The sequence below is a fragment of the Bombina bombina genome, chromosome 4, assembly GCF_027579735.1.
Source record: "Bombina bombina isolate aBomBom1 chromosome 4, aBomBom1.pri, whole genome shotgun sequence".
NCBI classification, from domain to species: domain Eukaryota; kingdom Metazoa; phylum Chordata; class Amphibia; order Anura; family Bombinatoridae; genus Bombina; species Bombina bombina.
Window position 1 is genome coordinate 858,888,565 of NC_069502.1, and position 72,089 is coordinate 858,960,653.

At 40.3% G+C, this 72,089-nt stretch overlaps 1 protein-coding gene across 1 annotated transcript; it reads right to left on the bottom strand.

Annotated features, from left to right (window-relative positions):
* Positions 1-8,525: 8,525 nt before the first annotated feature.
* LOC128657996 (zinc finger protein OZF-like) lies at positions 8,526-50,801 on the bottom strand. The gene is made up of 6 exons (XM_053712435.1): positions 50,764-50,801; positions 49,285-49,412; positions 38,383-38,487; positions 37,905-38,018; positions 23,677-23,784; positions 8,526-9,491 (listed from the first exon to the last, which is right to left on the bottom strand). The coding sequence occupies exons 1-6, from the start codon at positions 50,799-50,801 to the stop codon at positions 8,623-8,625; spliced, it is 1,362 nt and encodes a 453-aa protein (XP_053568410.1). The 3' UTR covers positions 8,526-8,622.
* Between the last annotated feature and the right edge of the window lie 21,288 nt (positions 50,802-72,089).

A 72,089-nucleotide genomic window follows, 5' to 3' on the forward strand; every position in this document is an offset into this window, starting at 1 on the left:
TGTTAGTCTGGGCAGAGCGTGCTATAATGCATCCTATAGTGTACTTCTTCTTTTTCACACTTTAGGTGTCACGGTAGTGATGTTGTCCAATTCGAATTGAATATAACGGATGGAACCCAGTTGGCCACGCTAGAAGCGCATTGTATATAGCTCTCAACTCGAGGATGTTGATGGATGGAAAGGACACTTCCTCCAGACACAAAGTTCCTTGGACTCTCAGGGAACCCCATACCGCACCCTAGCCAGCCAGACTCGCTTCTGTGTTTATAATCACCCAAGAGGACTGACGGAAATAGGTCCCTAGGAGAACTGGAGTTGGAGACTGCCACAACATGAAACTCCCTCTCGTCTGGGTGTCCAGGCAGACGACCTGTGACAGATCTGAATGAGCATACACAAATGTAGTGGTCTCAGATGAAAGCGAGCAAACACTATAGAATCCGAAAGCTGCAACCATGAGACCTACCACTTCCATGCATTGTGCTACCAAAGGTCGAGCATTGGACGGAAGCAGGCAACATGTTGTCTGAAGCTTTTCTCTGCACTGATCTTTGAGGTAGATGCGCATACTGACTGAGTCTATGAATGTTCCCAGAAAGTTTACCCTCGTAGTCAGGGTGAGGGAACTCTTTTTTAGATTGAACTTCCCACCGTGCACTCGAAGACAAAACAGTAACATCTCTGTGTGGTCCCGAGCCACTGGCAAAGATGGCGCCTGAACCAGAATGTCATCCAAGTACGAAGCTACTGCAATACCCTGCAGGGAACTGTGGCCAGCAGAGCTTCCAGCACCATGGTAAACACTTGAGGTGCAGTAGCCAGTCTGAATGGGAGCACAACGAACTGGTAGTGCTTGTCTAGGAAGATGAACCGTAGGAAACGGGATGTGAAGGTACGCATCCTTCAGGTCTATTGTACTCATGAACTGACTTTGTTGGACCAGGGGAAGGATGGATATTATTGTTTCCATCTTGAAGGTTGGCACTCTCACAAACCTTTTGAGACCCTTCAGGTCTAGAATGGGACGGAACGCTTCCGCACTCCTCTGGTTCCACTTCGGATAAAAGGACATTTGGGCTTAGACTTTTTGTCTTGAGGTAGGAAAGCTCACTTTATACCTGTAACCATAGCTATAATAGAGTCCAAACCCAGACCAAACAAGGACTTGCCCTTAAAGGACAAGGATAGTAGTTTTGTCTTAGAAACGGTATCTGCCGACCACGACTTGAGCCACAAGGCCCTCCAGGTCAGATCTGCGAAGCTAGAGTTCTCGGCATTGATGGGGATAATTTGAAGAATGACAACCCTGATGAAGGCTAACCTTAGTTATTGGATATGCTCCACAGTGATCAGATCCGCTAAAGATTTGCATCAGATCCGTCTGCAGGAAACACCCTTCTATGGTATCCCTCGAGCTTTCTATCTAGTGGATCCTTAAAGGAAGTGCTATCCTGAAGCCGGATAGTAGTGCGTTTGGCTCACGTTAATATTTCGCCATCCACTTTAGGAACACTATTCCAACCCTCTGCGTTAAAAACAGAGACAGGAAATAGTCTTTTAAAGGATGCAGAAGGGGTAAACGGAACCCCTTGCCTTTCCCATTCTTTGGAGATGATCTCCACTATAATTGGTGGTACCGGAAGTACCTCTGGGACCCTAGGTTTAGGTCTAAATACTGATTCAAGTTTCTGAACTAGTTCCCCCTCGGGCGGAAACCCCCAGTGTACAGTGGGGCAAAAAAGTATTTAGTCAGCCACCAATTGTGCAAGTTCTCCCACTTAAGAAGATGAGAGAGGCCTGTAATTTTCATCATATGTGTATACCTCCACTATGAGAGACAAAATGTGGAAACAAATTCAGACAATCACATTGTCTGATTTGGAAACAAATTTATTTGCATATTATGGTGGAAAATAAGTGTTTGGTCACCTACAAACAAGCAAGATTTCTGGCTCACACAGACCTGTATCTTCTTCTTTAAGAGGCTCCTCTGTCCTCCTCTCATTACCTGTATTAATGGCACCTGTTTGAACTTGTTATCAGTATAAAATACACCTGTCCATAACCTTAAACAGTCATACTCCAAACTCCACTATGGTGAAGACCAAAGAGCTGTCGAAGGACATCAGAAACAAAATTGTAGACCTGCACCAGGCTGGGAAGACTGAATCTGCAATAGGCAAGCAGCTTGGTGTGAAGAAATCAACTGTGGGAGCAATAATTAGAAAATGGAAGACATACAAGACCACTGATAATCTCCCTCGATCTGGGGCTCCACGCAAGATCTCACCCTGTGGGGTCAAAATGATCACAAGAACGGTGAGCAAACATCCCAGAACCACATGGGGGGACCTAGTGAATGACCTGCAGAGAGCTGGGACCAAACGTAACAAAGGCTACCATCAGTAACAAACTATGCCGCCAGGGACTCAGATTCTGCAGTGCCAGACGTGTCCCCCTGCTTAAGCCAGTACATGTCTGGGCCCGTCTGAAGTATGCTAGAGAGCATTTGGATGATCCAGAAGCTGATTGGGAGAATGTCATATGGTCAGATGAAACCAAAGTAGAACTGTTTGGTAGAAACACAACTCGTCGTGTTTGGAGGAGAGAGAATGCTGAGTTGCAACCAAAGAACACCATACCTACTGTGAAGCATGGGGGTGGCAACATCATGCTTTGGGGCTGTTTCTCTGCAAAGGGAACAGAACGACTGATCAGTGTACATGAAAGAATGAATGGGGCCATGTATCGTGAGATTTTGAGTGCAAACCTCCTTCCATCAGCAAGTGCATTGAAGATGAAACGTGGCTGGGTCTTTCAGCATGACAATGATCCCAAACACACCGCCCGGGCAACGAAGGAGTGGCTTCGTAAGAAGCATTTCAAGGACCTGGAGTGGCCTAGCCAGTCTCCAGATCTCAACACTATAGAAAACCTTTGGAGGGAGTTGAAAGTCCGTGTTGCCCAGCGACAGCCCCAAAACATCACTGCTCTAGAGGAGATCTGCATGCAGGAATGGGCCAACATACCAGCAACAGTGTGTGACAACCTTGTGAAGACTTACAGAAAACGTTTGACCTCTGTCATTGCCAACAAAGGATATATAACAAAGTATTGAGATGAACTTTTGATCAAATACTTATTTTCCACCATAATTTGCAAATAAATTCTTTCCAAATCAGACAATTGTGATTGTCTGGATTTGTTTCCACATTTGTCTCTCATAGTTGAGGTATACCTATGATGAAAATTACAGGCCTCTCTCATCTTCTTAAGTGGGAGAACTTGCACAATTGGTGGCTGATTAAATACTTTTTTGCCCCACTTTATATAGAACCCTCTTAAATAGGAGACTGAGGTGCTCCACTTTGAACCTAATCATACCCTCCTCTGAGTCCTCTTCTGACTCTCCATCTTCCGACTCTCCATCAGAACGAAACTGACTAAGTGTTCGTCGTCAGAAGGTTGTCCATAACTGTCAGTTGTGGCCTCCGCCATATCATTAGGGCTACGTACCAGAGAACAAATTTTTTTTTTTTATATATATCTTTTTTATTGAGGTTAGATACATAATACAACAGACATGCAATATTTCAAAAGGTGTGTGAATACAGAAGGAGGAAATACTATCAAGAGTATTTAAATATATCTATCACATTGCATATAGTTTTGACCATGCAGAGAATGAACCTCACGTTTGCAACTTTTTGATTTGCTGTAAAATAAGCTGTATACACATAGACAACATACATATATAAAAAAAAAAGTTAAATAATACTCAGTTTATATCCAAAATAGTTTAAAAGAATGAAACATTAAACTGTGGATCCAATTACATAAGGGCTGTCAGTGCATGTATAGACATGCAGGAGCCACTCAAGCTTGGGTATCTGATTTAGAACTTTAAACTTAACTTGAAGGTGGTGCTGATCAACTGTGTTAAGCTAGGTAGGAAAAAAAAAGTCAGCACTATGATAAAATTTAAGCATAACTATAGGGGTTGCGGTATAGACGAGACAAACCGCATAGGTAGCCCTCCCAGTCTAGTAGGTAGCGGAGTATATGTGTTACTGGGGAGAAAAAGTAGAGATAAGCATATTAATAGATGAGGGGTAATAACATAAATAGTATAACCAAGCATTGTATATACGGCCACTCTTGGACCTTGAAATTTAGTTAGGAATAGTAGGGTTAGAAGGTTTTGACTACTGAATAACTGAAGCGCTCTAAATTCTATTAACAATATTAACTGTATTGGTGTTATAATAGGGGTGGAACTGAAAGAGAAAAAATATTTGATGCATGTGAGTGACTAACCGGCTGGTCCGAGTAATATTTGCTTAGAATGGGGATAGCTGTTCACTCCCGATTGTATCAAATTTTTAGGTCAAGTTTATGAGCTGACCAGCGTATACTTGGCGTATAGAGATGGATAGGTGATCCTCCCTCCATCTATTGGGGAGCATAAGCTCTATCTAGATGTGCGGGTGTCTTGGGACCCCTGTCAATCAGGATACTTATAGGGCTTGGAGATGGCACTTATGTTAAAATTGGTTTGCACTGGACTATAGGGTGAAATATAGGTATGTCAACACACAGGGGAGCACTATGTAGGCAAAGTTTCTGTAACACCAAGATATAGTATGGACTTTGCAAGATCTGCATATCCCTTGACATACCCACCTTTACACTGGAATGTCTTATTGCCCGGGCGTGGGCCCTGACAACCGACAACAGACAAACTGTGGAGACATAAATATATACCACATCTAGAGGATAATGTGTTGAGCTTTTAGAGTTTAACACCTGGCTACAAGTGTGAATTAATAAGGTGCCAATGGTATTCAACCACACGGGGTACACAAACATGTATCTGTCATCTGTATTGTGGCTTAATAAGAAATGAGTATATCAAAGTATTATTATCATCCGTGGACTCGTATATGTGCAGGGCAACAGCATAATAGGCAGGTGTATTATAGATAACCTAAGAAACCTCTATATGTGACATTGCAATCCTCGGGTTTATACTTAAATAGGGACTTAAAGCCGAGAAACTTGTGCCTAATAAAACATGGTAACGTCCCCTTTCCTACATGTATGGGCAGTTACTGGTTTCCCCACATGCCCATAGTGCTGGGGACCCATATAGTATGCCTTTTTAAAGGTGTGACTGAATATTGTAAGGCCCTACATATAAATAGGCTGGTCATTGGTAACTAGATCAATTCTAGTCCTATCACACACAAAGCTGCCAAAGTAAATTATACATAGGATGGCAAAACCCCCCTATTGGAATGAATAATATCTTTGCACGTTTTTATATATTATCAGAATATAATCATGTCTGCCATATAATACTAGCTAAGAACAGTGGAATAGTTGAGCTGGACTGTAGGGGAAGGAACTTGGGCGATAACTGTATATGCCTGGGATTCTTGAAGGAGGCTAGAGCCATATAGGGGTGTAGGCCAGGGAAGAACATAAAATTTGGAATAAAAGGTTTGAATCCACTTTTGGAAATATGACATATTGTTATATATATGTGGTTGTTATGTATCTTGAGCAAGCAACCGCTATTGAGAACAGAAAAACAATACTTAGAACAACTATAACAACAGAGCTGCGTAGCTCAAATGTCCAGGAAAATACAGTCCTAAGGAGACTTTAACCAATGCCTTGCCTAGAGACATCTCGGGGTGAGGGGTTATTATACTGGATCTGTCCAGACAGGGCTCCAGGGATATCAGCAAACAGTTCAGGTTCCATAGATAATGCTTGCTTGCTGGCTTCACTGCTCTGTGATTCCCCTAAGGTCTCCTTCGTTGTGCGACCTACATATGCAGCCACTGCAAGCGATTCTGTGCTGCACTGAATCCTAATAGGACCTGAAATGCTGGGCAGCCTAGAAGCCAGTGCACTCCCCACCAAACTCGTCTCAATGCAGTCATGTAGTGTTCGGTCTCCTTTTAGTGTGCTACTCTTCTCGCTCTTGCTAAGGCTGGCTGGAGATTTCAGTTGATCAAAGATTGGAGGACCCAGAGAGCAGGCAGTGTGATCTGTTGTCATAATAACATACACACTCCAGTGTTCCTCACAGACAGTGTCACGGGGCCAAAGCGGGCTGGAATCACTATCAGGTGGGGCCGGGGCCCGCAAATGGGTATCTTGTGCCGGAACAATAGCCTCCTTGACTGCTTCAGCAGCCATGTCCATAGCGTTCAAAACATGAGCTTGGTAGAGCTGTTTCTCTAGGTCGGCAAAATGGTGGTGCAGGGTATTGTGGATATCAGCCTCCCACGCGTCACATGTATCCGAAGTCCCCATAGCAATAGGCTTCCTGTCCATGTTTCTGAGGTTATAATAGCTATGGAGCTCTTCTATAGTTGGCAATATATAGCTCCTCCAGAAGATAACAGTCACTGGGTTTAGTTGCGATAGAGCGGTGCAATCGCCATTTTATTTAGGCCGGGCCGCATCAATTAGAAGATACGGTCACAAAATTTGCCCTCATGCTTCTCAGGATGTCAAAATGTTATTCCCAGCTTGATCATTTAAAGGTTGATACAGAAGTTCTCTTGGTGGTTGAAAATAGATTTTTTCCCCCTTATTAAACAAACAATCAGTATTATGTATCTTAGCCTCAGAAGCTCCACATAACACGTCTTGCTACAGCGGTAGTTGGCTCCGCCCGCCAGAGAACAATTTTTAACCTTTCTCTTCTCTGCTACTGGCATAGCGCTCAGAGCAGCAGACACAGCCTGTATTTGGGCCGTGAGATCATTGGGTGAAAGACCAACCCCAGCTGGGGTTGTACCACTATTTTCGCGGTGTTCTGGGACGACTGTGGTTCCATTCATAGGCTGTTGTACAGGGAGATCCCCATCAGCCAAAATCTGAGAACCCGCAAGGCCACGTGAAAATTTCTCAGAGGGTTGTCCACTTGGGCATCCTGAATAGGACTTCAGGACATATGTTAGGCAACAATTGCATAATTGTGTCGGGGGGCACACTGTACTTAATTTGCAAAGCATACTTTTTTTGTAGTCAATGGAATGTGCGGAGGAAGATTCCTCCAGACTCTCTATTAATAAGGAGTCATCCATAATGTCTCAGTGTGTAGTGACAATTGTGTAACAATTGTGACCCTCACAGTGGTGTACCCCAGGCTAGCAATGCACAAATCAACTGTCCTCTTTAAGCCCTGTTTATAGGGCATCTCAAAACCACTGATCCGTGCCGATAGAGCCGTGTTGCTACCGCTCTCCAAAAGGTCTGTTGCGCAGTGGAGCTGAAGCAGAATTTGGTGGGAAACTGCGTCTCTGCCCACCGCTACAGCCTGTACCAACATAAGGCCTGCGGACTGTAGTATGGCTCGTAACCCACAAAATGTATTTGGGTATAAAGAACCCCGGTATCGAATACTAGTGCAGCTGTCTCACTGAAACCCATACGTGACACATGTCTGGGTGTAATGGAATCTATCACTAGAACTGAAATGCTTGTCTGTGTCCTGAATAACAGCGTTCGTGACTCGCTCCCCTCTCAGCCGCAAAAACGTATTACTAAAGTCTGGCTGTATACCGGTCTGCTTATACCTGTTCACCACCTGAAACCAAGGGGATCTGAATGTGCACCTAGTATAGACTCAGGGACACGACTTTCCACCTCCTATCTATTAGAAAAGTTGCCATGAGAGAGGGAACAAAAGATAAGTCTGTAATTTAGTGTCAGTCACACCGGGTTAAGGGGGATTAAGGTTAGGAAACTGGAACGAGGCATGGAAGCCCCAGCGTCGACCAGTATATTAAATATGCCAATACTCCATATATATGGCTATATCATCCCCAACTCTTATAACAACTAATCCATGTTTTATTAAACTTTATTTCTTCTTTGTTACAGAGCACCTCTCTCTCTCCCTACCTCCATGATATAAGGCAAAGAACTACTGGGAGGGTAGTGTAAGTAGGAGGGATATTTGTAGCTTTGTTTGAGGTGTCCTTGCCTCCTCCGGGTGTATTTCCCATAGGTTATAAATGTTCTCATTTACTCTCACTGCCAATACAAGGAAATAAACCTTCATGATTTAGAATCAGCATATAGTTTTAGGAGACTTCTCAAATTTACTTGAATTATAACATTTTGCACAGTATTTTTATACGCATACTTTCTAAGGCAGCATGTACTACTAAGCATGTGTACGAGTTCACAGTGTAAACATATTAGATATGTGCCTTTGTGCACTTTTTGTGTTAACTACTGCGTAAGAAGGTGGCTGCAATTTGTCCCTTTTCTAAGCCGTATGTATTGTGAAACTGCAGTACACTGAGATCTGTGCAAATCGAAGCTCATGCTCTTCCAAACATTGGGTGGGGGGTAAGCACACACTCTTTTGTTTAAAACCTTATTAAAATGTAATTTTAAAAATGCATTTTTCACACTTTTTTGTTACAGGTTTCATACATATCATGCCCTAAACATAAATAAATGGTATAGTTTACAAAAAGATATGTAATTTCTCACTGAAAAATGACCTAAAGTAGGACTTAAATGTAAGTAGCATTAAGGAACTGCAAAATAGCTCAGCATAAGGGTAGAAATAGTTCAGCAGTTAGAGGGTTAAACATTTCCCACATTCAGAACGTGAAATGTTTTCTCTCTTATATGAATTTTCTGATGTCTAATGAGATCTGATTTCAGAGTAAAACATTTCCCACAGTCATAACATGAAAATGCTTTCTCTCCTGTATGAATTTTCAGATGATTATTAAGATGTGATTTCCAGATAAAACATTTCCCACATTCAGAACATGAAAATGCTTTCTCTCCTGTATGAAGTTTTTGATGATTATTAAGCGTTGTTTTCAAGGCAAAAGATTTCCCACATTCAGGACACAAAAATCCTTTCTCCCCAGTATGAATTTTCTGATGCCGGATGAGATCTGATTTGAGAGTAAAACATTTCTCACAGTCAGAACATGAAAATGCTTTTTCTGCTGTATGAATTTTTTGATGATTAATCAGAGATGATTGCCAAGTAAAACGCTTCCCACATACAGAACATGAAAATCCTTTCTCTCCTGTATGAATTTTCTGATGATTATTAAAAGTTGTTTTCAAAGCAAAACATTTCCCACATTCAGAACATGAAAATCCTTTCTCCCCTGTATGAATTTTCTGATGCCTAATAAGATCTGATTTCATAGCAAAACATCTCCCACATTCAGAACATGAAAATCCTTTCTCCCCTGTATGAATCTTCTGATGCCTAATAAGAGATGTTTTTAGAGTAAAATATTTTCCACATTCAGAACATGAAAATGCTTTCGCTCCTGTATGAATTTTTAGATGGTTAATAAGATAAAATTCGGTGGTAAAACATTTCCCACATTCAGAACATACATTTTTTACTTTGTTTCCTTGATTTTGAAGAAGCTTGAAAGAAGCATTCTGACCATAGCTAGGATTATTGCAGATTGTAAAATCACCTATTAATAAGAAATGCAATAAAAATAATTTTATTTATTAATAACATTATTATTATTTTATTGTTTTATTTTTTTTAATTGAGAAGACCAGGTGCATAATAAAAAACATAAAATCCTAGGCAGAGACATACAACAAATCATCAACATTCCCACTTCCTGTGTAGAAGTCTAAAATGGGCTAAAGCAAGTTACAGTAAAGAGAAGAGATCACAGATCAGTGAGATATATTAGTGCCCATTGATAGAGAGTATGGCATTTATAACATTCTCCGCTAGTAATACCTGCAGTATCTCAATATTTTCTCAAATAATAGAGGAACAAGAATAGCAAATCAGTAATAAACAAAAGAGAGAAACAAAACAATAACACATCCTTAAAGCAAGATAATAGAGGAAGTTGAAGGTAAACAGAAGTCTACCGCATTTAACCTATACAGATTCTAACTGACTTACAATAAAGAAGCTGACAATTGAATTGGAAGCCTACCAATTTAAAACAAGCAATCATATTCCTGAATTCTGTTTTTAGTCGTAAATGTATCTAAGCCATTTTTAGATTTATCTGAGGTATTGGCATTCACTAGCTGTTTAGAGAAGGCGTTCTATAATTTTATTGCTCTTACTGTAAAAAAAGAAAAAAACATTTAAATTGCTGGAGATTAAATCTCCTTTCTTATAGCCTTAAATTATGACCTCAATTTCAAGCTGACACAAATAATTGCTGTGGAATAAAAAGCGCTTCCACCAACTCTATATATGGGCCTTTAATATATTTATATAAAAAAATATTTAAAATATTTGTTTTCCTGAATTAAAGCAAAATTTACCTGTATGAGACCTGTGGCCTTACTTAAAGGGACACTGAACCCAATTTTTTTCTTCTGTGATTCAGAGAGAGCATGCAATTTTAAGCAACTTTCTAATTTACTCATATTATCAATTTTTCTTCGTTCTCTTGCTATCTTTATTTGAAAAAGAAGATATCTAAACTTTTTTTGGTTCAGCCCTCTGGACAGCACTATTATATCGGTGGATGAATTTATCCACCAATCAGCAAGAACAACCCAGGTTGTTCACCAAAAATGGGCCGGCATCTAAACTTACATTCTTGCATTTCAAATAAAGATACCAAGAGAATGAAGGACATTTGATAATAGGAGTAAATTAGAAAGTTGCTTAAAATGTCATGTTCTATCTGAATCACGAAAGAAAAAATTTGGGTTCAGTGTCCCTTTAATTTCAAACCTCCAAAATCACCAATACCTTTACAGAGTTCTACTGCCCCTAAAAAAAGCACACGCCCCCCCAAAAAACCCACTCGTAGAAGTTACTCCCATATCATCTCTTGGTTGGCCTTAAGCATGAAATGAAGCAAGGCCGGAGTTTTCAAAAAGGAAAGTATTGCTTTTAGTCTTTTTTTATCATCTAATTTTGAAATAATATATATGTCCCTTTAATGCAAATAAAAGTGTAAAGCTTTAAAATGCACTAAACTTAATAAAAGAATAGAACTGGCTTAAGGGCAGCGTAATCCAGCAGAGCTTTTATTTGTATGGAGTACTGCAAGGCTGACAAAATTCTTCTAATCAAAGAAGCAGCCCGAAATTTAGAAGCCAATTATTTAGGCGTGGCCTCATGATATCTTAGCTTTTGATTTCTGAAAAAAGGGGTTCAGAAAAATGCAATTTTACTGTATTTAATGGTCTTTTAAACAAGGCTTGTAACATATATAGGCAATTATGGGGATAATGAACTGATCACACTAACAGTAGTTACTTAACCATTTGGTTGTCCAGAACTTTCTACAACAGTGGTCTAATCCCCTGCTTACCCTGGAATTAAGGACTAAAATCACAACTGTAAACCACCCGCATTGCAGTGGTTTAATCCCTTGATTTCTGGAACACATAGTAATAAATTGACATTTACCTAATTCAGCCACACATGCTACAAGAGAGAAAGGAGCATATCTGCTACAAAGAGACACAAAATCTGGCAAAAAGTAATAGGTGTCTGCGGCAGAAGTGCAAGCAATTCAAAGGGGAGAGGTGTGGCTGTTCAATGACTAAACAGTACTGGCACTGGGGTTAATCTAGCCCTCAGGTAGTTCAATTCTAAGATTGCTTCTGGTTATAATCTCAGTTAAAACATAAACAGCAGAGAGTTTAAATGAATAAGTGCACACAAAGAAGTCAGGTAGTATGTGGTGGTGTACCCCAGGGTTCCTTGCAGTGGCCTGTTTTGTTTAATATAGTTTTCAGTTATATTGCTAATGGCTGTGTATTTTTGTACACAATAAAACCATTTGCAAGTGTTGACATTTTTTTAAGCAATTTAATAGTATTAAAAAAGAGGAAGAATCAAAGGGCTAGTATCTAATTATGCAAATTGCTGAGTACCAAATTATGTATTTAAAAATGAAAAAACAAAAAACAAATATGGGATACTGATTTAAAGGGACATTAAACCCAAACATTTTCTTTCATGATTCAGATAAAGCATGCCATTTTAAACAACTTTCCATTTTACCTGTATTATGTAATTTGCTTCGTCCTCTTGGTATCCTTTGTGGAAAAGAATACCTAGGTAGGCTCATGAGCAGCAGTGCATTACTGGGAGCTAGCTGCTGTTTGGTGGCTTTACATATATGCACCTAGCGGTGCATTTCTAATACTGCAACAAACAATACCAAGAGAACCAATAGAATTAAATAATAGAAGTAAAATGGAAAGTTGCTTAGAATTGCATGCTCTATCTGAATCATGAAAGAAAAATGTTGGCTTTCATATCCCTTTAATCACACTTTACTATCAGGAACACAAGCGGAATAAACCTAGGGAATTATTATTTCAGTTGATTTAAAGGTAGGTAAACACTACACTGATGAAGCAGGAAACATTGGAAATGTATTAGATGGGGAAAAAAGTAAGGTTTACAGATCACAAGTCAGACCCGCCTGTATAATATGTACAGATCTGGAGAAAGCATTTATAATAATATATATTACACATTGTTTAATAGAAGTTTCTAAAACATGATATGTTTTGGAAACCATAAGTTATAAAAAAAAACCATAATTTATCTAAGAATTTACCTGACAAATTCATTTCTTTCATATTGGCAAGAGTCCATGAGCTAGTGACGTATGGGATATACAATCCTACCAGGAGGGGCAAAGTTTCCCAAACCTCAAAATGCCTATAAATACACCCCCACCACACCCACAATTCAGTTTAACGAATAGCCAAGAAGTGGGGTGATAAGAAAGGAGCAAAAAGCATCAACAAGGAATTGGAATAAATGTGCTTTACACAAAAAAATCATAACCACCATAAAAAGGGTGGGTCTCATGGACTCTTGCCAATATGAAAGAAATGAATTTATCAGGTAAATTCTTACATAAATCATGTTTTCTTTCATGTAATTGGCAAGAGTCCATGAGATAGTGACGTATGGGATAGCAAATACCCAAGATGTGGGACACGCAAGAGTCACTAGAGAGGGAGGGATAAAAATAAAGACAGCCAATTCCACTGAAAAAATAATTCCACAACCCAAATCAAAAGTTTTAATCTTATAATGAAAAAAACTGAAATTATAAGCAGAAGAATCAAACTGAAACAGCTGTCTGAAGTACTTTTCTACCAAAAACTGCTTCTGAACAAGAGAAAACATCAAAATGATAGAATTTAGTAAAAGTATGCAAAGAAGACTAAGTTGCTGCTTTGCAAATCTGATTAACAGAAACTTCATTCATAAAAGCCCAGGAAGTGGAAACTGACATAGTAGAATGAGCCGTAATCCTCTGAGGTGGGGATTTACCCAACTCCAAATAAGCATGATGAATCAAAAGCTTTAACCAAGATGCTAAAGAAATGGCAGAAGCCTTCTGACCTTTCCTAGAACCAGAAAAGATAACAAATAGACTAGAAGTCTTCCTGAAATCTGTAGTAGCTTCAACATAATATTTCGAAGCTCTTACCACATCCAAAGAATGTAAGGATCTCTCCAGAGAATTCTTAGGATTAGTACACAAAGAAGGGACAACAATTTCTCTACTAATGTTGTTGGAGTTCACAACTTTAGGTAAAAATTTAAACGAAGTCAGCAAAACCGCCTTATCCTGATGAAAAATCAGAAAAGGAGACTCACAAGAAAGAGCAGATAAATCAGAAACTCTTCTAGCAGAAGAGATGGCCAAAAAGGAACAACACTTTCCAAGAAAGTAATTTAATGTCCAGAGAATGCATAGGCTCAAACGGAGGAGCCTGTAAAGCCTAGAAAACCAAATTGATTTAATGACAGGCTTGATACGAACCAAACTATACAAAACAATGGATATCAGGAAGTTTAGTAATTTTTCTGTGGAACAGAACAGAAAGAGCAGAGATTTGTCCTTTCAAAGAACTTGCAGACAAACCCTTATCTAAAGCATCCTGAAGAAACTGTAAAATTCTAAGAATTCTAAAAGAATGCCAAGAGAATTTATGAGAAGAGCACCATGAGATGTAAGTCTTCCAAACTCGATAATAAATCTTTCTAGACACAGATTTACGAGCCTGCAACATAGTATTAATCACTGAGTCAGAGAAACTAAGCACTAAGCATTCAATTTCCATACCATCAAATTTAATGATTTGCGATCCTGATGGAAAAATGAACCTTGAGATATAAGGTCTGGCCTTAATGGAAGTGGCCAAGGTTGGCAACTGGACATCCGAACAAGATTCACATACCAAAACTTGTGCAGCCATGCTGGAGCCACCAGCAGCACAAACGATTGCTCCATGATGATTTTGAAAATCACTCTTGGAAGAAGAACTAGAGGCGGAAAAATATAGGCAGGTTGATAACTCCAAGGAAGTGTCAATGCATTCACTGCTTCCGCCTGAGGATCCCTGGACCTGGATAGGTACCTGGGAAGTTTCTTGTTTAGATGAGATGCCATCAGATCTATTTCTGGAAGCTCCCACATCTGAACAATTTGAAAAAACACATCTGAGTGAAGAGACCACTCTCCCGGATGTAAAGCTTGATGACTGAGATAATCTGCTTCCCAATTGTCTATACCTGGGATATGGACCGCAGAAATTAGACAGGAGCTGGATTTTGCCCAAGCAAGTATCCGAGATGCTTCTTTCATAGCCTGAGGACTGTGAGTCCCACCCTGATGATTGACATACGCCACAGTTGTGACATTGTCTGTCTGAAAACAAATAAACGGCTCTCTCTTCAATAGAAGCCAAAACTGAAGAGCTCTGAGAATCGCACGGAGTTCCAAAATATTGATTGGAAATCTCGCCTCTTGAGATTTCCAAACCCCTTGTGCTGTCAAAGATCCCCAGACAGCTTCCCAACCTAAAAGACTCGCATCTGTTGTGATCACGGTCCAGGTTGGATGAACCAACGAGACCTGTAGAACTATACGATGGTGATCTAATCACCAAGTCAGAGATAGTTGAATATTGGGATTCAAGGATATTAAATGTGATATCCTAGTATAATCCCTGCACCATTAATTCAGCATTAAAAACTGGAGAGGTCTCATATGAAAACGAGCAAATGGAATCGAGTCAGATGCTGCAGTCATGAGACCTAAAACTTCCATGCATATAGCTACTGAAGGAAATAATAGAGACTGAAGGTTCCGAAGCTAAACTCAATATAAATTGTCTCTTGTCTGTTAGAGACAAAGACATTGACACAATCTATCTGGAAACCTAAAAAAGGTGACCCTTGTCTCAGGAATCAAGGAACTTTTTTGGTAAAATTATCCTCCAACCATGTCTTTGAAGAAACAACAGAAGTTGAATCGTATGACATTCTGCAGAACGAAAAGACTGAGCAAGTACCAAGATATCGTCCAAATAAGGAAACACAGAGAACCTTTGAAAAGATTCCTAGAGCTGTCGCTATGCCAGAAAGGAAGAGCAACAAATTGGTAATGCTTGTCCAAAAAAAGAGAATTTCAGAAAATGAAAATAATCTGAATGAAACAGAATATGAAGATATGCATCCTGTAAGTCTATTGTGGGCAAATAATGCCCTTGCTGAACAAAAGGCAGAATAGACCTTATAATCACCATTCTGAAAGATGGTACTCTTACATGACAATTCAAAAGATTTTCTTTCTTTGGGACAATGAATAGTTCTGAATAAAATCCCAGACCCCGTTCCTGAAACGGAACTCTGTAAAGTCTGAGCCTTTACTGGGATTGCTGGAATATGTGAGAGAGAAAAAGACTTCTCACAGGCGGTCTTACTCTAAATCCTAGTCTGTACCCCAATCTAAGGAGTTTGGACCGAATTGAACCAAACAACTTTAGAAAAATCTTAACCTGCCCCCTACCAGCTAAGCTGAAATAAGGGCTGCACCTACATGCAAATTTGGGGGCTGGCTTTGATCTCTTAAATGGCTTGAATTCATTCCATTTTGAAGAAAGCTTCCAATTAGAAACATATTACTTGGGGAAGAATTAGGTTTCTGTTCCTTATTAAGAACAAAAACTGTTAGAAGCTTAAAATTTACCCTTAGAACTTAATCTTGAGGCAAAAAAACTCCCTTCCCCACAGTAACAGTTGAAAGTATTGAATCCAACTGTGAACCAAATAATTTATTACCTTGGAAGGAAAGAAAATAGAAATCTGGATTTAGAAATCAAATCAGCATTCCAAGATTTAAGACACAAAGTTCCTCTAGCTAAAATAGCTAAAGACATAGATTTAACCTCAATTTTGATAATATAAAAAAATGGCATCACAAATGAAATTATTAGCATGTTGAATCAAGTTAACAATGCTAAACAAATCATAATTTGATACTTGTTGCGCTAAAGTTTCCAACCAAAAAAGATGAAACAGCTGCAACATCAGCCAAAGAAATTGCAGGCCTAAGAAAAGGACCTGAAAATACATTAATTTTCCTTAGATAAGATACAAGTTTCCCATCTGAAGGATCTTTAAAATAAATACTATTTTCCATAGGAATAGTAGTACGTTTAGCAAGAGTAGATATAGCCCCATTAACTTTGGGGATCTTTTCCCAAAACTCCAAACTAACTGCTGGCAAATGATACAATTTTTAAAACCTTAAAGAAGGAATAAAAGAAGTAACAGGCCTATTCCATTCCCTAGCATTATGAACTGGAAAAAAACCTCTGAAGTAACCACAGGAGGTTAATAAACAGAATTTAAATGTTAGCTAGCCTTAAAAAATCAAGAGGACTAGTCTCCTCAATATCCAATATAATCAACACATTTTCAACAAAGAACGAATGTACTCCATTAAAAAACAGAATTTATGCTTACCTGATAAATTTTTCTTTCTCCAACGGTGTGTCCGGTCCACGGCGTCATCCATTACTTGTGGGAAATATTCTCCCCCACAGGGAAAGGCAAGGAGAGCACACAGCAAGAGCTGTCCATATAGCTCCCCCTCTGGCTCCGCCCCCCAGTCATTCGACCGACGGTTAGGAGAAAAATGAGAAACTATAGGGTGCCGTGGTGACTGTAGTGTATAAAGAAATTTTTTTCAACCTGATTAAAAAACCAGGGCGGGCCGTGGACCGGACACACCGTTGGAGAAAGTAATTTATCAGGTAAGCATAAATTCTGTTTTCTCCAACATTGGTGTGTCCGGTCCACGGCGTCATCCATTACTTGTGGGAACCAATACCAAAGCTTTAGGACACGGATGAAGGGAGGGAGCAAATCAGGTTACCTAAACGGGAGGCACCACGGCTTGCAAAACCTTTCTCCCAAAAATAGCCTCCGAAGAAGCAAAAGTATCAAATTTGTAGAATTTGGCAAAAGTGTGCAGAGAAGACCAAGTCGCTGCCTTACATATCTGGTCAACAGAAGCCTCGTTCTTGTAGGCCCATGTGGAAGCCACAGCCCTAGTAGAGTGAGCTGTGATACGGTCAGGAGGCTGTCGTCCGGCAGTCTCATAAGCCAAGCGGATAATGCTTTTCAGTCAGAAAGAGAGAGAGGTAGCAGTAGCTTTTTGATCTCTCCTCTTACCAGAGTAAACGACAAAGATGAGGTTTGTCTAAAATCTTTTGTTGCTTCTAAATAGAACTTTAAAGCACGAACAACATCTAAATTGTGTAATAAAGGTTCCTTCTTTGAAACTGGATTCGGACACAAAGAAGGAACAACTATTTCCTGGTTGATGTTCTTGTTGGAAACAACTTTTGGAAGAAAACCAGGCTTAGTACGCAAAACAACCTTATCTGAATGAAAAACCAGATATGGTGGATTACACTGCAAAGCAGATAATTCAGAAACTCTTCTAGCAGAAGAAATAGCAACCAAAAACAGAACTTTCCAAGATATTAACTTAATATCTATGGAATGTAAAGGTTCAAACGGAACCCCTTGAAGAACTGAAAGAACTAAATTTAGACTCCAAGGAGGAGTCATGGGTCTGTAAACAGGTTTGATTCTAACCAAAGCCTGAACAAAAAGCTTGTACATCTGGCAAAGCTGCCAGTCGTTTGTGCAACAAGACGGATAATGCAGAAATCTGTCCTTTTTAGAGAACTAGCTGACAACCCTTTATCCAAACCTTCTTGGAGAAAGGAGAGAATCTTTGGAATTTTAATCTTACTCCAGGAGAATCCTTTGGATTCACACCAACAGATATATCTTTTCCATATTTTATGGTAAATCTTTCTAGTCACAGGTTTTCTGGCTTGGACCAGAGTATCTATCACAGAATTTGAAAACCCACGCTTGGATAAAATCAAGCGTTCAATTTCCAAGCAGTCAGCTGCAGAGAAACTAGATTTGGATGTTCGAATGGACCTTGTACTAGAAGATCCTGTCTCAAAGGTAGCTTCCATGGTGGAGCCGATGACATATTCACCAGGTCTGCATACCAAGTCCTGCATGGCCACGCAGGAGCTATCAGAATCACTGAGGCCTTCTCCTGTTTGATCCTGGCTATGAGCCTGGGAAGGAGAGGAAACGGTGTTAACACATATGCTAGGTTGAACGACCAAGGCGCCACTAATGCATCCACTAGAGTCGCCTTGGGATCCCTGGATCTGGACCCGTAGCAAGGTATCTTGAAGTTCTGACGGGACGCCATTAGATCCATGTCTGGAATGCCCCATAATTGGGTTAACTGAGCAAAGACCTCCGGATGGAGTTCCCACTCCCCCGGATGGAAAGTCTGACGATTCAAATAGTCCGCCTCCCAGTTGTCTACTCCTGGAATGTGAATAGCAGATAGATGGCAGGAGTGATTCTCTGCCCATTGGATTATCTTGGTTACTTCCTTCATGGCTAGGGAACTCTTTGTTCCCCCCTGATGATTGATGTACGCAACAGTCGTTATGTTGTCCGACTGAAATCTTATGAACCTGGCTTCCGCTAGCTGAGGCCAAGCCAGGAGCGCATTGAATATAGCTCTTAGTTCCAAAATGTTTATCGGGAGAAGCGACTCTTCCCGCAACCATAGGCCCTGAGCTTTCAGGGAGTCCCAGACCGCGCCCCACCCCAAGAGGCTGGCGTCGGTCGTGACGATGATCCACTCCGGTCTGCGGAAACTCATTCCCTGAGACAGGTGATCCTGGGTCAACCACCAGAGAAGTGAGTCCCTGGTTACCTGGTCTACTTGAATTTGGGGAGACACGTCTGTATAGTCCCCATTCCACTGATTGAGCATGCATAGCTGTAATGGTCTTAGATGAATTCAAGCAAAAGGAACCACATCCATTGCTGCGACCATTAGTCCTATTACTTCCATGCATTGAGCTATGGAGGGTTGAGGAATAGAATGAAGAACTCAACAAGCTTTTAGAAGCTTTGCCTTTCTGACTTCTGTGAGAAAGATCTTCATTTCCACAGAATCTATTATTGTTCCCAGAAAAGGAACCCTTGTGGACGGTGACAGTGAACTTTTTTCTATGTTCACCTTCCACCCGTGAGATCTGAGAAAGGCCAACACAATGTCAGTATGAGCCCTCGCTTTGGAAAGGGACGACGCTTGGATTAGGATGTCGTCTAGATAAGGTGCTACAGCGATGCCCCTCGGCCTTAGGACCGCTAGAAGGGACCCTAGCACCTTTGTGAAAATTCTGGGAGCGGTGGCTAAACCGAATGGAAGAGCCACAAACTGGTAATGTTTGTCCAGAAAGGCGAACCTCAGGAACTGATGATGAGATTTGTGGATTGGGATATGCAGATACGCATCATTTAGATCCACGGTAGTCAAAAATTGACCCTGCTGGATTGTCGGTAAGATTGTCCGAATGGTTTCCATCTTGAAGGATGGAACTCTGAGGAACTTGTTTAATATCTTTAAATCCAGAATTGGCCTGAAAGTTCCCTCTTTTTTGGGAACCACAAACAGGTTTGAGTAAAAACCTAGACCTTGTTCCCCGGAGGGGACTGGGTTTATCACTCCCATCTTTGAAAGGTCTCTTACACAATGTAAGAATGCCTGTTTCTTTATCTGGTCTGAAGATAAGCGAGACAGGTGGAACCTTCCCTTTGGAGGAAGTCCCTTGAATTCTAACAGGTATCCCTTGGAAACTATCTCTAGTGCCCAGGGATCCAGAACATCTCTTGCCCAAGCCTGAGAGAAGAGAGATAGTCTGCCCCCTACCAGATCCGGTCCCGGATCGGGGGCTACCTTCTTGTCTAGCGGCAGTGGAGTTATTAGCCGGTCCGTTCCTGAAATTGCGAAAGGAACGAAAATTAGACTTGTTCTTAGCCTTAAAAGGCCTATCCTGTGGGAGGGCATGGCCCTTACCCCCAGTGATGTCTGAAATAATTTCCTTCAATTCCGGCCCAAAAAGGGTCTTTGAGTTTTTCGCCGCCAATTTCGTTATTTGAAAGGCGGCATCTAATATAAAGGAATTAGCTAACTTTAATGCGTGAATTCTGTCCATGACTTCTTCATAGGAAGTCTCTTTCTGGAGCGACCTTTCTAGTTCTTCAAACCAAAAGGACGCCGCTGAAGTGACAGTAATAACACACGTAGCTGGTTGAAGGATGAACCCTTGCTGAGCAAAAATCTTTTTAAGCAATCCTTCCAATTTTTTATCCATAGGATCTTTGAAAGCGCAGCTGTCCTCTATAGGAATAGTTGTGCGCTTCGCTAGTGTTGAAACAGCTCCCTCGACCTTCGGGACCGTTTGCCATGCGTCCCTTCTAGGGTCTACTATGGGAAACATTTTCTTAAATATAGGAGGTGGGGCAAAGGATACACCTGGCTTCTCCCACTCCTTTTCCACTATGTTCGCTACCCTCTTAGGTATTGGAAAAGCGTCATCGTGCACTGGGACCTCTAAAAATTTGTCCAATTTGCACAACTTCTCTGGTACTACCATGGAATCACAGTCATCCAGAGTAGCTAATACCTCCCTTAGAACATAGGTTATCTGATGGAACAGACATGTTAAACAGATTTAGGCAGGCAAACAATGCAATAAAAACGATTTTAAACAAAAACGTTACTGTCTCTTTAAATAATAAAATGACACATTTATTTCTGAATGTTCAAAAAACTATGAAGGCAATATCCGATTTTTCTGAAATTTGGACCCCAGTGTCTTAGTGCTTAGAAAGTATTGCACAGCAAATATGGAGACTCTAGCTCTTAAAACAAGCAAACCGGAGCTAATTGTTGGATTTAACCGTTTTTATACACAACAATCCCAGCTACAGCCTTGCTGCAGCTTTTTACCTTCCTTAGGGGTCACCATTCACAGAAAAAAGCCTTTTGGAGTCACTTTCTGAACCACAGGACCCTCTCACATGAATCTGCATGCACTGCCTTGTAAATCAACTGTGCAGCTGAAGCACCAAAATGAGGCTTCTTCCCTCAGCACACTAGAGTGAAGGGGCCTTCCTGACTAGATTTAGGTGTCTAAAACAAGCCAGATCAATAAAAAAACGTTCCCCAGTGTATGTGAGCTTATAAAATATTTCAAATGGTATAATATTGTAATAAAAACCAATCGATTTTGCCCCTAACAGTGTCTACCAGCATAAAAAACAAAAAGGGGAAGCCTGTTATCTTTTTTGCTGAGGTGAAAGAAAAATGGCTTACCTTTTCCCCTGAGGGGAAATATGACTGTCATCTAGCATTAGCCTGTGTTGTTAGGAGACTAGTCATACCTGAAGCAGATGAGTCTGCAAACTGTTACCCCCAACTGAAGTTCTCTTGTTTCAACAGTCCTGCGTGATAACAGTAATGGATTTTAGTTACTGGTGCTAAAATCATAGCCCTCTTAAACAGAAATCTTCATCACTTTTCTGTTATAGAGTAAATAGTACAAGCCAGCACTATTTTAAAATAACAAACTCTTGATAGAAGAATAAAAAACTACAACTAACACCACAAACTCCTCGCCATCCCCGTGGTAGATGCTACTTGTTCAGAGCGGCAAGGAGAATGACTGGGGGGCGGAGCCAGAGGGGGAGCTATATGGACAGCTCTTGCTGTGTGCTCTCCTTGCCTTTCCCTGTGGGGGAGAATATTTCCCACAAGTAATGGATGACGCCGTGGACCGGACACACCAATGTTGGAGAAAATAAAAAAGTAGATTTGTTAGTGTCAATATAATAGCAATAGACAATGCATTAATACTGATGGACATTTTCTCTGCATGTAAAAGTTTATCATGATAACTTATTACAAACCATAGCTAAAGATAACAATTCATAACATTAAAATAAATTAACTTAGCTTTGGTAGGACTGATATCAGTCAGCAGGAATCCAACAGTGTTTTCTGATACAGGAACAGTTTTGAGATATCTTGCAAATGTAAGAGAAAAAACAACATATAAAGCAAAATATCAATTTCCTTATATGACAGTTTCAGGAATGGGAAAGAAATGCAAAACAAAATAAGCCTCTGGAAATCAGAAGCAAAAAGAAATGAAGTCTTAAATAATGTCAAAAGTTTGGCGCCAAGTATGATGCCCACAACTGACAAAATATTTTTTGGCGCCAAAAACGTCTGCAACAAACACGAGCTTCATAGATGACACAACCACATGAAAAAACTCGGCGCCAACTAAGACGCCGGAAATGACGAAATTACGTCAACAAACGTAATTCTCGCGCCAAAAAACTCTTGCGCCAAGAATGACGCAATAAATTATAGCATTTTGCACTCAAGCGAGCCTAACAATTTAGAAAAGGGAGTCAATTTGAAAACTTCAGGTAAGAATTTTTTTTTTATTTTTTTTTATATGCATTTCCCAAATATGAAACTGACAGTCTGCAAAAAGGAAATATACTGATAAACCTGAATCATGGCAAATATAAGTACAAACATATATTTCGAACTTTAAATATAAAGTGCCAAACCATAGCTTAGAGTGTCTTAAATAAAGGAAACATACTTACCAAAAGACACTCATCTACATAAAGTAGATAGCCAAACCAGTACTGAAAAGAGAATCAGCAGAGGTAATGGTATATAAGAGTATATCGTCGATCTGAAAAGGGAGGTAGGAGATTAATCTCTACGACCAATAACAGAGAACCTATGAAATAGATCCCCGTTATGATGACCATTGTATTCAAATAGGCAATACTCCCTTCACATCCCTCTGTCATTCACTGCACTCTGAGAGGAACCGGGCTTCAAAAAAGCTGAGAAGCGCATATCAAGGTAGAAATCTAGCACAAACTTACTTCACCACCTCCATAGGAGGCAAAGTTTGTAAAACTGAATTGTGGGTGTGGTGGGGGGTGTATTTATAGGCATTTTGAGGTTTGGGAAACTTTGCCCCCCCTGGTAGGATTGTATATCCCATACGTCACTAGCCAATTACATGAAAGAAAGACTGAGTTATTATCTTATGTATTGCTTGTGAAGGCGAATGAAACATAGTAATATGACAGAAGATGTCAATTTAGGGATTTAATAAAGTTCAGACAAAAATATTTTTTTCTTTAATAAAAGTAAACAAATATTACTGCTCAGCTATATCATCCCTATTGTGCTGCTCCCATTTTCAGTCTTTTGAACTTACTGCATTTAGACTTGGATTTCAGTCCTACATATATTATATTGCAATCACCTTCAAATAACAGGGGCATTTTCATTTATGCATTTCATTGGGAGCAGATTATGTTCTAAAGAAAGACTTCCTACCTCTAATAAAAAATCTCCCTGTACCTAGTAAGGCAGGAGATCTGTAACCCTTAGACACACTCACCTGTCCTGATATTGTCACTGATTTCCTGCTTCACAGCTTCATGCTGACTCTTTACATACAGATCATTTGTTTGTTCAACATTGAATGTGACTTCAGTCTTAACATCACCTGCATAGATCATATAAATATATTCACATTTTAGCTTTTTAATATGACTCATACATACACTCACCTGCTCACTGCGTCCCTTAGATACGACACACGTACACTCACTTGTGCCATGCACTCCTCAGAGCCATCACACACGTACACTCACCTGTACCCTGTATCCCTCAGACACATCACACATGTACACTCACCTGTACCCTGTATCCCTCAGACACATCACACATGTACACTCACCTGTACCCTGTATCCCTCAGACACATCACACACGTACACTAACCTGTACCCTGTATCCCTCAGAGACATCACACACATACACTCACCTGTGCCCTGTATCTCTCAGACACATCACACATGTACACTCACCTGTGCCCTGTATCCCTCAGACACATCACACATGTACACTCACCTGTGCCCTGTATCCCTCAGACACATCACACACGTACACTCACCTGTGCCCTGTATCCCTTAGACACATCACACATGTACACTCACCTGTGCCCTGTATCCCTCAGACACATCACACACGTACACTCACCTGTGCCCTGTATCCCTCAGACACATCACACACGTACACTCACCTGTACCCTGTATCCCTCAGACACATCACACACGTACTCACCTGTGCCCTGTATCCCTCAGAAACATCACACACGTACACTCACCTGTGCCCTGTATCCCTCAGACACATCACACACGTGCACTCATCTATACCCCGTATCCCTCATACACATCACACACGTACACTCACCTGTGCCCTGTATCCCTCAGACATATCACACATGTACACTCACCTGTGCCCTGTATCCCTCAGACACATCACACATGTACACTCACCTGTGCCCTGTATCCCTCTGACACATCACACATGTACACTCACCTGTGCCCTGTATCCCTCAGACACATCACACATGTACACTCATCTGTGCCCTGTATCCCTCAGACACATCACACAGATACACTCACCTGTACCCTGTATCCCTCAGACACATCACACACATACACTCACCTGTGCCCTGTATCCCTCTGACACATCACACATGTACACTCACCTCTGCCCTGTATCCCTCAGGCACATCACACATGTACACTCACCTGTGCCCTGTATCCCTCAAACACATCACACACGTACACTCACCTGTGCCCTGTATCCCTCAGACACATCACACACATACACTCACCTCTGCCCCGTATCCCTCAGACACATCACACACATACACTTACCTGTGCCCTGTATCCCACACTTACCTGTGCCCTGTATCCCTCAGACACATCACACACGTACACTCACCTGTACCCTGTATCCCTCAGACACATCACACACGTACACTCACCTGTGCCCTGTATCCCTCAGAGACATCACACATGTACACTCACCTGTGCCCTGTATCCCTCAGACACATCACACACGTACACTCACCTGTGCCCTGTATCCCTTAGACACATCACACATGTACACTCACCTGTACCCTGTATCCCTCAGACACATCACACACGTACACTCACCTGTGCCCTGTATCCCTCAGACACATCACACACGTACACTCACCTGTACCCTGTATCCCTCAGACACATCACACATGTACTCACCTGTGCCCTGTATCCCTCAGAAACATCACACACGTACACTCACCTGTGCCCTGTATCCCTCAGACACATCACACACGTGCACTCATCTATACCCCGTATCCCTCATACACATCACACACGTACACTCACCTGTGCCCTGTATCCCTCAGACATATCACACATGTACACTCACCTGTGCCCTGTATCCCTCAGACACATCACACACGTACACTCACCTGTACCCTGTATCCCTCAGACACATCACACACGTACACTCACCTGTACCCTGTATCCCTCAGACACATCACACACGTACTCACCTGTGCCCTGTATCCCTCAGACACATCACACACGTACACTCACCTGTGCCCTGTATCCCTCAGACACCTCACACACGTGCACTCATCTGTACCCCGTATCCCTCATACATATCACACATGTACACTCACCTGTGCTCTGTATCCCTCAGACACACCACACACGTACACTCACCTGTACCCCTGTGTCCCTCAGACACATCACACACGTACACTCACCTGTACCCTGTATCCCTCAGACACATCACACATGTACACTCATCTGTGCCCTGTATCCCTCAGACACATCACACATGTACACTCACCTGTGCCCTGTATCCCTCTGACACATCACACATGTACACTCACCTGTGCCCTGTATCCCTCAGACACATCACACATGTACACTCATCTGTGCCCTGTATCCCTCAGACACATCACACACATACACTCACCTGTACCCTGTATCCCTCAGACACATCACACACATACACTCACCTGTGCCCTGTATCCCTCTGACACATCACACATGTACACTCACCTGTGCCCTGTATCCCTCAGACACATCACACATGTACACTCACCTGTGCCCTGTATCCCTCAAACACATCACACACGTACACTCACCTGTGCCCTGTATCCCTCAGACACATCACACACATACACTTACCTGTGCCCTGTATCCCTCAGACACATCACACATGTACACTAACCTGTGCCCTGTATCCCTCAGACACATCACACACATACACTCACCTGTGCCCTGTATCCCTCAGACACATCACACACATACACTTACCTGTGCCCTGTATCCCACACTTACCTGTGCCCTGTATCCCTCAGACACATCACACACGTACACTCACCTGTACCATGTATCCCTCAGACACATCACACATGTACACTCATCTGTGCCCTGTATCCCTCAGACACATCACACACGTACACTCACCTGTGCCCTGTATCCCTCAGACACATCACACATGTACACTCACCTGTGCCCTGTATCCCTCAGACACATCACACACGTACACTCACCTGTGCCCTGTATCCCTCAGACACATCACACATGTACACTCACCTGTGCCCTGTATCCCTCAGACACATCACACATGTACACTCACCTGTACCCTGTATCCCTCAGACACATCACACACGTACACTCACCTGTGCCCTGTATCCCTCAGACACATCACACACGTACACTCACCTGTACCCTGTATCCCTCAGACACATCACACACATACACTTACCTGTGCTCTGTATCCCACACTTACCTGTGCCCTGTATCCCTCAGACACATCACACATGTACACTCACCTGTACCCTGTATCCCTCAGACACATCACACGTACACTCACCTGTGCCTTGTATCCCTCAGACACATCACACACGTACACTCACCTGTGCCTTGTATCCCTCAGACACATCACACATGTACACTCACCTGTGCCCTGTATCCCTCAGACACATCACACACGTACACTCACCTGTGCCCTGTATCCCTCAGACACATCACACACGTACACTCACCTGTACCCTGTATCCCTCAGACACATCACACATGTACACTCACCTGTGCCCTGTATACCTCAGACACATCACACATGTACACTCACCTGTGCCCTGTATACCTCAGACACATCACACATGTACACTCACCTGTGCCCTGTATCCCTCAGACACATCACACATGTACACTCACCTGTGCCCTGTATCCCTCAGACACATCACACGTACACTCACCTGTGCCTTGTATCCCTTAGACACATCACACATGTACACTCACCTGTACCCTGTATCCCTCAGACACATCACACGTACACTCACCTGTGCCTTGTATCCCTCAGACACATCACACATGTACACTCACCTGTACTGATATTGTCACTGATTTTCTTCATCACAGCATCCAGGTCTTTAGTCTGTTCAGTATTAAGTGTGACTTCAGTCTTAACATCACCTGCATAGATCATGTAACTATGGTCGCTTTTTAGCACTACACAAGGAAACTGAATGTCACACATATACTCTCACCCCTGGCCTGTACCCTTCAAACATGCCACATAAATAGTAATAAAACAAAAACATGCTTAAACTAATCAGACATCATTTAAATAGTAATTTTCTAAACTTCAAATTCTGTCAAGTTGGCAACAGCTGTGAAGTCACATGGAGGAGCTGAAAGGAATATTGTTGTGGCTAAGTCAGCAGGTTAATTTTGTTTGCTAAAAACTGTGTTGGCTAGATTACGAGTTTTTGTCGGTAAGGCTTGCGTTGCTAACAAGCCTTTTTTTCTCACCGCTCACTTAAGACAACACTGGTATGACAGGTTTTTCTAAACCCGGCAAAAAAGTGAGCGTAGAGCAAAATTTTGCTCCACATCTCACCTCAATACCAGCGCTGCTTACGGTAGCGGTGAGCTGGCTAAACGTGCATGTGCACGATTTCCCCATAGGAAACAATGTTGCTGAGCTAGCTGAAACAAAACCTAACACCTGCAAAAAAGCAGCGTTCAGCTCCTAACGCAGCCCCATTGTTTCCTATGGGAAAATACATTTTACGTCTACACCTAACACCCTAACATGAACCACGAGTCTAAACACCCCTAATCTTACACTTATTAACCCCTAATCTGCCCCCAACATCGTCGACACCAGCATTATATTATTAACCCCTAATCTGCCGCTACAGACACCGCCGTCACCTACATTATAGTTATGAACCCATAATCTGCTGCCCCTAACATCGCCAAACCCTACATTATATTTATTAACCCCTACTCTGCTGCCCCAATGTCACTGCAACCTAACTACAATTATTAACTCCTAACCTGCCTTCCCCAACGTCGACGCAACTATAATAAAGTTATTAACCCCTAAACCTAAGTCTAACCCTAACCCTAACATCCCCTAACTTAAATATAATTTAAATAAATCTAAATAAAATAACTAGCATTAACTACATTATTCCTATTTAAAACTAAATACTTACCTATAAAATAAACCCTAAGATAGCTACAATATAACTAATAGTTACACTGTAGCTATCTTAGGGTTTATTTTTATTTTACAGGCAACTTTGTATTTATTTTAACTAGGTACAATAGTTATTAAATAGTTATTAACTATTTAATAACTACCTAGCTAAAATAAATACAAAGTTACCTGTAAAATAAACCCTAACCTAAGTTACAATTACACCTAACACTACACTATAATTAAATTAATTCCCTAAACTAACTACAATTAATTACAATAAAATAAAATAAACTAAAGTATGAAAAACAACAAACACTAAAATACAGAAAATAAAAAAATAATTACAATTTTTTAAAACTAATTACACCTAATCTAATCCCCCTAATAAAATAAAAAAGCCCCCCCAAAATAATAAAATTCCCTACCCTATACTAAATTACAAATAGCCCTTAAAAGGGCCTTTTGCGGGGCATTGCTCCAAAGTAATCAGCTCTTCAACCTGTAAAAAAAATACAATACCCCCCCAACATTAAAACCCACCACCCACACACCCAAACCTACTCTAAAACCCACCCAATCCCCCCTTAATAAAACCTAACACTAACCCCTTGAAGATCACCCTACCTTGAGACGTCTTCACCCAACCGGGCAGAAGTCCTCCACGAAGCCGGCCAGAAGTCTTCATCCGATTTGTAATTTAGTATAGGGTAGGGAATTTTATTATTTTGGGGGGCTTTTTTATTTTATTAGGGGGATTAGATTAGGTGTAATTAGTTTTCAAAAATTGTAATTATGTTTTTATTTTCTGTAATTTAGTGTTTGTTGTTTTTCGTACTTTAGTCTATTTAATTTAATTGTAATTAATTTTAGTTAGTTTAGGGAATTAATTTAATTATAGTGTAATGTTAGGTGTAATTGTAACTTAGGTTAGGTTTTATTTTACAGGTACATTTGTATTTATTTTCGCTAGGTAGTAATATTGTAGCTATCTTAGGGTTTATTTTATAGGTAAGTACTTAGTTTTAAATAGGAATAATTTAATTAATTGTAGTAATTTTATTTATATTTATTTAAATTATATTTAAGTTAGGGGGGTGTTAGGGTTAGACTTAGATTTAAGGGTTAATACATTTAATATAATAGCGGCGACGTTGGGGGCGGAAGATTAGGGGTTAATAAATGTAGGTAGGTGTCGGCGATGTTAGGGACGGCAGATTAGGGGTTAATAAAATTTAACTAGTGTTTGCAAGGCGGGAGTGCGGCGGTTTAGGGGTTAATATATTTAAGTGGCAGCGATGTCCGGTCGGCAGATTAGGGGTTAAAATTTTTATTTAAGTGTTTGCAATGTGGGTGGGGGGGGGCTCGGTTTAGGGGTTAATAGGTAGTTTATGGGTGTTAGTGTAATTTTTAGCACTTTAGTTAAGAGTTTTATGTTACGACGTTAGCCCATAAAACTCTCAACTACTGACTTTTAAATGCGGTAGGAGTCTTGACAGGAGAGGGTGAACCGCTCACTTTTTCCAAGACTCGTAATACCGGCGTTAGGCAAATCCCATTGAAAAGATAGGATACGCAATTGACGTAAGTGGATTTGCGGTATGCTCGAGTCGCGGTAAAAAAGTGAGCGGTACACCTGTACCTGCCCGATACCAGCGGGCGTTAAAAAGCAGCATTGGGACCCCTCAACGCTGCTTTTTAAGGCTAGCGCAAGACTCGTAATCTAGGCGTGTATTTGGTAATTTTTTACCTAAGACTTCCACTGACTGCTGAGTAACCATCTGAGAACATATAACATTTACATGAGACAAAATGTCACTGACACAGAATCTTCCCTTTACTTAAAGGACAGTCTACAATAGAATTTTTATTTTTTTTAAAAGATACATATAATCCCTTTATTACCCATTCCCCAGTTTTTCATTACCAACACAGTTACAGTATATTAATATACTTTTTACCTTTGTGATTACCTTGTTTCTAAGCATCTTCTGACAGCCCCCTGATAACATGACTTTTTATTTATTATCTATTGACTTGCATTTAGTACTGTGTTGTGCTAACTCTTAAATACCTCCACGAGTTTGAGCACAATGTTATCTATATGGCCCACATGAACTAGCAGTCTCCTGTTGTGAAAAGCAAATAAAAAAGCATGTGATAAGAGGCTGTCTTTAGTGGCTTAGAAACAGGCAGAAATTTAGAGGTTTAAATGTTATAAAGTATATTAATATAACAATGTTGGTTGTGCAAATCTGGGGCATGGGTAATAAAGGCGTTATCTATCTTTTTAAACAATGACAATATTAGTGTAGACTGTCCCTTTAAAGTGATGGCAAACCCCCGCTATATTAAATACTAAAAACCAATTGTGCATGCTATTGCAAGCTTATAATGCTATAAACACTTTTTTCAAAACGACTTACTTTTATTTTTTTATTTTTTTTATTTATTTTGCAGCCCACTGCGCTCCACTCTGCCCCCATAAATATTTAATCTCCACTTCAGTGATATGTAGAGCGGTCATATCTGCTCTATACATCAGACTCAATATGCTCCGGATCCTAATGCCTAATAGCACATGCGCAAACAATTGTTGATCTTCAGCCTAGTAAATAAGCATGTGTGTTACATTGATAATAGTGCTTATCATTGAAATCAGCAAGCCGTACGTTACACTTTAATTGGATGCCACAGTCAAAAGAAAAAAAAAAAAAAAAAAAAAAGGAGGATGGAAGGGGGTCAGTGGAGAGTCGCAAGACACGGTGGAATAAAAGATAAAAAAACTAAAAAGGAAATTTATGCTTACCTGATAAATTGATTTCTTCTACGATACGACGAGTCCACGGATTCATCCTTACTTGTGGGATATTATTAACAGGAAGTGGCAACAAGCACCACAGCAGAGCTGTCTATATAGCTCCTCCCTTGACTCCACCCCCCCCAGTCATTAGACCGAAGGTATAGGAAGAAAAAGGAGAAACTAAAAGGTGCAGAGGTGACTGAAGTTTGAACACAAAAATATAATCTGTCTTAAATTGACAGGGAGGGCCGTGGACTCGTCGTATCGTAGAAGAAATCAATTTATCAGGTGAGCATAAATTTCCTTTTCTTCTACTAGATACGACGAGTCCACGGATTCATCCTTACTTGTGGGATACAATACCAAAGCTACAGGACACAGATGAACGGGAGGGACAAGACGACAGATACCTAAACAGAAGGCACCACTGCTTGAAGAACTTTTCTTCCAAAAATAGCCTCAGAAGAAGCAAAAATATCAAATTTGGAAAATTTGGAAAAGGTATGAAGGGAGGACCAAGTCGCAGCCTTACAAATCTGTTCAACAGAAGCATCGTTTTTGAAAGCCCATGTGGAAGCCACCGCTCTAGTAGAATGAGCTGTAATTTTGTCAGGAGGCTGCTGTCCAGCAGTCTCATATGCCAAATGGATGATGCTTTTCAGCCAAAAAGAAAGAGAGGTAGCCGTAGCTTTTTGACCCCTACGCTTTCCAGAATACACAACAAACAAAGAGGATGTTTGACGGAAATCCTTAGTTGCCTGTAAGTAAAACTTCAAGGCACGAACCACGTCCAAGTTATGTAACAGACGCTCGTTCTTAGAAGAAGGATTAGGACATAGAGAAGGAACAACAATTTCCTGGTTAATATTCTTATTTGAAACAACCTTAGGAAGGAATCCAGGTTAAGTGCGCAAAACCACCTTATCAGAAGGGAATATAAGATAAGGCGAGTCACATTGTAACGCAGAAAGCTCAGAAACTCTTCAAGCAGAAGAGATAGCAACTAAAAACAGAACTTTCAAAGATAGAAGCTTAATATCTATGGAATGCATGGGTTCAAACGGAACCCCTTGAAGAACATTTAGAACTAAATTCAAACTCCATGGCGGAGCAACAGGTTTAAACACAGGCTTGATTCTAACTAAAGCCGTACAAAACGACTGAACGTCTGGGACATCCGCCAGACGCTTGTGTAGTAAGATTGACAAAGCAGAAATCTGTCCCTTTAAGGAACTAGCTGATAATCCCTACTCCAATCCTTCTTGGAGAAAGGACAAAATCCTAGGAATCCTGATCTTACTCCATGAGTAGCCCTTGGATTCGCACCAATAAAGATATTTACGCCATATCTTATGGTAAATTTTCCTAGTGACAGGCTTTCGAGTCTGAATCAAGGTATCAATGACTGACTCAGAGAATCCCCGCTTAGATAAAATCAAGCGTTCAATCTCCAGGCAGTCAGTTGCAGAGAAATTAGATTTGGATGTTGGAACGGACCTTGAATGAGAAGGTCCTGTCTCAGTGGCAGTTTCCACGGTGGCAGAGATGACATTTCCACCAGATCTGCATACCAAGTCCTGCGTGGCCACGCAGGCGCTATCAAGATTACCAAAGCCCTCTCCTGTTTGATTCTTGCAATCAGACGAGGTAGGAGAGGAAAGGGAGGAAACACATAAGCCAGGTTGAACGACCAAGGTACTGCTAGAGCATCTATCAGTACTGCTTGAGGATCCCATGATCTGGACCCGTAACAAGGAAGTTTGGCATTCTGACGAGATGCCATCAGATCCAATTCCGGTGTGCCCCATTGACAAATCAATGCCGCAAACACCTCCAGATGGAGCTCCCACTCCCCCGGATGAAAAGTCTGATGACATAGAAAATCCGCTTCCCAGTTCTCCACTCCTGGGATATAGATTGCTGATAGATGGCAAGAGTGAGTCTCTGCCCATCGAATTTTCTTGGAAACCTCTATCATCGCTAGAGAACTCTTTGTTCCCCCTTGATGATTGATATATGCTACAGTCGTGATATTGTCTGACTGGAATCTTGTGAATTTGGCCAAAGCCAGCTGAGGCCACACTTGAAGTGCGTTGAATATCGCTCTCAGTTCCAGAATATTTATTGGTAGTAGGGACTCCTCCTGAGTCCAAACACCCTGAGCCTTCAGGGAATTCCAGACTAACCTCCGTCAGAAAAATTTTCATGTCCACCGAGTCTATCAGAGTTCCTAGGAATGGAACTCTTATCAGAGGAACTAGTGAACTCTTTTGTATGTTCACCTTCCACCCGTGAGTACTTAGAAAAGCCAACACGATGTCCGTGTGAGATTTGGCTAGATGGTAAATTGACGTCTGAATCAAAATATCGTCCAGATAGGGCGCCACTGCTATGCCCCGCGGCCTTAGAACCGCCAGAAGGGACCCTAGCACCTTTGTGAAGATTCTGGGAGCTGTGGCCAACCTGAAAGGGAGGGCCACACACTGGTAATGTTTGTCCAGGAAGGCGAACCTGAGGAACTGGTGATGATCTTTGTGGATAGGAATGTGAAGATACGCATCCTTCAAATCCACGGTGGTCATATCTTGACCCTCCTGGATCATTGGTAAAATTGTTCGTATGGTCTCCATCTTGAACGATGGGACTCTGAGAAATTTGTTTAGACTTTTGAGATCTAAAATCGGTCTGAAGGTTCCATCTTTTTTGGGAACCACAAACAGATTTGAGTAAAATCCCTGCCCCTGTTCTAATTTTGGAACTGGGCAGATTACACCCATGGTATATAGGTCTTCTACACAGCATAAGAACGCCTCTCTTTTTGTCTGGTCTACAGACAAACATGAAAGATGAAAACTCCCTCTTGGGAGAGAATCCTTGAATTCTAGTCGATACCCCTGGGTCACGATTTCTAATGCCCAGGGATCCTGAACGTCTCTTGCCCAAGCCTGAGCAAAGAGAGAAAGTCTGCCCCCTACTAGATCCGGTGCCGGATCGGGGGCTGCCCCTTCATGCTGTCTTAGTAGCAGCAGCGGGCTTCTTGGCCTGTTTACCTTTATTCCAGGTCTGGTTAGATCTCCAGACTGACTTGGATTGTGCAAAGTTTCCCTCCTGCTTGGTGGCGGAGGAGGAAGTAGAGGGACCACCCTTAAAGTTTCGAAAGGAACGAAAATTATTCTGTTTGGTCCTCATTTTAACCGTCTTGTCCTGAGGAAGGGCATGACCTTTACCTCCAGTAATGTCGGAAATGATCTCCTTTAGTTCAGGTCCGAATAGGGTCTTACCCTTAAAAAAGGAATAGCTAAAAGCTTGGATTTAGATGACACATCAGCAGACCAAGACTTAAGCCATAACGCTCTACGCGCTAAAATGGCGAAGCCTGCATTCTTTGCCGCTAATTTAGCCATTTGAAAAGCGGCATCTGTAATAAAAGAATTAGCTAGCTAGAGAGCCTTAATTCTATCATCTAATGGGGTCTCAACCTTAAGAGACTCCTCTAGAGCCTCAAACCAAAAAGCTGCTGCAGTAGTTACTGGAACAATGCACGCTATAGGTTGTAGAAGAAAACCCTGATGAATAAACAATTTCTTTAGAAGACCCTCTAATTTTTTATCCATAGGATCTTTGAAAGCACAACTGTCCTCAATAGGTATAGTTGTACGCTTAGCTAGGGTAGAAATAGCTCCCTCCACCTTAGGGACCGTCTGCCACGAATCCCGAATGGTGTCAGATATGGGAAACATTTTCTTAAAAGTAGGAGGGGGAGAGAACGGAATGCCTGGTCTATCCCATTCCTTAGTAACAATCTCCGAAATTCTTCTAGGGACTGGAAAAACATTAGTGTAAGTAGGAACCTCTAGATATTTATCCATTTTACACAATTTTTCTGGTGGGATGACAATAGGGTCACAATCATCCAGAGTCGCTAAAACCTCCCTGAGTAACAAGCGGAGGTGTTCAAGCTTAAACTTAAAGGCCGTCACATCTGAGTCTGTTTGAGGGAACATCTTTCCTGAATCAGAAAGCTCTCCCTCGGACAGCAATTCCCCCACCCCCAAATCAGAACACTGTGAGGGTACATCGGAGATGGCCAATAAGGCATCAGAGGGCTCAGCATTGGGGGTTCCACAATGGTTTCTAAACACATAGAACATTGGCTTTCCTCAATGTCAGACATGTTAAAACAGGCTAGTAATGACCACAAACAGGCTTGAAAACACTTTATTTAGTGAAAAAAATAAGCTGAAAAAACAGTACTGTGCCTTTAAGAGAAAAAAAGCATACAATTTTTCCAAAAATGCTTTAAAATGATATAATAATCCCAATTTTAGTATATATGTGTCTTATCTTGTCAGCTAGGTTTGCACCACAAGAAAGGAATGCTTAACCCTTAATGGCCAAAAACGTTACTCAAAAAACGTTATAACATTAACTAATCAACCCGCCTACCTGCCCTCAGGGGTCTGTAAAAACACTCTAACACTTCGATTAGGCCAAATCTTCTCTTTTAGGCCCACCGGAGCTGGAGCTTGCTGCTTGCATGGGGAATTCAACTGCGCATCTGAGGCGCGAAATTAGGCCCCGCCCATCTACATCGATGTCTCACTGCCTTGTAAAAATCGCTCTAAAGCGTTCTAGAACCTAGCCATGTGGGTTTTTATATACCCAGGATCTTAAAGAAAGCCATGTGAACCCTCCAGTACCAACAAAATAAAAACGTTTGCTTACACAAAAAAACGTTATTGCCTCCAAACATAAAATCGTGTTGTTCCCAACATTACATTAGTGTCATCAGTGTCAGCCATTTTTTCAGCCCAAAACATACAGGTCCCAGTAATACCCTTCTATTCACATGTAGGATTACTGCTTACCCCTTCCCTTATGGGAATACTGTCAGCCAGTTCTGAAATAACACAGTCTCTCCAGAAAAAAATGACTGAACATACCTCAATGCTGTAGCATGAAAAACGTTCCTCACACAGAAGTTTCTTAAGTACTCCTCAGCCATTCTGTGGGAACTACTTTGGATCTAAGTGACAACTGCTAAGATCATCAATCTCCAGGCAGAAATCTTCATCCATCTGCTGCCTGGGCAAAAAACAGAATTTATGCTTACCTGATAAATTACTTTCTCCAACGGTGTGTCCGGTCCACGGCGTCATCCATAACTTGTGGTAATATTCTCTTCCCCAACAGGAAATGGCAAAGAGCACAGCAAAAGCTGTCCATATAGTCCCTCCTAGGCTCCGCCCACCCCAGTCATTCGACCGACGGACAGGAGAAAAAAACAGGAGAAACCATAAGGTGCCTTGGTGACTGTAGTTAAAGAAAGAAATTCATCAAACCTGATTAAAAAACCAGGGCGGGCCGTGGACCGGACACACCGTTGGAGAAAGTAATTTATCAGGTAAGCATAAATTTTGTTTTCTCCAACATTGGTGTGTCCGGTCCACGGCGTCATCCTTACTTGTGGGAACCAATACCAAAGCTTTAATCAAGTTACCTAAACAGAAGGCACCACGGCTTGCAAAACCTTTCTCCCAAAAATAGCCTCCGAAGAAGCAAAAGTATCAAATTTGTAGAATTTGGCAAAAGTGTGCAGGGAAGACCAAGTCGCCGCCTTACATATCTGATCAACAGAAGCCTCATTCTTGAAGGCCCATGTGGAAGCCACAGCCCTAGTAGAGTGAGCTGTGATGCGCTCAGGAGGCTGCCGTCCGGCAGTCTCGTAAGCCAATCGGATGATGCTTTTCAGCCAAAAAGAAAAAGAGGTAGCAGTAGCTTTTTGACCTCTCCTCTTGCCAGAATAAACGACAAACAGAGAAGACGTTTGTCTGAAATCCTTTGTTGCTTCTAAATAGAACTTTAAAGCACAAACTACATCTAAATTGTGTAACAAACGTTCCTTCTTTGAAACTGGATCCACATACTCTTCACCATCTCCGTGGAGATGTTGCCTGTGCAACGGCAAAGAGAATGACTGGGGTGGGCGGAGCCTAGGAGGGACTATATGGACAGCTTTTGCTGTGCTCTTTGCCATTTCCTGTTGGGGAAGAGAATATTCCCACAAGTTATGGATGACGCCGTGGACCGGACACACCAATGTTGGAGAAATAGCACTCACCGGTACCATTTAAAATAAAAAAGTCTTGCTTGAAGAAAATAAAAACTATAATTTTATCACCTCTTTCACTTTACCCTTCCTATTACTTAGTATAGGCAAAGAGAATGACTGGGGGGTGGAGTCAAGGGAGGAGCTATATAGACAGCTCTGCTGTGGTGCTCTTTGCCACTTCCTGTTAGCAGGAGGATAATATCCCACAAGTAAGGATGAATCCGTGGACTCGTATCTAGTAGAAGAAAGAATTACAATCACACTATTATTTAAAAAAGTGTAGTTAGTATAATTAGGTCACAAAGATAATGTTAAGATAAAGTTATCAGACTAAGATTGTCATAACTTTAATATGCGTTAATCACCTGTAGCCGTATTTATAGGAACTTCAGCCTCTTCAGTCTTCACCTGATCACACACATACAGTTCTATTCCGTGCTCAACCTCTGAGCCAGCTGAAGGCATCACATCAATATGCCCTGTACGGTGAGAATACACATACGTGTAAGTTGTTTGTAGTGTCCGTGAGATGCATCACTATCTCTCTTGTTATATTTAAATAACATAACATGGTCACCCAGAAATAACTATAGTTATAGGAGATAACTATTTAGCAAATGATCACACTTATTATGCATACTCACTCATGGCCCAAGAATCTCAGACACAATACACATGCACACTCTCTTGTAACCTGTATCATTTAGACTAACATATATGCACACCCACCTGAAACACAACATACGTGTACACCGACTTGTAACCCGTGTCCCTCTGTCACATTAGATGTGCACATTCATCTGTAACCCGCATTTCTTAGACTAAAAACACATGCACACTCACCTGAGCTGAGACTGTCACTGGTTTCCTCATCTGGGGCTTCCAGCTGAGGTCTCACAATCAGATCTTCTGTTATCTCAACTTTCTTTATATCAGTGTTATCTGCGTCTGTACAAATAAAGCAGATTCAATTTTTATATCACATTATCTGTTGTTTTTTTTATAACTTTAGCATAAAATTGATTGTGTATTTCCCAGACAGACAATAGCTCCAAATATACACATTCTTGTCCTTTCCATTTATTCCATTACTATTTAGCTTAAGTCCTTTATTGTGGATTATGATCTGCTATATTTCAGTATAAAATAGAACAGTAAACTACAAGGGAGAGCAGTAAGTAACTGTGTGCACAGCCCCGGCAGACTCTCACGTATTACTACTCACCGGCAGGGAGGGACCAATGTATTTTAGTCTGATGACTATTCATGTCATCTGTCTCATCCTCTTCCTTTACATTTAATAGCCCAGTGCCGGGGTTTTCCTCTAGAAACCCTGTAATTATAGCAGGAAATTAACTTAGAGTACACCGATTTATTATTCACAGACAAGTTTAACATATTTTGTCTCTTAATTTTATATATATTATTTTTTTAAAGCTTTATTGACAACAATATATGCGGTACAGACTAATAATAAAACAAAAGAAGGTTTCACAATAGGGTTTAAGTAGACACAACAAGTCTACTTTTAGTACATATCAGTTTGGATCAGAGTCTATTTGTTATAGGTAGCTGTATAACTTTTTTTTTTTTTTTTAGCTGTATAACTAATTGTCAACATTCAAGTTATTACTATAGTCAAAGGTAAATAATAACATATCCTAACATAAAAAAACTGGTCATTTCAATATATAATTTCACAATGGCAGATACTAGTTGATGCGTAATACATTGGTCAGCCTGGGTTTCCATATAAGAATACCCATCTCAGGAGAGAGGATATTTAGGCAGGATGCCTAAGAATGCTAGAGGGTAGATGGTCAAGACAGATGAGCTAGATGGGAGATGAGACTGTATACCCCCAGCAAGGCAAGAGCCATTCCACCTTAGGGTGGTTGAGATATGGGCCCCTATTTATCAAAGGTCTAGCAGACCTGATCTGACAGTGCGGATCAGGTCCACAAGACCTCGCTAAATGCGGAGAGCAATAGGCTCTCTGCATTTAACATTGCACCAGAAGCTCACAAGAGCTGCTGGTGCAACACCGCCCCCTGCTGACTCGCAGCCAATCGGCCACCAGCAGGGAGGTGTCAATCAACCCGATCGTACTCGATCGGGTTGTTTTCCGGCGATTCCTGTCTGCCTGCTCAGAGCAGGCGGACAGGCTTATGGAGCAGCGGTCTTTAGACTGCTGCTTCATAACTTGTGTTTCTGGCGAGTCTGAAGACTCGCCAGAAACACGGCCCTTCAAGCTCCGTTCAGAGCTTGATAAATATGGGCCATGGTTTCCCAGTAGAATATGATATTGTGATAGAAGTTCATTGCCACTTTCTGGAAATAGACCAATTCCTCTAGTTTCAGGGTATGTTCCATGTGTTTCCTCCAAGAGAAGAGATTAGGGATATTCTGTGATTTCAATGAAGTGGCTATAAGTGATCGATCTAAGCAGAGTAAACTGTAAGTTGTATTAGTCTTAAGTGGATTTGACAACTGCATTTGGGCAATAAATTTAGTAATGCTGTTGAGGGGTCAAGGTGAAATTCCTGATCAGAGTCCATTACTGCTTTATTATATTTTTCAATGGATAACCAAAAAGGTTTTAATTTGGAACAGGACTGCCAAATATTAGTCATAGAACTCCTTTTCCCACATCCTCTCCAGCAGAGATCTGATGCGTTTGGAAAAATATTTTTGATTCTCACGGGGGTGAGATACCACCCAGTAAGAATCTTATAATTAGTCTCCAAGAACCTGGTTGATTGGGACAATTTTCTTTTGTTTCTTATCATTATATTCTATTCAGAGTCACAGAATTCCTTTCCCAACTCAGTATGCCACCGTTGTACATAGTAAGGGTAAGAGTCATATATAGTGTCAGTGACTATTCGTTTCACCCAGGCTAATGTATGTCTTAATGGAAATTCCGTTAGGCATAGTTTTTCAAAAGGTGAAGCTGGTCTAGTTAAAGAGTCCTTGTATGGGGAGGTAGTGAGGAGATGAAATAATTGGTGATGTTTAAGCCATTTAGAGAAGGCTCCCCCTAGTATGTCACCTAAGTCCTGTCTTTCTTTAAGTTTACCATTGGATATAAGTTTAGCTATTGGGGTCGTATATCCTAGTTCCCAATTGGTTAGCGTATATAGTTTGTGTTCTAAACCTCTGTGTTATTCCGCATTATGGGAAACTGGTGATAGGGGTGATCTCAGGGTCAAGATTTTGGACATGTGATTTAACAGGGAGTTCCATATAGAAAATACATGGTGTAATAGAGGATATGATTTTATCCAAGGGGGACGACTATTGCGCTCTACGCAGCATATTGCTTCAGAAGAGGGGGATTTCAATATGTGGGATTCTAAGGGTACCCAGGCTTTAGTGTGTTCGTTACAGTGCAAGTCCAGAATCCTCTGAAGGCAAACTGCTTTGTAGTATGTATCTATGTTTGGGAGACCCAATCCTCCCTTCTGTAGGGAGTGGTACATTGTTCCTTTAATAATTCTGGGTGTAATGCTACCCCACACGTAGGACTTAAAACATTTTTTGCACAGAATTACGGAACGTATTCAGTAGTGTTATTGGGTCAGCTTGGAGTATTTTTAAAAGTTGGGGTAAAGCATTCATTTTTAACGCTTGGATGCGGCCCCACCAAGAAATAGGACGGTCACTCCACGAAAGAAGATCTTTTTGCAGGTCTGAATATAATCTGGAGTAGTTCATTTTAAAGATGTTTTTGGGTTTAGGTGATAAGTATAAACCTAAGTATTTTAATGCCTTAATCTGGGATTTAAAGGGGCAAGATTCTAATAAGTTGTGGTACGCGTTTAGGGGCAAATTTATATTGAGGATTTCAGATTTTGCATCATTTACAAGAAAGTTGTATTCCCCAAATTCTTTAACTTCACTCAGTACCAAGGGTATTGATATTGTAGGTTTGGAGTGTGTCCGCAAAATGTCATCTGCGTAAAGGGATTGTTTGTAATCATGGGGGCAGATAGCGATTCCTGTAATAAGTGGATTTTGCCTAATTTTTTGTACCAGAACTTCAATGCAGACTACAAAAAGGAGTGGAGAGAGGGGACATCCTTGGTGTGTCCCGTTGTTTATATGAAAAGAGTCGGACAAACGACCATTGGTTTTTACTTGTGCTGTGGGGGAGCTATAAAGGCTTTTTAAATCGTCTAAGTGTGATGTCTCTAATCCCAATTTTTTTAGGTGTAGAGTATAAAAATTGCCAGTTAACATGGTCAAACGCTTTTTCTGCATCAGCAGAGACAACAACCATATCTTTATTAGTGAGTTTGGCATAGTCTATCAATTGTAAAGTTCTTATGGTGTTGTCTCTTGCTTCCCTACCAGGGATGATACCAGCCTGGTCCGAGTGTATAATATGGGGCAGAAGTTTGCCGAGTCGGTCAGCTAATATTTTTGCATATAATTTAACGTCCGTGTTCAATAATGAAATAGGTCTGTAGCTCCCCATATTATTAACATGTTTATCTGGCTTGAGAATGATGGAGATGTGTGCTTTTAGGCTTTCTGATGGAAAAACGTTTGCAGTATCTATATGATGGAAAGAGGAAAGAATATGTGGCGCTAAGGAGAATTTATAATATTTATTTAAAAACCGTAGGGGCCAGGACTTTTATTATTGGGGAGGGAGTCTATGGCATCTAGTACTTCTTTTAGTGTTATAGGGGCATCTAAGGATTTAGCTTCCTGTTCTGATATTGTTGGTAGATCTACTAGATCAGGCATGTCCAAAGTCCGGCCCGCGGGCCAATTGCGGCACGAGTACCGGACTGATATGGCCCCACAGATAATTTATACAAATATAGATGATGCTGCCCCCAGTGAGTCCCCGACCGCCGCTCAGTGAAGTCCACGAGCGCCGCTCAGAACTCCTGGGATCTCTGGTTTGACGTCATCAGCCGGCACAGGAAGAAGGGGAAAGCCCAAATCTCGCGAGATCTCGGACGCATAGGAATCTGGCCAATTTTAATAATAGCACCAAAACGTCTCACAGGAATAAGCAAGGAGAGATTATTTCAAGGTATAAAAAGTTCAATTTATGTCATCCAATATAAAAACATAAAAGGCACAGCATAATTGTTATTATATACACCCCTGGCATAACAGATGATACAGCTTTTTATTGGGAGAAACGTTATGTACATTCACATACCCTGTGTTTAACCGCATTAGTGGGACTCTGAGGAGAGTAGTATTCACAGGGTTGCATACATAAGATCTATTACATACACATAGTTATAAATAATTCTGGACTGTATCCAATTTTAATAATGGCAACTATAAATAAGAAAAGAAAAGTTGACAGTGAGGGATGCCGCTTCCAAGGCAGGTGGAAAGTGGAATATTTTTTCACTGAAATACAGAAAATGTAAAAGTATGCAGTTTTCAATAAACTTTGCATAAAATAGTTAATTTGCATTTATTTTAAAATGGTTCAAAGAATGTCAGGCAAAATGGTCGGCCCTTGCACATGTTCACTTCATCAAATCTGGCACTCTTCCAAAAATGTTTGGACACCCCTGTACTAGATGGAGGTATTGCTCTAAATTATGCTGTGGGGAATTTTCTTTCTAGATGGGGAGGTTATATAAACGGTGATACAATTCTTTAAATGAATTTGCTATTTCCTTTGGGTCAGTTATTTTGTTTCCTAATAGGTTATCTATTTGTTGTACATGACTATAAGCAGATTGTTTTCGTAATGCTCTACCTAGTAAGGCACTATGTTGCTATGGTGGATATAGAGCTTCTTGTTCTAATTCCGTTTGTTTAAGATCTGACAGAAGTTTTCTGTGTTCCATATTATATTTTTTCTTTAGTCATGATCTATGTTTAATAAGTTCCCCCCCCCCCCCCCCGTAGTGCAGTCTTATTTGCTAGCCATTTGATTTGGTTATTTGTGTCAGTAGAGTTATTGAACCAAAAGAATTCCTTTATTGATTGTGTTTTAATTTTTGGGTCGTGTAGCATTGTCTCGTCAAGTCTCCACAAGAATGGGCGTAAGGGAGCTGTGGGCCAAGATATCTCCAGTGTCACGGATGAATGATTTGACCATGTGATAGGTTGGATATCGGACTCTAATGCTATCTGTATGCTAATGAGTTCTAGGAACCAGTAAGTCAGTCTGGGTTTCGAGTAAAAAGTATAGTTCCGCGAGCGGGGATGATGTAGTCTCCATATATCTATTAAGAAAAGTGTCTTTAACAAGTTTTATGTGGGTTCTGTGTTTGGTAGAGATGTAGCTCCGTCCGGAGGAGCAGTCAAGTGTCGGGTCTAGGGTGACATTTAAATCCCCCCCCATTATAACTGTTCCCTTTTGTATTTCTAATAGTTTATTTAGGGCGGTTGCTATAAATATATGTTGGCCTCCATTAGTGTAATAGGGCGGTTATACAAAAGTCCCACTTAGATTAGGTATCTTCATTTTTTTTATCCTTATATTGGTCAAACAGTTTAAATGAGATGGTTCAATGAATTAATATGCCAACCCCGTTACTTTTTTTGTTGTTGTTGGATTGAAAAATTGCTGTGTGAAATCTTTAGAGTATATTTTAGGTTCTTTATCTTTTGCAAAATCGGTTTCTTGTACAAACACTATGTGTCCGCCTAACTTCCGCAACCAATTCAATGCAATGGAGCATTTAGTCGGGAAGTTTAAGCCCTTACAGTTTTGTGAAATAAGTGTAATTTTCGGGGTATTCATCTTTTTAGAAGGATTGGTGGCTGGTTATTGCTACTGTAAGCTTGTGGTAGCAACTAGCGCTTATAAAATTAACGAGAAACCAGATCTCTGGTTAATTTTAAAAATGTGCACCAAATGCCCCCAAAATATTTAATTAAAAAATAAAAATTGTAGCATTTTTTTTTTTTTAAATAACTGCACTAGGCAGAATTTTTGGGGTAAAGTTGGCGGGTGTGGACTGTTAGAAAAAAAAAGTAAGTGCCTTTACATTGCGGTCTATGAGAACTGTGTGTTCCCAGTAAATATATATGTACTGTATGTGCTATTGCTTATATACATATTTATTTATGCGTTAATATACTGTATGTATATACACATATTAACACATAAATATATATGTATATAATCTAGTGATGCACCGAAATGGAAATTCTGGACCGAAACCGAATCCGAAAATCCGGGATGCACTTGGCCGAAAACCGAAACTGAAACCGAAAATGTATTTTTTCAAATTTATTTATTTATTTTTGCATAATTAGAGCCAATAAAAAAGCCCACACTTTTATTGAAAGTAACACACTAAAATTTGACAAAAAGAAGATCTTAAAACAATAATATGCTACACAATAATTTTACCAAGAAAAAAAAACAGGCAAAAAATGCCATTTTCGGCCAAAATTTTTCTGGAACCAAAATTTTGGTGCATCCCTACTTAAAACAATTATAAATATCAATATACTGTATTATTCTTCATTTAGTTCTATGTAACAGGATCATATTTAACAGGTTTGTTTTTACCAATTATCCAAATAAAGTATAGTCCTAGAAAACTCATTATATGCAGAACAGTAAGTCAAGTAATGAACTTAAACAGCAGCTCTAGGCTAGCATCAAATTTGAAACATGCTACACAATAATTTTTCCAAAAATAACAGGCAAAAAAAACGAAAAACGAAATAGCCAAAAATGCCATTTTCGGCCGAAACTTTCTGCGTCAGAAATTTCGGTGCATCCCTAATATAATCATATGTGAAAGTAAAAAAAAATCACCAGCGCTAAACCTTTGTAGTGGTTTTTGATATTCTACTCTTTTTATAAGGCTATAAGCTGCCCTAGAGTTTTTCTATCTCGGTATAGGTAAGATTCCCTACTGTATATTGTAAGCGTATTGCAATACCGGAGTAAACTAAAGATATGTCTTATTCAGTATATACTGTACAATACACTATTAACAAGAAACTTCTCGCCCACCCAATATGATTAGCGTGCTGCCTTAGTATTGACACAGTGTACCCCTGTCACTGTTAGAGATATAAAGAAAAGAGCAATCAATAATGGTTACAAGGCTCTCTGCTATAGTCATTATACAAGTTAAAGGAGTTATCAACAAAAGAAATGAAAAATAACAGCATACAGCTATTTATTAAGAACTGCCTTACTTTATGAAGGATTTTGACAAACTGTAGGAATACACTAAACAAGTCGGCATTTCCAGCATAAGTGCTTAAAACTATTTAAGACAGGGGTGTCCAAACATTTTTGGAAGAGTGCCAGATTTGATGAAGTGAACATGTGCAAGGGCCGACCATTTTGCCTGACATTCTTTTAACCATTTTAAAATAAATGCGAATTAACTATTTTATGCAAAGTTTATTGAAAACTGCATACTTTTACATTTTCTGTATTTCAGTGAAAAAATATTCCACTTTCCACCTGCCTTGGAAGCGGCGTCCCTCACTGTCAACTTTTCTTTTCTTATTTATAGTTGCCATTATTAAAATTGGATACAGTCCAGAATTATTTATAACTATGTGTATGTAATAGATCTTATGTATGCAACCCTGTGAATACTACTCTCCTCAGAGTCCCACTAATGCGGTTAAACACAGGGTATGTGAATGTACATAACGTTTCTCCCAATAAAAAGCTGTATCATCTGTTATGCCAGGGGTGTATATAATAACAATTATGCTGTGCCTTTTATGTTTTTATATTGGATGACATAAATTGAACTTTTTATACCTTGAAATAATCTCTCCTTGCTTATTCCTGTGAGACGTTTTGGTGCTATTATTAAAATTGGCCAGATTCCTATGCGTCCGAGATCTCGCGAGATTTGGGCTTTCCCCTTCTTCCTGTGCCGGCTGATGACGTCAAACCAGAGATCCCAGGAGTTCTGAGCGGCGCTCGTGGACTTCACTGAGCGGCGGTCGGGGACTCACTGGGGGCCGCATCATCTATATTTGTATAAATTATCTGTGGGGCCATATCAGTCCGGTACTCGTGCCGCAATTGGCCCGTGGGCCGGACTTTGGACATGCCTGATTTAAGATATACCCAACATATTGGGAAATATTGAATGCTCTAATGCATAACTAAAATATGTATAAGCATTTAATAAAATGGTAACATTGTAAACATAATGTTGCAATAGTACTTGTTCCTAGTTGATATTAATACAAACATATCGAGGATACGAGATCCAATATAGTAACACTAACCAAACTATTGAAGACATAGCACATAAAAATATCAATGCCAACATTATAAATTAAACATAAAGATAGAGTGTGACACATAAGCACCTTTGAAAATTATCCATTATATATCAAAAACAAGGCAGAGTGTGGTAAATAATCACCTTTGGAAATCACTAGTATTGATAACTCGTGCATAAAATGTACCATAGACCACAGAACAAGTAATATACGTGTAAGGTATTTACATTAGATAATGATGGCTAAATAAGTACAGCATTGGTACATTAAATAAGTATACAAGTAAGACACAAAGTACATTCAGACTTGGGCCAAATAAGTACAGCATTGGTACATAAAATAAGTATACAAGTAAGACACAAAGTATATGCAGACTTGGGAGTGTGGATCAAATTATTGTAGTTTTGTAATAACCAACGTAATAGATACCACGCACTGGATAATAACTTGGCAATACATAGTTAGAAGATATAATATCAATAAGGATCACGCAATTTATTTGTATATAGCACAGTGGGAATCACAACTGCAGTAATACTGTGGTATTTACATTTAATAATGTCTACATACAGGACACAAACACCATACAAGAATCAAGCCACTTATATAGTAATGGTACTGAGGGAATGATAGCTGCAGTAAAACTGCAGCAACCATATCACACTGAATATATCCCAACAATATACTGCTTAACATTTCTCTTACTATACTATTAGACAATCAAATATTAATTTATCACACTATGGTAGACCAATATCAATAAGACACTTATTGGATATTTACCACCTCACATTATTTAGACTGGCAGATGGAAACTAGTGAGCACCGATAACTATCTCATGCTATAAAGGCCAGATTTATAATTAACAGGTTTCACAGTTCAACAATATAGCAGCATATGATAGAGTGGTTTTAAATGTTTATGTTCACCCATCTTTTAAAAAAAGTACAAAAAAAGTTATATTTTAATATAAAATTATCCTGCCTTTACAAGTAGTCTGGGCATTTCTCTCTAGGGAACTCGATCACAATTGTTCATAAATTAGTGATGTATATAGTCTTGTGCTTTTATAAATTAGTTAGACACCGTCCTAGAGTTTGTGCCCCTTTAAGATCTGATTTCCAACAATCAGAGCATTAAAATGTTTTCTTTTTAATATGAATTGTATAATGGTGATAAGATTTAATTTCCTACCTTCAGAACACGAAAATGCTGGCTCTCCTATATGAATTTTCTGATGCGTATAAAGTTTTGATTTCCGAGTAAAATATTTACCACATTCAGAACATGAAAATTCCTTTTCTCCTCTATGAATGTTGTAATGAGTATTAAGAGTTGATTTCTGTGTAAAACAGTTTCCACATCCATAACATGAAAATGCTTTCTCTCCTGTATGAATTTTCCGATGAGTAACAAGATGTGATTCCTGGGTAAAACATTTCCCACATTCAGAGCATAAAAATGCTTTCTCTCCTGTATGAATTTTCTGATGTCTAATAAGAGTTGATTTCCGACATGCAGAACATGAAAATCCTCTCTCTCCTTTATGACTTGTCAGATGAGTAATAAGATTTACTTTTTGAGTAAAACTTTTCCCACATTCAAAACATGAAAATCCTTTCTCTTCTGTATGAACCTTTTGATGTCTAATAAGATGTGATTTCTGAGTAAAACATTTTTCACATTCAGAACATGAAAATCCTCTCTCTTCTGCATGAATATTCTGATGTCTAAAAAGATTTGATCTCCTGGTAAAACATTTCCCACATTCAGAGCATACATTTCTTGTGTGGCTTTTTTCATTAGTATCTGCACTTTGACCATGATTAGGGGAACTCTAGTTTGTGAATCTACCTATTGAAAAGAAATAGAATGGAAGTCATGTTATTTATTCTTGACTTAATTATTTTAAAAACATTTTAAGGGAAGGGGGCCCAGCTATGACTCTCCACATTTACTCAACCTCCATGCTAAGGCTTAAGGACAGTTTACTGGACACTACAGGCTATTTTTAAGGACTACCACAGCCTCTGATATTTCTCAATATTTTTTTACCTATTGTTCTTAAATATATTTAAGAGTTTTTTTTAAATTATGTTCACAGACAATACTAATACAATTATTTTAGTTATAAAACATCTTTTTAGCTATTACTTGTGTGGACAAAGTATTTAGCTTTATTTTTCAAAATGTACATTCATATCACATGTTCTCGGATTATCATTTAATATAAAAAGTAATATATAATGTTTAAGATAACTATATAGTGAACGTATGCAGATAAATATTTATGGAATGTCTAGAAATAAAAGGGGCAATGTACTGTAAAATTGTATTTGCATGAATGAGTTTCCAATGACTTGTTATACACTCTAGAAGGTATAAAATGTATGAGAAGTTACTTCTTTATGTTTTATAGTGCATACTTCACAGGGGCTGAACTCACTCATTGCTGTGAGAAAAATGGGCAGAACCTGGAAGTCCCAGAAAAATTAGAGATGCCTCCCATAAAGCAGATGGAACAAAATGAATACCTGGCTCCTGTTCTTCCTTAGCAATGAGTTCAGATTTTTTTTTAACTGGTTGCTTAACTGTAGCAAGAAAATCCTCTACCACTAAAGCAATTAAATTGTCCCATAGCAAAGCATGGATATGCTCAAGCCTGAAATTAAAATACATATCATCTGTCACAGCAGCAAGTACTGATACTCAGGATCCTATCCTTAAAGGAGAGTCTTCAAAGTCAGAAACACCCCTATTATTAATGAGTGCATAAGAGGGACTGCTCCTAAGGGAAGTCCCTGATGAGCTAAAGGCCAAAGAAGGATCACCGTCCAACCATTGCATGGGTTTGCTGTTAACAGCTGCAGGCATAACAGCTAATACGTCATGGGAGAGTGAATATATTCCTTAAATTTCAGATCAAGTTCAGACAAACTCTCTTGAGAACAACCTCAACCTTGAACACTCTGAAAAGAAGGCAGTGCAGCAAATAACCTAAATAATTTCTATATCATGCAGCAGGAATGGTAAAAAAAGTTATTTTAAAATTAATATTGTTTCTGGCCACTTGGGAATGGCTGACAAGCTCCACCAACTGATGACCTCACCATCTGGGCTGCATACAGCATCCAATCACAAAAGACTCACTAGTTGGATTCAGCAGACTGTCAATACTATTCAGCAGAGTGCCTAGATTTAGCCCATATCGTGATGTCATCAGTGGATGGAGCTTGACAGCCATTTCAAAGTGACCAGAAACATTATACATTTAAAAAAAAACTTTTTTACTGTTACTGCTGCATGATATAGAAAGAGGTGTAGGAGGCTATTTGCAGCTTGATCTAAGGTAAGAATTCAAGATGGCTAAGGTGTAGACTGTCTTTAAATAAATTAATGTCCCAATATGAAACAAAATTCTGATTTAATCACAGTGGATTACCTCCCCCTCCCATTGGTCCTGAGATCTTGTCTTGATTACAGCAGCACAGGGACATGAAGGTTCTCTAGAGAGCTAGATAAAAAGGTTACCCCTGTAAGGGACTTACCGGGAGTTTTTGCCCTGCCTCCCGGTCTCAGTGACCGCCAAGAGTGACTGCTTAAGCCTCTGCGTCCCATGCGGAGGGACACCGAGACCCAGCTTCTCCTGCTGCAGCGTCTCCTAAGACTTTTTTTGTTCTGTGTATTGGTTCCTGCATTCTGAGTTCCACACACCCTAACCCACTCACATAACCCTTAGAACGCTTGCACTACCGGTAAGAACTAAAGCCAAGACACCTGAGGAAAATATCAACATTTTAACACAGACGAGAGAACTCCTGAGAGAGCAAAAGCTAACCATTGTAAAATTAAAGACTCATTAACCTTGTTTAAACTGAAAATTAAAAAGTGCTGCTAATATAAACTGTATGGTGTATGAATATATGTTCCTAGAATATGTGAATCATATGTACATGTTCATACTAATAGCCAGTGGGCTGTAAAGGTGAAAACACTTTGTCCACTGTGCTTACCTTAGCTGCAGCATCTTGCTTCCAGTATACAAGCCCATCCTATGCAGTGCAGTAAGATGCAAAAGGATCTGTCTTTGGCAGATAAATCTACATTTCACCTGGGGAGGGTTGTGGATAGCACAAGAAGCAGTTCACTGTAGACCAGAAGTTTGGTGGATAAATCCACATTTCACCTGGGAGCCTGCGACATTTCCCATTGAGAAAAATCTTTTACTTCGTACCTTATTTAAAAAGAATGATCTTCCTGGAGTCATTCTGATGTAATCAATGACTCTTGATAAGTCATCAGAAGCCATCCTGAAGTTTGCCCACAGGCAGAAATATTTAAATAAGATGACTCAGTCAGTTACTAACTGTTCATGCTTGTGTAATCAGTAAGGTAATTTGCTAATCATTCTGAAGTCAATACCCAGAATTGTTTACCTTATCTGATGACTTTACAAGCCTGATGATGTGCAAATGACTTCTAAAGTAGTTTGATGATCATCAAATTACTCTAGGATGGTCTCTAAATTAATTCTGTTTGTCTTGGTAGCTGATGACTCCTTGTCTACCCCTTTGTTCAACAGGGCAATGCGAGTAGGAAACAGGTCTCAGATTGGCTAGAGAACACCTGCATTTCATCTCACTCAAACAAGGAGGCAAAATAAACGATTCAAGGGGAGTGTGAGGGATTTAAAGCTTTGTAAGTCTGGGAATTTCCCTCCTGACCACTAGGAGAAGGTAAAAGACACTCACACATGATGAATTGTGGACTCTTACCATCTGATGAAAGAAAACAGAAATCAATCCACATTAGCACTTTTAGTGCTGTTTACCTAGAGCCCCTGCCTCCCCTGTTTGTGCTGGAAAAGAGCAGACTCCTTACTTGATCTTTAACAGTTAATAGACTCACGCAGACTTTTATAAACAGTCCAGTTCTACATTTGCTTAATACTTACACTGAACAATGTATCTACTTTTTTTCTGCTAACCAAACATGTTGACACTGTTAATACTTGATGGTGTAAATTTACCTTTTATTAAAGGGACATGGAACCCAAATGTTGAAGCACTTGAAAGTGATACAGCATAGCTGTAAAAAGCTGACTAGAAAATATCACATGAACATCTCTATGTAAAAAAAGGAAGATATTTTACCTCAAGGGGACTTCAAGCAGCCAATCAGGATGCTAGTCCCGGGACTTGCAAGGGAGCATGCACCTGGCATGTGCAGGCATTGTCATGTTATTTCTCTACTTAGTTACAGAAAGTTTAATATAAAAACTTGCAAGGTTTCAGTAAAATCTCATGAGATCACAGTAAAGCAAAGCATGACCTCAGCACTGCTGATTGGTTTTTGTTTTTTCAAACTGCAGCTGGATAGTAGCTGAAGGATAACCATAAACTGAGCACTTACTATAGTGAGATCAAGACATTTTGAGGTAAAAGGATCTAGAGGATTTCTGCAAGCAACTAGATATCCCTACTCCATCTCTACCGCCACTGACACGAGATGACCAGCAACCTACAAAAGAACATCAAGCTAAACCTAAGCAACAACGCCAGTAATGGTCTACAGTCAATAGGAAAAGAGCTAAGAACACCAGCTTCCCCACAGCAGCAGAAGCTTTACAACCTGACATGAGATGGTGCATCACAAGAATCTACTGGTCCTCTTACACCAACACAGAACCTAGGTTCTTGCACCATGATCATAAGTATCCTTACATATACTGTACAAAAGCTTGTAGTGACTAATACCTAGTTAGTATATTGTCCCCTTCATATTGAGCTTTATCAACCTAAAATGTAGAGCCACAATAAGCAATATCTCCCACAGAGCATTGCCACACTTAGTGGTATTACCTACCCCCAATCACATTCCTGCTGGAGCAGGAGATGTTTTTTACTTTTTTTAGTTTCAATTGTTATTGAACTTGTTATTGTTTATTAACTGGTATGTCACTGTATTTACTCAGTATTGCCTTTCTCACATGTTGTTGTTTTAACATACAACAGAATGCTACTATCCCTTCCCTTACTCCAATACCCAATCTAACCCCTTCCCCTACGATGCCGGGGCGGGCAGAATGCCAAACACACCCTAGGGATCCACATAGACATCCAGTCGAACTCCCTCAACTGACCCTTTCTACTCCTAGACCTCCACCAGAACCAGAGTCCTCCCAGGTAAGAATGGCATACAACACACAATATACCCAACATGACGCCACCAAAGATCACCCTACTATCACAGAATTGTAAGGGCCTTAACTCCCCTACTAAGCGCTCAGTGGCTTTAAATTGGTTTGGGAAGTTAAAAGGCCACATTATATTCCTTCAAGAAACCCACCTACTGCAGGGCAAGGAACCTAACCTTCATAATAGGGACTACCCGATCAGACACCTAAATTCAAATACACACAAAAACAAATGGAGTAGGCATATTATTACATAGACAACTCCAATTTCAACTACTGCAAAAACACGAAGACAGGGAAGGTAGACATCTAATCATTGTAGGATTCTCAGGGGGAATTAATTAAACACAAAGCACAGCAAAAAAAAATATTTGGCAACATACTAGCGACTTAGAGTTAGCGAAAACAGCACATAAACACTACCTACAGAATAAAACACTGCTAGATTCACTAACAAAAGCAAGAATAGAAGTGAACCACTTCTTACACCAAGAAGCACAAAAGCAAGCACTGTTTCTTAGAAAAAAAACTTACTACTATGGGCGCTACAAGGCAGGTCCCCTCTTGGCTAGAGCCCTAAAAAAGAGAACGCTGCAAAACCAAATACACCAAATTGAAAACAACACAGGGGATAGACTGCTAGAACCCAATTCAATTGCCAAAGAATTCAGGGACTACTATGAAAAACTTTATAATTTAAATCCTCAAGGCCAACCACCACCATTAGACAGTATTAATCAATACTTAAACTCTATAGAACTCCCTCATTTAGAAGATCCACAAATGAAAGAACTAGAGTCTGGAATAACAATACAAGAAGTTCTTAAAGCAATAGCTACTGAATGGGAAAAGCCCTGGTTCCGATGGGTTTTCTAATATATAATACAAAACATTTAGCCCCTCACCTATTAAATATGTTTAACAATTTAGAGGATACTGGTACTTTCCCCACTGAGAACCCCCTTGCCCATATCACAGTAATACCCAAACCAGATCACCTAGTAGGTAACTATAGACCAATCTCACTTTTAAATACTGACATAAAAATATTCTCCAAAATCCTTTGAAGAGACTCAATTCCATATTACCACACATTATTCACACAGACCAAGCCGGATTTGTCCCGGGAAGGGAAGCACGGGACAACACGCTACGGGTTCAACAATTAATTACTCCAAAATTAACAATACAAAAGTAATAGTCCTCACCACAGATGCTGAAAAGGCTTTAGATAGACTGAATTGGCACTTTCTGTACACCACCCTACATAAAATAGGTATCGGAAATATCATGATGCAACGCATACATAGCCTTTATAGCAGTCCTTCAGCTGGTGTTAAATTGAACGGTATTCTCTCAGATAGTTTCCACTTAAAAATGGTACGTGTCAGGGTTGTCCATTCTCCACATTATTATTTATAATCAGTATGGAAGTACTGGCAGCTAGAATTAGAAGTAACCCAGGAATTAAGGGAGTCCAGATAGGCCCAAACGAGTATAAATTATCGTTATACGCAGATGACGTCCTCTTTACTCTATCTTCCCCCACAACATCCATACTGACAACTATCAAAGAATTAGAGTAATTTGAAAAATGTTCCTATTTCTCAGTAAATCTTAAAAAATCTGAAATCCTCAATATTAACATCTCTAAACAGAAGTTCTCTGAGATATTAGAAATTTGCCCTTTTAAGCAGCAAACAAATGCAGTTAAATATTTAGGAATTTATATTACATCAAAAACATTGCTCGCTTTTACACTAAACTATACAAACTCCCTCTAATTCAAATTATAAAAATGAATATATTACTGAGAATTTTATATATACTGCAAGCTACCCCTATCCCCTTACCTAAATAATTTATTATAAAAACCCAATCCCTAGTCAACTCTTTTGTCTGGGGAAATATCAAATTGTGAATCTCTAAGAAAATGATGTACTGCCCACTGGGAAGGAGATGGCTGGGACTACCAAACATAGAAACGTATTATCAAGCCATAAGCCTTCAAAGAATCCTTGACTGGCATAGAAACAAATCGGTTAAAGCCTGGGTATACATAGACTCCCATATTCTAAAATCCCCTTCACCAGTAGCTTTATGCTGGATAGATAGAAAGAATAGACCCCCGTGGATACACCTTTATCCCCAACTCCGGAATATATTCTCCCTCTGGGACTACATTACCAAAACTCATATAGGCAAAGGATGCAGGCACTACTCGATGTGTATGTTAAAAACACAATCTTTTATTCGGTTTGTCTTAAAAAATGCAAAATATGAAAAAAACATGTACAATCCAATGGAAAGGCAGACACACAGACCAACAAGAGGGAAAGACGCCCTGATGCGTTTCGCGCCCCCTAGTGGCGCTTAATCTTAGGCTAATGTGATAGAGATTAGGTATCCCTTATATAGGGATTTGTTAACCCCTTCCTATATAAACAAACAGTTTAAAAACAATATAAAAACAAAAAAATAGGTCATTAATAAACAAGAACAATGTATCCGAGAGGAGCATACATGTAATATAGCAATATGTAATAAATTACCAAAACTCAAAGTTGCAAAACCCTATTTCTATAATGGTCATGAGCACATATAATGCAATTAATAACTTACATCAACGGGACTGATACCCAACATGTACACAAAGGTAAATTCCTACAAAGGCCAACAAAATATAAATAAAGCTGCAATTATTGGCCTATTCACTACAAAACCTCACATACAATTGAGAGGTATCAAATTGAATCATCAATAAAATAGCTTATGTCACATTCTTTATTCACAGCCTATAGGAATAAGTGAGTGCAATTTTAGTATCCAATATAATTCTTTTTTATCTAAGATTTTTTGTTTATTACCTCCTCTCACAGGAACAATAGCTTTATCTATAATTTGTATGGACATGTCAGCTATGTGTATAAAATGAAAATTATTGAAGTGATTAGCTAGTGCTGAATCTTTGAAGTAGTTTTTCACACACAGGATCCAGTTGTAGCTAAACAAAATTTATCAGGTAAGCATAAATTTTGTTTTCTTTCTAATGACACAGTGAGTCCACGGATCATCAGTAATTACTATTGGGAATCAATACCCAAGCTAGAGGACACAGATGATAAGGCAGGGACAAGGCAGGGAACCTAATCAGAAGGCACCACCGCTTGAAGAACCTTTCTCCCAAAAGAAGCCTCAGCCGAGACAAAAGTGTCAAATTTATAAAATTTTGAAAAAGTGTGTAGAGAAGACCAAGTTGCAGCCTTGCAAATCTGTTCCACAGAAGCTTCATTTTTGAAAGCCCAGGAGGAAGAAACAGCCCTTGTGGAATGAGCCGTGATTCTCTCAGGAGGCTGCTGTCTAGCAGTTTCATAGGCCAAGCAAATAATACTCTTCAGCTACAAAGAAAGAGAAGTAGCCGTAGCTTTCTGATCCTTGCATTTCCCAGAGAAAAAACGACAAACTTAGCAGAAGACTGGCAAAAATCCTTAGTCGCCTGTAAATAGTATTTCAATGCACGCACCACATCTAGGTTGTGCAACAAACACTCTTTATGAGAAGAAGGGTTAGGACACAAAGAAGGAAAAACAATTTCTTGATTAATGTTCCTATCCGAAACCACTTTAGGAAGGAAACCTAACTTAGTACGCAGAACTACCTTAACCCAAATGAAAAATAAGGTAAGGGGATATACACTGCAACGCCGAGAGTTCAGAGACTCTACGAGTAGAAGAAATTGCAACAAGAAACAAAACTTTCCAAGATAACATCTTAATATCTTATGAATGCATAGGCTCAAACGGAGCCTGCTGAAGAACTTTAAGAACAAGGTTAAGACTCCAGCGAGGAGTAACAGGTTTGAACACAGGCCTGATTCAAACTAATCCAGACGTTTATGCAGACGCCAGACGTTTATGCAACAAAATAGATAAGGCCGATATTTGACCCTTCAAAGAATTTGCAGACAAACCCTTCTTCAGACCTTCCTGGAGAAAGGACAAAATTCTAGGAATCCTGACTCTACTCCATGAGAACCCCTTGGATTCACAGCAGAACAGATATCTGCGCTATATCTTGTGGTAAATCTACTAGTCACAGACTTACAAGCCTAGATCAAGGTCTCAATGACCGACTCCGAAAACCCGCGCTTAGATAGAATTAAGCGTTCAATCTCCAAGCAGTCAGCTTCCGAGAAACGAGATATGGATGAAGGAAGGGCCCTTGAAGTAGAAGGTCCTCCCTCAGTGGAAGTCTCCAAGGTGGAAAAGAAGACATCTCCACTAGATCTGCATACCAGATACTGCGCGGCCACGCCGGCGCAATAAGGATCATCAACGCCTTCTCCTGTTTGATTTGAGCAAAGACCCTTGGAAGGAGAGCGAACGGAGGAATTAGGTATGCTAGATTGAAATTCCAAGGGACTGCCAGAGCATCTATCCAGCCTGAGGATCCTTTGACCTCGACCCGTACCTCAGGAGCTTGGCATTCTGTCAAGATGCCACAAGATCTAGCTCCGGCTGTCCCCATTTGAGAATCAAGTTGGAAAACACCTCTGGATGGAGTTCCCACTCCCTCGGGTGAAAGGTCTGTCTGCTCAGAAAATCCGCTTCCCAGTTGTCCACTCCTGGAATGTAGATTGCAGCTAGACAGCAGTTTTGGGTCTCTGCCCACTGAATAATCTTGGTTACCTCTGTCATGGCCAAGGAACTCCGAGTTCCTCCCTGATGGTTGATGTAAGCCACTAAAGTTGTATTGTCCGACTGGAATCTGATAAACTGGGTTGAAGCTAACTGTGGCCAGGCCAGAAGAGCATTGAAGATTGCCCTCAGCTTTAGGATGTTTATGGGGAGAACTGACTCCTCCCAAATCCATATCCCCTAAGCCTTTAGCAAGCCCCAGACTGCTCCCCATCCCAGCAGGCTGGCATCCGAGGTCACAATCACCCAGGTAGGTCTACGGAAGCAGGTTCCCTGGGAGAGATGTTCCTGAGACAACCACCAAGGAAGAGAATCTCTGGTCGCCTGATCCAGTTCTAATCTTGGAGACAGATCTGCATAATCCTTGTTCCATTGTCTGAGCATGCATAACTGCAGAGGCCTGAGATGAAACCGAGCAAACAGAATGATGTCCATCTCAGCTACCATCAGACCAATTACCTCCATACATTGGGCTGATGGGCCAAGGAGAGGACTAAAGTGCAAGGCAAGTGTCGAAGAGCTTTGTTCTTCTGACCTCTGTCAGAAATATTTTCATTAATAAGGAATGTATTATGGTTCCCAAGAACACTACCCTTGTAGCTGGAATCAGGGAACTCTTTCCCAAATTCACCTTCCATCCGTGAGAGCGCAGAAAAGATAACAACATCTCCGTGTGGGAGTTTGCTTGTTGAAAAGATGGCACCTGAACAAGACTGACGTCCAGATAAGGCCACTGCAATAAGGCCACTGCAATGCCCCGCAACCGGAGCACAAGAGCCACAAACTGAAAATGTTTGTCTAGAAACGCGAACCTCAGAAACTTGTGATGATCCCTGTGGATAGGAACATGCAGGTAAAGATCCTTTAAATCTACTGTTGTCATGAATTGACCCTCTTGAACCAAGGGGAGAATAGTTTCCATCTTGAATGACAGTACTCTGAGGAACTTGTTTAGACTCTTGAGGTCTAAAATCGGTCTGAAAGTTCCCTCTTTTTTGGGAACCACTAACAGATTGGAGTAGAATCCCAGACCCAGTTCCTGCATTGGAACAAGAACTATGACTCCTAGGTCGGAAAGGTCCCGGACACAGTTTAAAAACGCCTCTCTCTTTATCTGGTCTACAGATAATCTTGAGAGCAGAAACCTGCCCCTGGAAGGAAAGGTCTTGAACTCTAGTTTGTATCCCTGGGACATTATGTCCACCTCCCAGGGATCCGGAACATCCCGAGCCCAGGCCTGTGCGAAGAAGGAAAGTCTGCCCCCCCCCCCCCCCACAAGATCCGCTCCCGGATCGGGGGCAGACCCTTCATGCTGATTTTGAGTCATTAACAGGCTTCTTAGATTGCTTCCCCTTGTTCCAATATGTGGGTAACAATGTCTTGCAAAGTAACTCCAACCGGAGGGTGAAAGGAAGTGCAGGGCACTGCATGTGTGAACGATAATGTTTGGGACACTTGAGGAGAAAGCTGCAGCATCTCTGACAAAGGTAACAGCATAGTGGTCTGTGACAAAAAGTGGTATGTATCTGAAGCATTGTAACAATTAAATGACCCGGAGGTGTATATGAAATTGGCTTGGAATCCTAAGATCTTCTCTCTCTACTAGATAATGGTTTAATAGAGGGATTCATAGATAGGGATTTGTTCTATTTTATCTATGTCAAGAACCCTATAACGCCTATTTTCTACCATCTGCCCAAAACACATAAGGGATTAGATAATATCAAAGGTAGACCAATAGTGTCAGGGGTGGTCTCCTTGTTAGAGCCATTATCAGAATGGGTATACTATATCCACTGGTTATATCTTTGTACTCTTCAATTCCTCACTCTTTAGGCTTAAATGCTAGTAGATATTTTTTGGATCATGGTAAGTAAGGGTGATCAAATTTTTACTTGAAAACAATTACCTGATGTTTGAAAAAGAGTTCTATCTTCAAAGACAGGGTACAGCAATGGGGGCACGTTTTGCGCTCTCATACGCCAACTATCTATAATTAATTTTCAGGGCGGGCTGAGCTAGCTGCCGCAGCGACAAGATTTTGGGCTGAATAATATTGAGATTCTACAAACTATGGACCATATTTAATGGGAACTTACTGGACACTGGTACAGAACCCTGAAGTGGATTGGACTTTCTGTTGAGTATTTGGCTACATAAGTGCCTTAGATAAAGCCATGTGGGAGTTCCCTATAATTCATGTGGCCTGAGGCTAAGAAATTTTTCCAGACCTGACTAAAGAAGCATGTTGACGGTGTTATAGGCTATGTCTACGCATCTCCTTCGAATGTCCAGCATGGAGGATGTCTATACAACTATTCTCACTCTATTTGTGGATTTTGAGATTTTGTTGCAGCAGAAAGGTGATACTGCACTACAGGTGGCCAGACCTGGGAAAGCCGGTCTACAACTATTGGCAAAAGATGAGACGCCGATCCAAAGCCAGAAGACTACCTTTTCGCAGTCAGGCTTTCCAGCCCAGCTAACAGCTTTGTCATTGGAGCCCTTACCACGTACCTCACCTACTCCTTCACTGGGGGTTGCGGCCAAACCCCGGTGGAGTAAGCAAGTTCTACAGTATGGGAGTTTAATGATGAATGAGGGGGAATCTGGCTGGGAGGATGGCGGTCGACTCTCTGTGATCCTGAATGTGCAAACTGTTGAGCAGAACCTGGCAGCGATGGCGCAAGGCGACATACGTAGAGAACCGCAACAGCCTGTTACTGCAAGTGCATTAGGCTCGGACCCTGGTAACTCTTTTGTACAACTGTCTGGTGCTAGGAAATATGATGAGGCGAGACGCTTTAATCAAAGATACATGGAGACATTATTATGTTAAAGATGCCCAGCAACTATCAATTGCTGTGGAGGTACAGCACAGACTTGGCATAGGCTAAAGCCCTATAAGCTCCGGCCACCTCTTAGTACCCCCATGTTTGGTCTGTATGGTACTTCTACAATACATGAGGTTTGGCTAGGTCAAACTGGAACTCTATATTTGATTGCAGCTAGTAGCTTTTGTTGGATGTATCCCTGCAGGTTATTTCTAAGGTTTCCTTAATGTTATATGTTGTACATTGTCCTATATAAGCATGATGTTTATAATAATTGCACTATAATGTTCTTATCTTCCTATCATATATTTGTTTTCTCCAACACTATATACAATACGATGCTGAATGTGAGAATGGAGGATGATTTTATGCTTCAGACCTTATGTAACACTTTACAAAGAGAAGACTACCAATGGCACTACTGGTGTATAAGAGACCTGCCTGGTTTGGTATCTAGCTGGCTGGAATAGCCTTATGTCTAGATGGCCTATTAATGTGGCTAAATATGGGTGCTGTGTGTAGGTCCTTGAATTTCTACTACCAAAAGAAGAAAGTATACACAGAAATAGCACTCCCAGGTCACATAGAAATGATAAGAATATATTAATTGTAGTCTAACGATGGAATGTGGGGAGACAGAAACTTAAACTAAGATTAAAATATAACTTTTATTGGGGTTTATAGATAAAACATAGGAAAAATAGAATTTTAAAAATACTCTCAAGCTTCGACTGTAGTCAAATAAGATAATATGGCAATAATACGTGTATAAAGAGGAAACCAAGAGACACTCTCAGGTTAGGTTTGTCTGTTAGACTTTTAGCTTGCTTCTCCAATGTAATCAGAGAAAAAGAACTATTCGTTATATTACTGAATAGAACGTGAATGCAGGTGCATGACAACCTATATTAATCAAAAAACAGAATTTATGCATACCTGATAAATTACTTTCTCCAACGGTGTGTCCGGTCCACGGCGTCATCCTTACTTGTGGGATATTCTCTTCCCCAACAGGAAATGGCAAAGAGCCCAGCAAAGCTGGTCACATGATCCCTCCTAGGCTCCGCCTACCCCAGTCATTCGACCGACGTACAGGAGGAAATATGCATAGGAGAAACCATATGATACCGTGGTGACTGTAGTTAGAAAAAATAATTCAACAGACCTGATTAAAAAAACCAGGGCGGGCCGTGGACCGGACACACCGTTGGAGAAAGTAATTTATCAGGTAAGCATAAATTCTGTTTTCTCCAACATAGGTGTGTCCGGTCCACGGCGTCATCCTTACTTGTGGGAACCAATACCAAAGCTTTAGGACACGGATGAAGGGAGGGAGCAAATCAGGTCACCTAAATGGAAGGCACCACGGCTTGCAAAACCTTTCTCCCAAAAATAGCCTCCGAAGAAGCAAAAGTATCAAATTTGTAAAATTTGGCAAAAGTGTGCAGTGAAGACCAAGTCGCTGCCTTACATATCTGGTCAACAGAAGCCTCGTTCTTGAAGGCCCATGTGGAAGCCACAGCCCTAGTGGAATGAGCTGTTATTCTTTCAGGAGGCTGCCGTCCGGCAGTCTCATAAGCCAATCGGATAATGCTTTTAAGCCAAAAAGAAAGAGAGGTAGAAGTTGCTTTTTGACCTCTCCTTTTACCAGAATAAACAACAAACAAAGAAGATGTTTGTCTGAAATCTTTAGTGGCCTCTAAATAGAATTTTAGAGCACGGACTACGTCCAAATTGTGTAACAAACGTTCCTTCTTTGAAACTGGATTCGGACACAAAGAAGGTACAACTATCTCCTGGTTAATATTTTTGTTGGAAACAACTTTCGGAAGAAAACCAGGCTTAGTACGCAAAACCACCTTATCTGCATGGAACACCAGATAGGGCGGAGAACACTGCAGAGCAGATAACTCAGAAACTCTTCTAGCAGAAGAAATTGCAACCAAAAACAAAACTTTCCAAGATAATAACTTAATATCAACGGAATGTAAGGGTTCAAACGGAACCCCTTGAAGAACTGAAAGAACTAGATTAAGACTCCAGGGAGGAGTCAAAGGTCTGTAAACAGGCTTGATTCTAACCAGAGCCTGAACAAACGCTTGAACGTCTGGCACGGCTGCCAGCCTTTTGTGAAGTAAAACAGATAAAGCAGAGATCTGTCCCTTCAGAGAATTTGCAGATAATCCTTTCTCCAAACCTTCTTGTAGAAAGGATAGAATCTTAGGAATTTTTATCTTGTTCCATGGGAATCCTTTAGATTCACACCAACAGATATATTTTTTCCATATTTTATGGTAAATTTTTCTAGTTACAGGCTTTCTAGCCTGAATCAGAGTATCTATTACAGAATCTGAAAACCCACGCTTTGATAAAGTCAAGCGTTCAATCTCCAAGCAGTCAGTTGGAGGGAAACCAGATTCGGATGTTCGAATGGACCTTGAACAAGAAGGTCCTGTCTCAAAGGTAGCTTCCATGGTGGAGCCGATGACATATTCACCAGGTCTGCATACCAAGTCCTGCGTGGCCACGCAGGAGCTATCAAGATCACCGAAGCCCTCTCCTGATTGATCCTGGCTACCAGCCTGGGAATGAGAGGAAACGGTGGGAATACATAAGCTAGGTTGAAGGTCCAAGGTGCTACTAGTGCATCTACTAGAGTCGCCTTGGGATCCCTGGATCTGGACCCGTAACAAGGAACCTTGAAGTTCTGACGAGAGGCCATCAGATCCATGTCTGGAATGCCCCATAATCTGATTGAAACCTTATGAATTTGGCCTTTGCTAGATGAGGCCAAGCTTTGAGAGCATTGAATATCGCTCTCAGTTCCAGAATGTTTATCGGGAGAAGAGATTCTTCCCGAGACCATAGACCCTGAGCTTTCAGGGGTTCCCAGACCGCGCCCCAGCCCACCAGACTGGCGTCGGTCGTGACAATGACCCACTCTGGTCTGCGGAAGCTCATTCCCTGTGACAGGTTGTCCAGGATCAGCCACCAACGGAGTGAATCTCTGGTCCTTTGATCTACTTGAATCGTCGGAGACAAGTCTGTATAATCCCCATTCCACTGTCTGAGCATGCACAGTTGTAATGGTCTTAGATGAATTCGTGCAAAAGGAACTATGTCCATTGCTGCAACCATCAATCCTATTACTTCCATGCACTGCGCTATGGAAGGACGAAGAACAGAATGAAGTACTTGACAAGAGCTTAGAAGTTTTGATTTTCTGACCTCTGTCAGAAAAATCCTCATTTCTAAGGAATCTATTATTGTTCCCAAGAAGGGAACTCTTGTTGACGGGGACAGAGAACTTTTTTCTATGTTCACTTTCCATCCGTGAGATCTGAGAAAGGCTAGGACGATGTCCGTATGAGCCTTTGCTTTTGACAGAGACGACGCTTGAATCAGGATGTCGTCCAAGTACGGTACTACTGCAATGCCCCTTGGTCTTAGAACCGCTAGAAGGGACCCTAGTACCTTTGTGAAAATTCTCGGAGCAGTGGCTAATCCGAATGGAAGTGCCACAAACTGGTAATGCTTGTCCAGAAAAGCGAACCTTAGGAACTGATGATGTTCCTTGTGGATAGGAATATGTAGGTACGCATCCTTTAAATCCACCGTGGTCATAAATTGACCTTCCTGGATGGTAGGAAGGATCGTTCGAATGGTTTCCATTTTGAACGATGGAACCCTGAGAAATTTGTTTAGGATCTTGAGATCTAAAATTGGTCTGAATGTTCCCTCTTTTTTGGGAACTATGAACAGGTTGGAGTAAAACCCCATCCCTTGTTCTCCTATTGGAACTGGATGAATTACTCCCATCTTTAACAGGTCTTCTACACAATGTAAGAATGCCTGTCTTTTTATTTGGTTTGAAGATAATTGAGACCTGTGGAACCTTCCCCTTGGGGGTAGTTCCTTGAATTCCAGGAGATAACCCTGAGAAACTATTTCTAGTGCCCAAGGATCCTGAACATCTCTTGCCCAAGCCTGAGCAAAGAGAGAAAGTCTGCCCCCCACCAGATCCGGTCCCGGATCGGGGGCCATCCCTTCATGCTGTTTTGGTAGCAGTGGCAGGCTTCTTGGCCTGCTTACCCTTGTTCCAGCCTTGCATCGGTCTCCAGGCTGGTTTGGGTTGAGAAGTATTACCCTCTTGCTTAGAGGATGTAGAATTAGAGGCTGGTCCGTTTCTGCGAAAGGGACGAAAATTAGGCTTATTTTTAGCCTTAAAAAACCTATCCTGAGGAAGGGCGTGGCCCTTTCCCCCGGTGATGTCTGAAATAATCTCTTTCAAATCAGGACCAAACAGTGTTTTACCCTTGAAAGGGATGTTAAGCAATTTTGTCTTGGAAGAGACATTGGCTGACCAAGACTTTAGCCAAAGCGCTCTGCGCGCCACGATAGCAAACCCTGAATTTTTCGCCGCTAATCTAGCTAATTGCAAAGCGGCATCTAAAATAAAAGAGTTAGCCAATTTAAGTGCTTGAACTCTGTCCATAACCTCCTCATACGAAGATTCTTTATTGAGCGACTTTTCTAGTTCTTCGAACCAGAAACACGCTGCCGTAGTGACAGGAACAATGCATGAAATTGGTTGTAGAAGGTAACCTTGCTGAACAAACATCTTTTTAAGCAAACCCTCTAATTTTTTATCCATAGGATCTTTGAAAGCACAACTATCTTCTATGGGAATAGTGCGTTTGTTTAGAGTAGAGACCGCCCCCTCGACCTTGGGGACTGTCTGCCATAAGTCCTTTCTGGGGTCGACTATAGGAAATAATTTCTTAAATATAGGGGGAGGAACAAAAGGTATGCCGGGCCTTTCCCACTCCTTATTTACTATGTCCTCCACCTGCTTGGGTATAGGAAAAGCATCGGGGGGCACCGGAACCTCTAGGAACTTGTCCATCTTACATCATTTCTCTGGAATGACCAAATTGTCACAATCATCCAGAGTAGATAATACCTCCTTAAGCAGTGCGCGGAGATGTTCTAATTTAAATTTAAATGTTACAACATCAGGTTCAGCTTGTTGAGAAATTTTTCCTGAATCTGAAATTTCTCCCTCAGACAAAACCTCCCTCCTGGCCCCTTCAGATTGGTGTGAGGGTATGTCAGAACCGTTATCATCAGCGTCCTCTTGCTCTTCAGTGTTTAAAACAGAGCAATCGCGCTTTCTCTGATAAGTAGGCATTTTAGATAAAATGTTTGCAATAGAATTATCCATAACAGCCGTTAATTGTTGCATGGTAATAAGTATTGGCGCACTAGATGTACTAGGGGCCTCTTGTGTGGGCAAAACTGGTGTAGACACAGAAGGGGATGATGCAGTACCATGCTTACTCCCCTCATTTGAGGAATCATCTTAGGCAATATCATTATCTGTGGCATCATTGTCCCTACTTTGTTTGGACACTATGTCACAATCATCACATATATTTAAATGGGGAGAAACCTTGGCTTTCATACATATAGAACATCGCTTATCTGATGGTTCAGACATGTTAAACAGGCTTAAACTTGTCAACAAAGCACAAAAAACGTTTTAAAATAAAACCGTTACTGTCACTTTAAATTTTAAACAGAACACACTTTTTTACTGAATATGTGAAAAAGCATGAAGGAATTGTTCAAAATTCACCAAAATTTCACCACAGTGTCTTAAAGCCTTAAAAGTATTGCACACCAAATTTGAAAGCTTTAACCCTTAAAATAACCGGAGCCGTTTTTACATTTAACCCCTATACAGTCCCAGGTATCTGCTTTGCTGAGACCCAACCAAGCCCAGAGGGGAATACGATACCAAATGACGCCTTCTATAAGCTTTTTCAGTGGTTCTTAGCTCCTCACACATGCATCTGCATGCCTTGCTTTCCAAAAACAACTGCGCATTAGTGGCGCGAAAATGAGGCTCTGCCTATGACTAGAAAAGGCCCCCATCTGAAAAAGGTGTCCAATACAGTGCCTGCCGTTTTTTAACAACAATCCCCAAGATTATAATAACTATTAAGAGTTATAATCTGCCAAATATGCTTAGCAAAGTAATCGTTTTAGCCCAGAAAAATGTCTACCAGTTTTTTAAGCCCTTATAAAGCCCTTTATTCTTTTACTTAATCTAAGAAAATGGCTTACCGGTCCCCATAGGGGAAATGACAGCCTTCCAGCATTACAAAGTCTTGTTAGAAATGTGGCCAGTCATACCTCAAGCAGAAAAGTCTGCCAACTGTTTCCCCCAACTGAAGTTACTTCATCTCAACAGTCCTGTGTGGAAACAGCAATCGATTTTAGTAACGTTTGCTAAAATCATCTTCCTCTTACAAACAGAAATCTTCATCTCTTTTCTGTTTCAGAGTAAATAGTACATACCAGCACTATTTTAAAATAACACCAAAACACCAAAAAACTCTTAACCATCTCCGTGGAGATGTTGCCGGTGCAACGGCAAAGAGAATGACTGGGGTAGGCGGAGCCTAGGAGGGATCATGTGACCAGCTTTGCTGGGCTCTTTGCCATTTCCTGTTGGGGAAGAGAATATCCCACAAGTAAGGATGACGCCGTGGACCGGACACACCTATGTTGGAGAAATGGCTAATCTAGACCACTCAGGTATTAAAGGATTCTACACCTTAGTATATTAAGTGGATAATATCCACTTCTGTTATCTATGGTACACACTGATCCTTTGTATTAGGTGAGTAAATTGCCCAGGTGCTATTACAGAGCAGCTTGTATACATTTAAACACAAAATAATAATAGCCGTTGTGCATGATTATTAAGACTGTGCCAATGACAGTTCGATAATGTATGGTATGTAATTCAATAGAATGCTTTCATACAGGGTGACACTCAGTACAACAAATGTGATAACATGGATTATATTATTTCCGAAGTTGCAGCTGAATTTTCAAAGCGGATATGTGCTTAGAGTCAGAATTACTGATTATCACAGTTTGTGTAGCAACCTACTAAGAAAAGTTGTATGGCTCATATACTGTCCACACAATTTTTTTTTTTTTCTTTTAAATAAATTTTATTGAGGTGTGTAAAACAATTACAAAGCATAAGAGAGTTTGCCATACCAACACAAAAGCAAAATCAATACAAAATGCAGGGAAGTGTGCAAATAAAAATGTAGATACAGTGTTCATCCCACACAAGTAAAACCAATATGTATATATATATAGATATATATGCATTGTCACAACTTCATATGAGCTACAAATAGGCAAACTAATAGAAACCTCATTTTACATAAAGAGATATACCTCCCAAAATTTGAGTAGGCCACTTTTGGACCCTCTTATAGATTAAGGTTTTTTAATGGAGGACTGGTAGGTTGGACCATAGCCACGTTTGGGTCTGAAACTGTAAAAACACGATTATATACAAAGAGGGAAACAGTTTAGTGTCACTTATAATGTGCAGGGCCAACAATGGAGCATGGCACATAATAGCAGTTAAAATATTACAAACAACGTGTGTCAACATAAAACTTAATGGATAATACTAGAGTGCTAGGTATAAAGCATGAACTATGGAGGATCGGTTCAGCCTGCAACCCCAGAGGTAACACATCAATGCAAAGGGGGCTTCCTCTACAGTCTGCATTAGTGGGGAAAACATATTTATACATAGCCCCTGTAAATAACAAAAATTCCTAGCAAAAACATATGTCAAAACCTGGGGCTTTCTATCATGAGTCTGCCAATGTCATGTCCCCAGAGCTGTGGGTTAGTGGGTACCTTAAACGCCATTTAGCCCATTCCAACTTTAATAGCAAACCTAGCAGCCCCACGAGAGTGAAGGGTGTTGCATGTCCCATCTAGAGAAGTTAAAGAATTATGGAGCCAAGGCCCGGCAGAAGACACAGGCTGTCCGGAGGCAAAGATCTGCAAGTACAGTGCACCAAGTCTCACCGTCTTGGGAACAACAGGCGCCCAGGTCAAGTTGCAATTTGGTTCATGGTAAGTGCCACCGCCATCATCGCATAAATACACAGAGTCCACTTCTGCGTAGGGAGTTATGCAGCGCTGTACATCCAGGAACAGTGGTGATGGGAGCCGTGCGGCCTGCGTGAGCGAGTAGGTAGGTGCAATGCCAAAAGCAATTCGATCAAGTCTCTCTCCTACCAGCCAACAAGTCTGTTCTCAGCATCGGCGTGTCCACACCAAGTGGCACAGCTGGGGTTTCTCTCAGGCACAGCACTCTCATCTTTCCAGCGGCCCCCATTGGCAAAGTGCCAGTGTACACTACTGCTCCACATCCAGGTACAAGGCGGATATTTCCCTGTACGGGGGTGATCTCAAATTGAGAAAGCCACGTTATGTGGTGAAACATGTTAGGGACGCTAGGGCAATGGTGAGGAGTCCTAGGAGCTCCTGTGTTTTTAGTAAGCCTTAAGCTTCCGAACGTATTACTGTAGTCTTTTCATGCACTAGTCCAGAATGCATCTATAATTGTTCACATATATGTAATAGCCATGTCTGGCAAGTGTACAAATATTGGCATTATTTACTTTATATTTAAATACTAAGTATCTAGGTATGCCAGAGTGCTCTTTCTTATAGGCAATTCCCGACCACACCAGGTAGCACACTTAATATTTCAATCACTAGCAAGTGTACACACAACATTCAATGCAGTGAGAAGTAAATTGCCGACATAGTTTCAGTGCAGAGAGTCCGTGGGTTTATTAATGTCAAACAACAGTGTGTTGAAAGATAAGTCACATCCGCTAAATTATTTTTTCTGACTAACCAGCGTGCAATGGTAAGCCGATGGTATTTACCTTTAACCCTACATCGTAAGTAAGCGCAAGTACAAGAGGTACATCCATTACTTGTTAGGCAATGATGCAAGCGGTGCAACCGCACTAAATCTCACTTGATAGATTACAACTTGAACAAGTAACCAGCACAAAAATTTAAACAGTTGCACAAAAGCACAATATAGCATGGTGCATCTCTTATATATTCAACACTCTATTCAAGTATCAAGTATAACTAAGAATTAGTACCCAGCGTATCTTAAACAAAGCGGCTACACTGTTAACGAAGTTCCATTTTACAACTTCGGTTTTTTCCAACCGGTTTAAATTCAGTGGCCTCTATTATCACACAAATGTTATTAACACCACGACAAGGCAGGTTCTAGACAACAGCCGCGTTGCGGTTACTTCGCTAATTAACTGCATTAGCCGCTCAAATAATAATAAAACGGCATTTTAGTTATACTTTATATAGGGTACCGCAAAGTGCTTCATGTTACACAGGCACTGATATCAATAAAGGCTACTAAGTCAGTGACTCATTACAACCATATAGATAGATATCATTAATATAGATATCCAACTTATATTTGAATTTAAATACATAGTAACACCTGTAACTATTAAAGCACTCAGTCTCAGTTGAAACAAGGTGAATACATGCTCAATGAGATGTTTGCCACACAGATATACTATAACTCCTGCTCTGATCAGATAGAATAATTGTATTGAAACACCACTTGTAATTGACGAATACACCTCTAGCCAATGACCTATTACTAAGGTGTAATTTTAGATACATAAATCATTAATTCATGTTGTACAAACTTGCTAGTGCAATCGAGCCAAAACAATACCTTTAATACCTTCAACTTGTATAGTGACTAAACGACGTATAATCTAGGCAGCCAACACATACTGTACTTATGGCCAATAAATAAATATGGTTACACCAATGATTTTTACAACAGCTGTGATATAAAATAATTGTGTGGACAGTATATGAGCCATACAACTTTTCTTAGTAGGTTGCTACACAAACTGTGATAATCAGTAATTCTGACTCTAAGCACATATCCGCTTTGAAAATTCAGCTGCAACTTCGGAAATAATATAATCCATGTTATCACATTTGTTGTACTGAGTGTCACCCTGTATGAAAGCATTCTATTGAATTACATACCATACATTATCGAACTGTCATTGGCACAGTCTTAATAATCATGCACAACGGCTATTATTATTTTGGGTTTAAATGTATACAAGCTGCTCTGTAATAGCACCTGGGCAATTTACTCACCTAATACAAAGGATCAGTGTGTACCATAGATAACAGAAGTGGATATTATCAACTTAATATACTAAGGTGTAGAATCCTTTAATACCTGAGTGGTCTAGATTAGCCATTTTTGATTAATATAGGTTGTCATGCACCTGCATTCACGTTCTATTCAGTAATATAACGAATAGTTCTTTTTCTCTGATTACATTGGAGAAGCAAGCTAAAAGTCTAACAGACAAACCTAACCTGAGAGTGTCTCTTGGTTTCCTCTTTATACACGTATTATTGCCATATTATCTTATTTGACTACAGTCGAAGCTTGAGAGTATTTTTAAAATTCTATTTTTCCTATGTTTTATCTATAAACCCCAATAAAAGTTATATTTTAATCTTAGTTTAAGTTTCTGTCTCCCCACATTCCATCGTTGGACTACAATTAATATATTCTAATCATTTCTATGTGACCTGGGAGTGCTATTTCTGTGTATACTTTCTTCTTTTGGTAGTAGAAACTTATGTAACACTTATAGCCCTTCTACTTTACAGTTATTATACATAGGGACACCCACTTGTAATAGTTATGGTTCTGCTATAATATTACAATTACAGAGGTTTTACAACTCAGCTCCATTTTACTTGTAGATTTGGGCCTGTTTTATGTAGCAGACCGTGGAAAGCTGTTTGAAGGACTAGTGAAGCTAAAAAAGAAAATGAGACCTTATGTGGTTTGCTAGTTGTAAGTTAAAAATGTCTATGTTTGTAGTCCCAACCTGGTATGGTGTGCCCTTGCTAATTTAATTTTATCCTAGGAGGTACATTTATTTGTTTCTAGCTGGACGTTTTGTTTCTGTTATGAGCGGAAGTCCAGTCCTTAGAATATCTAGAAGACCCACTGTCTAGTCTAAAGCTTATCAACAACTTGTAGCCTTTATATATCATTCAATATACTTGTTTGCTATGCTTGAGATGGATCATATATGTATATTTAAGTACAAGTTTATGTTTTCTCATTTAGAAATATATTTAACTATATCCGATTCTGATATATATAACTATTTAGATTTTCTAGTCTGAAATTCTAGAATCTCTGTATTTAGGCAGATGGTAAATAGTCCATATATTTCTGTTCAGGTATTTGTTTAATTTACATTTTGTGACTATACGTATGTACCAGATTCATCCACTAGGTGGTAGTAAAACTATAATTTCAGATGTATACTTGAAGTGGGTCCTTATTAAGCTGAGGGCACATTCATTAGAGTCGGGATTAGGCACTTGAAATAGACACTAGTAAATGGCTAGAGTACCCTTCAGAAAGAACACTATATCCTCTTCCTGATCCTAGAGGGCCAGATATTATGGATGTTGTACAAGATTTCAGGGTGAGGGGTTGCTATCCAACAATATGGGTTGATCTAGGGCTTGAGTCTTCTGTTTAACTAAGTATGCTATGAACAGGTTAATATAGATGTTGTTTCTTCTTCTAATATGTTATAGGTCTAGACTCAGTTTTCTTTTCCATGAGGGAGGTGCAAGTATGTTTATGCTATTGTTATATAATTAAG

What these genes read in the sequence shown, in the direction of transcription:
- LOC128657996 (XM_053712435.1), bottom strand. Translation starts at nt 50,801, where the DNA reads ATGGGCTTGTATACTGGAAGCAAGATGCTGCAGCTAAG. An exon ending in TAAGGAAGAACAGGAGCCAG is followed by an intron (nt 38,488 to 49,284) that starts GTATTCATTTTG and finishes TTATTTGTACAG; the next exon opens with ACGCAGATAACACTGATATA. An exon ending in CAGTGACAATATCAGGACAG is followed by an intron (nt 9,492 to 23,676) that starts GTGAGTGTGTCT and finishes TCTTATTAATAG; the next exon opens with GTGATTTTACAATCTGCAAT.